Source organism: Mercenaria mercenaria, chromosome 18 (genome assembly GCF_021730395.1).
Source record: "Mercenaria mercenaria strain notata chromosome 18, MADL_Memer_1, whole genome shotgun sequence".
Taxonomy (NCBI): Eukaryota; Metazoa; Mollusca; class Bivalvia; order Venerida; family Veneridae; genus Mercenaria; species Mercenaria mercenaria.
Window position 1 is genome coordinate 56,916,895 of NC_069378.1, and position 72,089 is coordinate 56,988,983.

The following is a 72,089-nucleotide window of genomic DNA, read 5'->3' on the forward strand; positions in this document are numbered from 1 at the left end:
GTCTAGTTGCTCTCTGTGGCTTGATGAGTGGACCCAATCAGTAATTCAAGGGCCATAATTCACAAGTGCCTGGGAGGATTTGGCTAGTTATCGAACTTGGCCGAGGTCTTATGGTCAAACACATTTTGCTCAAGTTTGGTGAAGATCGGATGAGAAATGTTCGACTTAAAGAGTGCGGACAAGCTTTGTGACAGACTGACACACAGACTGGAGTAAATCAATATGTCTCCCACATCACTGTGTGGTGGGAGACATAATTACTTTGATAAAGAGAAAGTGCCAAGGTTCTGACGTGGAAGGACGCCTGGTCACGTCGAACAGCTCTCCATACTTCGTATAGTCAAGCTAAAATGGATTGTCTTCATATATATGACAAAGACTACATCTTTCATTAATTTTATTTTATATCAAGTTAATAAATTACAGGTAGCACTTTTAGATGATGACATTTAGAGTGACTAACCACTCACAGACTTTTCAGATTTTTTAAAATACATTCCAGCAAGATGATTCTTTCCAAATTCATTAAGGGTGGTGATTTCTCTACCATTCATTACAAAAGGCATAATCTTTCATATACCCAAAAATTAATTCATTGTAAAAACTGAAAATTAGTAGAATTGTCGATTATTAGTAATTCTAAATTTTTACAGGTGAAAATATATATAGAAAACGTTAAAAAAATACCTAACAATCTAACCTTGTAAGAAAACTCTAACCCTGTTACCATTAACACAAAACACTACATTAAGAAAGAAAACTACCATTTTCACTGCCATTTTATGGAAATGGTTGCAACAATTAATACATAAGGCCAATCTTAAAAAAAACAAAACATTTGTTGTGCCACACAGATATTTTGAGGATGGACGGTAGGAGGGTGATTTTGTTTCCAGACTCGAGTCAATACAGAAAATGACAGTACTTCCACAGTTAACTGAACTCATTTTCGGGCGCAATCATTTTTTCACAAAACTTACTTTACTAATCAAGCCTTAAATACAATTGACAGAGGGTATAACAACAAAAAGGAACTGAACAGAAAGCTAAATATCTATAGTAGAAAAAATAAAACCTGCACAAGTATATATACATTTGTGTAGTGCCATTTTGGTGGTTCAATTTGAGCACATTCAACAAATTTTCTTAAAGGTGGCCTAAGTGATAAATAGTAATAAAAAAGTGTTAATTTCTGAATAATGTAGAAAAATCAGAAAAATCAAAACGCTCTGAATATATGCAACACATAAAAGATTTTCATCAACTGAATATAGAACTGAGATGTGGAGTTTTAATATACACGTGTATTCAGGTAGTCTAAGAAAATGGTTTTTCTTTGTGTAAAGTGAAAATCCCCTAGACAATAATCCAGCAGTAAGTAGGAGAAACAGCATGCAGACAAATCTGCAGTTAGTCAAGCTCCAAAGTAAGACTTTTTCTTTCAACTTGTCTTAAACCGCCACCTGCCTTAAGCAGTCAGAATTGTTCACTTTCTTTGCCGGCTGTTTAACACAAGTGACTGCTCAAGACAAGATGAAATTAAAACAAATTCAATTTTGTTACTTAAGTGATAGACTGCTTAAACTAAGTGGCCTCTTGAGACAGGTGGCTACTAAGACAGGTTCAACTGTAAGTAATTGTAGATATATGTTATACAGTATAAAGTTTTTTGATTTTAATGCTAAGGTTCCTAAAAATAAATAATTCTATACCACAATGAATTGCACATAAAAATTTAAGGCAACTGAGTATTTTCTTTTTTGGATTAAGTTTATATATTGTATGTTCTACAAATGTAACTACGCAAAAGGAATTTATCAGTAAAGAAACAAGAAGTCATTTTATATCAACTTAAAAAATTGTTGTCAGTAACAATTGTATTGCCAGCTGATCACATACATATTTTTATGTATTAAGTCAGTTTTTTTGTAATTAAAGGTAATGGGTCCACTCTTTTCAAAAATCACAAGCAATTGGTCCTCTCTCATCGAAAACACACTCTTAGATGTGTAAATATCTATATATTAGTAAAATGGCAACGTTTTTACAGTTTAGAGCCAGACTGGTCACACTGCAGTCAGGCAGATGGACGCTCCTTTAAGAAGCTGGTCACTTTCTCGGACTGGTTCTTCATCCATTGAGCGTTCAATCGGACATTTTCAACAGCCTGTTGTATGCTCCTCTCTGCTGCTGGGGCTGGGTTGGCTTTGAAAAACTCCTGAAGATAACGTAACAGAGGATTCATTTTGAGATGTCAAAACGTCAACAAATTTTACTGCAACTTATTCACATATTTTCGGCAAAAAGTTGTTTTTCTCAATAATCCATTTAACATGTGAACAATGAAAATGATTAGTGCTGCAAAATTATTGACATATAAATTCTTCACTGTATCCTAATAAATAACCAAAAATATTGTGTAGAAATGTGTAAACCATTGCAAGGCATAAAAAAATCATAATGAAAATGAGCAACACCATGAGAAAACCAATATAGTGCATTAATTTTGCGACCAGCATGGATCCAGACCAGCCTGTGCATTCCTTTTCAAAGCCTTTTGCAATTAGAGAAACTGTTAGCAAACAGCATGGATCCTGACCAGACTGGTCGCAAATGCACAAAGTTGGTTTTCTCATGGCGTGGCTCAAATCAATAGTCTTCTTGTCTTTTTAACTACCTCTACCACTTCCATACCAAACTTGGTGGAAATAAACATGGTGAAATTCAAATATTTCTCCCCAACTGTTGCATGTAGTTTTAAGCACCATATATTAAGAAGAATTAGAGATTGACAAAAATTTCCATGCTTAAATACTGGTAACAGGGTTATAGCCTCTTGTATCATATGCTGCAGGTGGGGGTGCGAAACAGTTTTTTAAAGTTTTAAGCAAAGCTATAAAGTAATAAAAAGGATAACTTGAAAGTGCATTAAAACTTTAACAAAGGTGACGACATGGACACCAGGACAGTTAAGAGAGCTCTCCATTCACTTTGTATAATCTAAACAAAAGCTATTGAATCCTATTTCATTCATAAAAAAAAGATTTAATAGTTCCAAAAATATCTACAAATAACACAAAAAACCTGAAAAAAATGAGCTGCTCCATGACAAAACCAACATAGTGCGTTTGCGACCAGCATGGATCCTGACCAGACTGCGCGGATGTGCAGGCTGATCTAGTTCGCAAATGCACTATGTTGGTTTTCTTATGGCGCGGTTCAAATACTAACCTCAATTTCTTTTGCTTTATCTTCTGTGACGAAATGTTCTGTCATACACTGCAAGAAAACAAACAACTTGTGTAACAAATCTGATGTATAAGAGTAGAATCAAAAAAAGGTACTTTGTTTGAAACTGAAAGCCAGCTCTCTGTTTTTCTTATTACCACAAAATTTTTGTCGATGAAAACTATTGACCAGGGATTTAAGAGTCCTGTATAAAATTTCCTGTTACTGTAAGGTTACATGCTGTAGATATAGTCTTTTTACCTGTAATTTAAAACATTATAAACAATATAGTTAATGTTTTTTTCTACAAACAAAGGTCAAAACTGTGCTACTGTGCAACAAAATCACTTTGTACGCCACAGTTATTACATCATAGCATCTATTGTCATAGTGGTGTGCTGGTGAAGAAAACCACACAAAACAGACGAATGAGCCACACCATGAGAAAACCAATAATAGTGCATTTGCATTTGTGCAGTCTGGTCAGGATCCATGCTGTTCGCTTTCAAAGCCTACTGCAATCAGAGAAACTGTTAGCAAGCAGCATGGATCCTGACCAGACAGCACGGATGTGCAGGCTGGTCAGGATCCATGCTGGCTGTAAATGCCCTACACTGGTTTTCTCATGTCGCGGCTCATGTATTTGGAAGCATCTCAAAGATGTACATAATAATTCTTGGTAACATGTAAAAAAGCAAAATATTATTTCTCACACAGCCATTTCCTCCTTAATAAAACTAGTATCATTAAATGCACATTACTGCATCACTCTCACTTTCGAACAATGATTTTATTCAATAACAAATCACTGTTTGGGATAATTTACACCAGTTTCTCGTATTACCTTTGTAATCCTTGACAACAAGAACCCTCCCTGGTATCTTTTGTGTAAAGCGTCCCAGTTCTGTTTAACAAATGTCCAACCCATATCCCTTCCTAGTTTGGATCCCGTCACTCCAGCTATTACAAACACTGTGTCCTGGGACCTTACTTTGTCCTGTAAATAAACAGTTATTTTACTGTAATTGACATTTTCAAGCAATCGAGCTATATAACTTATTCAGGCATTTCCTGGGAACTAACAGTAAGTCTGGCTAAAGGAAGGTATTTGAATTATCCGAGTTTGAGCCATTGAAGTTTGACTTTAATTTGAGAAAATTTTCGAAGTGAGCTAATCATAGCTAAGAAATATTCTATACTGTGAAATCACTAATATTTGTGGGGTCTAACTTTCGTGGATTTCGTGGTTGAATCAATCCTCGAAATTTAATCCCAATGAACAAGTATATTCCCATTCATTTTATGTTCAAAAGTTGAAATCCACGAATTTATATCTTCACGAAATTGCAGTTTTGACAAAAACCACGAAATTAAATGGTTTTACAGTATTTTGATCTTTGATATCCTATGATTAATAGGGTTACACTTTAAACACTAATTTTAGGAATTTTTTTGGAATTATTTCACCTTTATTTCAATAAAGTTACCCACAGATTGCCAATTTTCATTTCTGTATATTGATTTTTATTTTTGTTTGATTTAACGTTGCACCGACACATGATAGGTCATATGGCGACTTTCCAGCTTTAATGGTGGAGGAAGACCCCAGGTGCCCCTCCGTGCATTATTTCATCACGAGCGGGCACCTGGGTAGAACCATCGACTTTCCGTAAGCCAGCTGGATGGCTTCCTCACATGAAGAATTCAACGCCCCGAGTGAGGCTCGAACCCACATTGATGAGGGGCAAGTGATTTGAAGTCAGCGACCTTAACCACTTGGCCAAGGAGGCCCCACTTCTGTTTCTGTTTATTGGGTCCAGGCTTTATTCTACGTTATTTGGATAGTGTCATTTATCCAGTTTGTATATATGTAAGTAGTGTATGTGTTGTGTTAAGCAATGCAGACAACCTCGAATGGCTTATTAAATGACTAGTCAACTCGACTATATACCACTGAAAATAGCATGAAAAATAATGGTGCAGCCAACACTTCAATAACTTTTCAATATAGTAAATTCTTGATTCTTTTAAACCTAGGATAAATACATTTATGCCACTGCTTCCTGTTTAATAGACATGCAGAACTACCTTAAGTATGTTAAGGTGAAATTCAACCCTACATGAAATTTTTGTCACTTACATGTCAAAGGTTTATACTTTTGTTGCTATAGGACAAATCTAATTAGTACTGAAAATAAGCAAGACAATTTATTTCTGATTTAGGTACATTATCTTCATGTATTGAATTAAAAAATTCTGTTAATACCTTCCAACAATGTAAAAAGGTTTATGGACTTTCTAAATATAACAAAAATATACAAACTAAAGTAAGAGGTTATTCTAGCTAAGATTAAGTAACAGTATAGTGGTTAAGGTGGCTGCCATTAAACACAGAGGTCATGGCTTCAAACCTCTCTTTGGCGATGACTTTAAACCTCATATCAGTTAAGTTTATTCCCAGAAGATGATTTAAGTGTGGTTCACTACTACCAACTTTAATTATTAATAAGTATAAATCAAACGGTGGGGAAAAATGTCCCAGCATAATTTTTGGTATAGGTAAACTTGATATAATTCCTTCATGAAAGAATTAACATGTTCTGAAGAGGTACCCGATTTTTTACAATACTCAGTCATTAGATTAATTCTTATTTTTAGACATGACATTGGAACAAATGTTAACTTACAAGGCATGAGAAAGAAACCATATGTCAGACTTACAGACATGGCAAACTCCAGTGTTCTTTTGATGAGGCTTTCAGTTTTCACCTTACCCAGCAGTCTACTGATCCTGACCTTCTCCTCCTGTAGGTCCGTACTGTCATACAGCTGTAAAAATATACAAGTTATTCAGAATGTATCAAACTAAATCACTGACTGCTTGAAGATAAAAGAGGATGAGATAAAACATTTGAGTAATCCAAGAATCTGAGCAATTCAAACACAGAAAATATAAAGGTAACAGTGAGGGACTACAGATATCAACTGCTCAAGCCAGACAAGGAGAAACCAATTTCCTATGTCCCTATGCATTCGTTTTATTCAAGTTTAAGATGGACAATCATAAACATTTTTTTTTCAGTAAATTTCTGATTCCAAGACCGAGTGCAAGACATGATCCCAAAATTCTGAATTACTTTTTCTCCTAGATTTCCATAAACAAGAGGGCCATGAAGGCCCTGTATCACTCACCTGACCTATTGACCTAAAGATCAAGAAGATAAACATTCTAACCAAGTTTCATTAAGATATGGTCATATATGTAGCCTCTAAAGTGTTAACTAGCTTTTCCTCTGATTTGACCCGGTGACCTAGTTTTTGCCCCCACATGACCCAGATTCAAACTTGACCTTAAGATCATCAAAATTAACATTCTGATTAAGTTTCATGAAGATACTGCCATAAATGTGGCCTCTAGAGTGTTAACAAGCTTACCTAAAGATCATCAAGATTAACATTCTGACCAAGTTTCATTAAGATATGGTCATAAATGTGGCCACTACAGTGTTAACAAGCTTTTCCTTTGATTTGACCTAGTGACCTAGTTTTTAACCCCAGATGACCCAATATCAATCTCGTCCAAGATTGAGGGTAACATTCTGACCAAGTTTCATTAAGACTGGACCAAAATTGTGACCTCTAGAGTGTTAACAAGCTTTTCCTTTGATTTAACCTGGTGACCTAGTTTTTGACCCCACCTGACCCAGATTCAAACTTGACCTATGGATCATCAAGATTAACATTCTGACCAAGTTTCATTAAGATATGGTCATAAATGTGGCCTCTAGAGTGTTAACTAGCTTTTCCTTTGATTTGACCTAGTGACCTAGTTTTTGACCCTACATGACCCAGAATCAAAACGGACCTTGAGATCACCAAGATTAACATTTTGACCAGGTTTCATGAAGATACAGTCATAAATGTGACCTCTACAATGTTAAAAAGCTTTTCCTTTGATTTGAACTGGTGACCTAGTTTCTGACCCCAGATGACCCAATATCGAACTCGTCCAAGATTTTATTGAGGGTAACATTCTGACCAAGTTTCAATAAGATTGGGCCAAAAGTGTGACCTCTAGTGCGTTAACAAGCATTTCCTTTGATTTGACCTGGTGACCTAGTTTTTGATCCCAGATGACCCAATATCGAACTCGTCCAAGATTTTATTGAGAATAACATTCTGACCAAGTTTCATTAAAATTGGGCCAAAATTGTGACCTCTAGAGTGTTAACAGTCAAATTGTTGACGACGGACAGATGACGACGGACACAGGGTGATCACAAAATGCATAAATAATTTGTTTTGTTGGATTTAACTTTAAGCCTGCTAGCGGCAAGTGATTCTGCCTGTACAACAAAACTTTGTGCAGACCAAGATCATGATATGCACTGGTCGCTATTTGGTCAGTAAATTTTCAGTGAACACCGTTACAAATAATAAGTGGTACTGCCCAAATTGAATGATGGTCCAGTCAATTTCAGGAATATAGCAGGGTTCCATCCTGGCACAATTTTTTAAGCACAGGCAAAAAGCTGAATACTGCAAATCATCTGGATCATCACCAGACTTTCGCAAATGAAAGAATTCTACATCTAACCTATGCAAGGTTTCTCACTCACATCTGTGAGGGGGGAGTGATTAGAAGCCAGTGACAACCTCTCCACTATTGAGACCCCTTATGTATCAAAAAACAGCTAGTGAAATAAGATTCATAAATCTACTTACCTTGAGCATTTTATTGTATGTTTCTTCATTTCCGTTTGTTAATACTGTTGCGTATACCTGAAAAAACAAGAAAACCCAAAAGTGCAAACTGAACATTTGAGTTCCAAATATATTGCTTTATAAACTTTCTGAGTACATTAACCTTTAGTCTGCTGTCAGCAACTGATTCTGTCTTTTCGACCAGTGCAGACAAAGATCAGCCTGAATATCCATGCAGGCTGATCATGGTCTGCATTGTTCCCTATTCAGTCAGTAAATTTTCAGTGAACACCCCTTCAAATAAATAAAATGGTACTGCCAAAACTGAAAGATGGAACTGTCCATTTTAGTAATTTAGCAGGGTAAAGGTTAAGTCTGGGGAATATGTGACAAATAATGCAATAAATAATTTGATCAAAGTCTCCTTATTCAATTAGTGAAAAAAAATATACAGAAGATTTCATTCTACTGCAAATTTCAGGTTGAATTCTGACCATGTGCAGATAAACATATATATCAAGCTTGCATCACTTTAAACCTTATTCATAGCACAGCTAACACAAACAAATACTTTAATTTTAAGTTAACTGTTACGTGGTATGCAGATATTTTTTATATTTTCCAATATGAAATTTGGGTCTTGTACACTGTGTATCATGAATAATCAGAAATGAATTATTTCATCCATTATTTTAACTGAATCCCTTTGTAACTTTCACATTCAACAAATCTAAATAAAGGTAAAGTTACTTACAGTTGCCCGGAGATCTGCTGGGATTGTACATTTTCCTTCACAGTGAGCTTCAAATCGTTTGGTAGCCTCGGCAATTGTGTCAGGGTCACCGCTTCGACCCATTACCAACAACACTAGGTCACGTAACATTGCTGTCAACACACCTGGATAATTTGCAAATACCAGTGAAATCACTGATTAATATACTTTCAAGTTTCTTGCATTTCATGGTAAAGGTAAAAGGTAAAGGTAAGCTTTATGTAGCGTCGCATATTATCAACAGACAATGCGTGTGTTTGGATTTAGTGTTTTTTTCTCAACAGTTTTTCAGTCATATAGACAACAGTGTCTACTTGTTGCAGTGAACACAATGTCCAACTTTATATTAATTCCTCACGGAAATATCATGCGGTAGACATGTGACATAATACCCCATCCAGTCACATTACACTGACACTGGGCTGTGTGTGTGTGTTTGGGTTTAACGTCTTTTTCAACAATTTTTCAGTCGTCTACTTGTAGCAGTCAGCATAATGCCCAACTTTATAGTGCTGCCTCACTGGAATATCTCACCCAGTCACATTATACTGACACCGGTCTGACCAGTCCTAGCACTATCCTTTTAATGCTGAGTGCCAAGCGAAGAAGCTACTAGTACCGTCTTTTACGTCTTTGGTATGACATGGCCAAGGATCGAACTTACGATCTCCCACACTAGAAGCAGGCGCTCTAACACCATGCAACCGAGGCAGTCACAGGCAGCATTGGCTACAAAGTTCTTGTGCAACAAACATGATATCCAGTTATAAATTGGCTTACTGTAATTTAATTTCTTGGGCATGAAATTTTGTGGATTTGGTCAAAACTGCAATTTCGTGGGGATATGAATTCATGGATTTCAACTTTTGAACATCAAATGAATGGGAATTTTACTTGTTTGTAGGGATTAAATTTTTGTGGACTGACTGAACCACGAAAATTAATCCCCAACAAATATGAATGATTTCACAGTAACCCATGAAATTCTTACCCAACAAAAGCCAAAGTCCATTTAATAATATTTTTAAATTTCAAATGGACTTACCAAATATGCAACTAAACAGACATTTTGGCTTAAACCATGAATATAAAGTATATCTACAAAGGAAAGTAAGAACTAAGTAATACTTGTTTTAGTTGGGATTTTTTTGTAATTCTTGAAAGTGACTTATTCACACATTTCAGGTGATTTCTTTTCCTTTAAAAATCCATTAAATGCATGTTTTGTAAAAAATTACCAATGGAATAAACTTACTGACAAATATGTATGAATTGATCTTTGTAAAACATTCAAATAAACCACCAAATATTGTGCAGAAGGGAGTAACCACTGAATTTAGGTTTTGAAATAATGAAAAAAAATCAACATTTTTTCCTGCTTTTATTACCAATAACAAACACTCACTTTCAGTCACTTTACCATTTTTCCACATCACATACACATTATGCCAAACTTGATGGAAACGAACATGTTGAAAAATTTCAAGCTAAATATGAAAGAAACAAGAGCTGTCTCCATAGGATGACACATGCCCCCGATGGCACTTTGAATGAATAGTTATGGCCGATGTTAGAGTTTAGGACCTTTGACCTACAGAGCTGGGTCTTGCGCGCGACACGTCGTCTTACTGTATCACACATTCATGCATAGTTATTTTAAAATTCATGCATGAATGAGAAAGATATGGACCGGACATGCCCATCAATGCATTATCATGAAAAATGACCTTTAACGTCTGTGACCTTGACCTTTGAGCTACGGACCTGGGTCTTACGTGTGACACGTCGTCTTACTGTGGTACACATTCATGCCAAGTTATTTGAAAATCCATCCATCGATGACAAAGATATGGACCGGACACGCCCATCAATGCACTATCCTTTAACGTCAAAGTGTGACCTTGACCTTTGAGCTACGAACCTGGGTCTTGCGCACGACATGTCGTCTTACTGTGGTACACATTCATGCCAAGTTATTTGAAAATCCATCCATCGATGACAAAAATATGGACCGGACACGCCCATCAATGCACTATCCTTAACGTCTAAGTGTGACCTTGACCTCTGAGCTACGGACCCGGGTCTTGCGCGCGAGACGTCTTCTTACTGTGGTACACATTCATGCCAAGTTATTTGAAAATCCATCCATCGATGACAAAGATATGGACAGGACACGCCCATCAATGCACTATCCTTTAATGTCTATGTGTGACCTTGACCATTGAGCTACGGACCTGGCTCTTGCGCGCCACACATCGTCTTTCTGTGGTACACATTCATGCCAAGTTATTTGAAAATCCATCCATTGATGACAAAGATATGGACCGGACACGCCCATCAATGCACTATCCTTTAATGTCTAAGTGTGACCTTGACCTTTGAGTTACGGACCCGGCTCTTGCGCGCGACACGTCGTCTTACTGTGGTACACATTCATGCCAAGTTATTTGAAAATCCATCCATCGATGACAAAGATATGGACCGGACACGAAAATTGCGGACAGACCGACAGACTGACAGACCGACAGACGGTTCAAAAACTATATGCCTCCCTTCGGGGGCATAAAAAACCCACAGTTTTGTTTCCTGAAGACCTTTTTCAATATTAATTAATCTACATTTTTACCTTCATCTGGCTTACTCTCCCAGCCCAGTTTTTTAGCCACTGGTCCATACAGAGATCTAGCAAACTGTTTATAGGCCTCCTCAGCATCTGTGTACTGTATCATGTTTGATATTGTGGACAAGTTCATCGTCAGGTCTGACCATACAGTGTAATTGTCCTCATTCACATAGCCCTCAGCAACTTTAAGCACATCCACAGATGATGCCAGTCCTGCTCTTGCCTGAAAAGTCGATCGATCGATCAATCAATAAATTAATCAATAAAACTGAATCAATCAAATAATTTTTCCACAGCATGAATATTATCTAATCTACAGAACTTAGCAAAATGTTATAATCACTGATGACCTGAAAAATACCACAGACAGTTCAAAAAAGCAAGTGATAAACTCTGGAATAGGGTTTAAAAACATATTATCATTTCACTGCATAAGTATCAGGGTTGGCGACTACCGCCCGGGAAAACCCGGGTTGGGCAATACTCCTAAAAATGAATGAAGTGGGCAATACTGGGCAATAAGAAGTTTTTCTATTTCTTTTTTAACAAAACAATTGAGTTTCTATGTTATAAAATTTAAGCTAATTCTTACATTAAGTTTTACTTACTTTGAAACCATTGGTGAAGTGATAGGTAGCTGACAGAACAGTTTCATAAACAAAATTATGGTTTTTTACACAACAAAATATTTTTTAAGTAAACACCTTTCAACATTTTTAGTCAGGTCTTGCTAGGTCATACCTAGATTTTGCTTAACATATATGATAGTCTACCAGTCTAGTTCTTTATCATGAAGCATTCTGTAACTCACTAACTGAATATAAGTTTTGCAGTTTTTTCAATCCCAAGTCTGTTTCTGAGTTTTGTCGGAATAATACCAAAATTTGAAAACACCCTTTCAATTGACTTAGTATAACCTTTCAGTCTATGACCTTTTTAGACTCTCAATTTTGGCACTAACCACAGTGCCACAGTCTTTACATTTTGCAATCTTTTTTTAATCATCTACAGTAACATTAGAACAATTCCACACAGCGTCTTTAGGTTTTATGGTTATATGATAGAAATGACAATGTGGTTTAAACTGATTTTCATGAGTAAAATGACTAGATTTAAGTTGTTCACACTTCTAACTTTAATCCCCTAATCTTGCTCAATAATTGTTCAATCATCATCATAATAATGACTATTCAATAGATTTTTACAGATATTCTAGGCATGCAGGTGTCACTGCTATCACTATATGGGCTGTTAGTCAACTAATGTTCAAATATATATTGAAGTTTGAACTTAAAATTATACTGCCCAGTATTGACCACTATTGCCCAGTAAAACCCGGGTTTTCCCAGTATTACCCACTGGGCTGGGCAATATGCTTAAAACCCGGATTTTTGTCAACCCTGATAAGTATAAAGGCAAAATACTTGAAATTCATTCGCACTTCCAATTACCTTACTGTTACTTTTGCAATACTTTAGTACCATTTTCAGGTTTTTATGACTTCAACATTTCTCATATTTCCAGCAAAAAATGGTTGTTTCAATCGGGAAAATCAATTTTAGATTACCTTTTTACCTGTGCATTTAATTTCTTGGATCAATGCAGCCACTACATGTATGAACAGTTTTTCCTAAAGAAAAGCAGCAATTTCACGAAAGATCCTACTTACCAGAGCAAACAGGTCATTTTGTAGACCAAGTCTATCCCTGGATGAGAGGGCTTTGTCCCTTACAGCCGGCACAAAACGATCCAACATCTCTGACGAATACTGTACTCGATATACTCCAACTGAACCTGCATTCAACTGTAAAAGAAAAACAGAAATTAGTCGGATAGTTTTAAATATTTCTTAACAAAACAGGCCAAAACAGATTCATGTAAAACAGGAGATTTCACCGAGTTTGCCTGTGCAAACATACCCATGCTTAATGTTGACAAGAGGGCCATAATGGCCCTATATCGCTCACCTGTTATCATTGCACTTGAGGACAAGAAGGTCCTCAGAAAAAATATCTAAGTCCAAAGAACAGGAACAACAAAGGGAAGAAATTTAACCAAAAAAAAAAAAAAAATTTTACAAGGTACAGATATGTCAAAATACACCTAAAAATTGGAGGTACCATCCATGTTGTACCACAGAAAAGTGGTCTCGGTTTTTCCCTATGGCCAATAATAAAAAAGTTACTAAAAATAAGCTATTTATAGTAATGTTAAAGGGAAGTAATTAAAAAAATTACTGTAAGTGAACAAAAGAAGGATCTGCCAAATAAATCTGTTGACAGAAATGAAATTTCAGATCAGTATCTTCATTAGTTACAGAGATATACCCATTTTAATTTGAAATAAAGGGAGGTAATTTGACATAAAATCAGTCCATAGTTATCTACCCTGATTGGCTCAGTCCAACTAATGACAATAATGAAATTTCAAATAAGTCCTATAAGTACTTACTGATATAAATCCATTTTGATTACAATCAGGGGAGATAATCAGATATAAAATAACTCTGGAACCTATGATTGGATCTGATTTGTCATGGAATCCAAGATTTATTGTTGTTGAAAATATTTTGGAAGTTTGTATCAAATAAAACCATAAATGAAGTCTCTATATGGCTGCAAAAGCCAAAATAGCCAATTTTGGACCTTTAAGGGGCCCTAACTCTGGAACCCATGAAGGAATCTGGCCAGTTCAAGAAAGGAACCAAGATCTTGTGGTGATACAAGTTGTGTGCACGTTTGGTTAAAATCAAATCATAAATGAAGCTGCTATTGTGCAAACAAGGTCAAAATAGCTAATTTTGGCCCTTTCAGGGGCCATAACTCTGGAACCCATTATAGGATCTGGCTGGTTCAAGAAAGGAACCGAGATCTTATGGTGACACAAGTTTTGTGCAAGTTTGATTAAATTCAAATCATAAATGAAGCTGCTATTGTGCAGACAAGGTCAAAATAGCTAATTTTGACCCTTTTAGGGGCCATAACTCTGGAACGCATAAAGGAATCTGGCCAGTTCAAAAAAGGAACCAAGATCTTACGGTGATACAAGTTGTTTGCCAGTTTGGTAAAAATCAAATCATAAATAAAGCTGCTATTGTGCAGACAAGGTCAAAATAGCTAATTTTGGCCCTTTCAGGGGCTATAACTCTGGAACCCATCATGGGATCTGGCCAGTTCAAGAAAGGAACCGAGATCTTATGGTGATACAAATTGTGTGCAAGTTTGGTTAAAATAAAATCATAAATGAAACCACTATCGTGCAGACAAGAAATTGTTGACGGACGCACGGCCTGACGACGGACGACGGACGAAGGGTGATCACAAAAGCTCACCTATGTGACAGGTGAGCTAAAAATACAATTGTACATGAAGGATATCTCAAATTGCATTAGTTAAAACTAATTTATTGAAGCAGACTAATTTGAACAACTTACTTTGACCCCTGTTTCTGGTTTATAATTTGCCGTGCTACATGTTTCATTTATAACAAACTATGACCCATACTTCTGGTTTCAAACTTACCTTGACTCATGTTTCTAGTAATAAATTTTGTTGACCCATGTTTCTGGTTTATAACTTACTTTGACCTATGTTTCTAGTAATAAATTTACCTTGACCAATGTTTCTATTAATATATTTACCTTGACCCATGTTTTTAGCTATAAACTTATTTTGACCCATGTTTCTGCATTATAACTTACACTGACACATGTTTCTAGTTTATACACTACCCTGGCCAATGTTTCTGGTTTAAAACTTACCTTAGACCAATGTTTCTGGTTTAAAACTGACCCTCACCCATGTTTCTGATTTAAAACTTACCTTGACCCATGTTTCTGGTTTAAAACTGACCTTGACCCATGTTTCTGGTTTAAAACTGACCCTGACCAATTTTTTTCTGATTTAAAACTGACCTTGACCCATGTTTCTGGCTTAAAACTGACCCTGACCAATGTTTGTGATTTAAAACTTATCCTGACCGATGTCTCTGGTTGAAAACTTAGCCTGACCCATGATTCTGATTTAAAACTTACTTTGACCCATGATTCTGATTTAAAACTTACTTTGACCCATGATTCTGATTTAAAACTTACTTTGACCCATGTTTCTGATTTAAAACTTACTTTGACCCATGATTCTGATTTAAAACTTAGCTTGACCCATGATTCGGATTTAAAACTTAGCTTGACCCATGATTCTGATTTAAAACTTAGCTTGACCCATGTTTCTGATTTAAAACTTACCTTGACCCATGTTTCTGGTTTAACATCATCTAGTTCAATAGTCATTTTGGCTTCCTCCAGTAATACTATCTTGACTGGTTTCTCTGGACTCTCTGATGTGCACACTGTGATGGGAACCAACCATTGAGTGCTCTCTCCTGTACAGAGAGAAAACTACTATTAAAGTTGGTAAACATTTTATATATAACTGGCAAATTAATTTTTATAAATTTATTGTTTCTTTTAGGAAAGATCAAAAAATGACTTTGTAAATTCACTGATGACTTTGAAAGAAATACTCTGCTGATGGTGCAATTATGATGGTTTATTTTGTATATCTGTTCGGTTAGCATTAAATCCTAATCAACACAGTTTAGGTCACATGACTTTCCAGATTTTAAAAAGTGCCCTCTTTTTTTAGGCTGTGATGGATACCTGGGTAGGAAAACCAACCCAAGTAAATGTGGCAACAAGTAATGTTGAAACATGATTTTATACAAATTCCCAGTGCATCTCTAATACTAAGCATATTACACAAACACTCAGAATACCTTCTTTAGTTTTCCCATCAGCATTAAACTTTTCCTGTGAAATCTCCAACACTCTCTTTGTTCCATCCTGTTTCTCTGATACCTGAAGTTTTCATATACCACAGATTTAATATACAATACCCTTTTCAAGGCAAACACATTCAATAGCCCTTTTCATGCAAAGTCAACCATGCACGGCTCTAACTTCATCCCTCGGCTAACTCCCTGCCCCATTTTAAGACTACCATAATGGTTTTTCAAGTGAGAAACAAAATTTATTCAACAAGTTTAATATCAGACTGTGTAGTTACTACTTACTTGTTTAACTGAAACAATCTTTACAGCATAGCCTAAGTTTTTACTTATCTAAACTAAAAAAATCCTTACCTTAATCACTGGGAATCCCATCTGCTTGGTCCATGTTGTCATTATCTTGCCGACAGGTTTACCGCTTGCTGTTCCTAGCGATGCCCACAGATCCTCAGTAAATGTGTTCTTGTAGGCAAACTCAGTCAAGTAACTATTCATTCCCTTTCTGAAATCCTGGAAAGTAAAAGCTTGCTGATAAGAGGAAAACCCTTACAACTGTTTTGTCCTGATGTTCCAGATGTTGTAGAGTACAGTTAAAACATTTATATAAAGACCATCCTTGTGGGAGGTGGTAAAATGTCACATGCTTGTGTAGGTTGCTAAAAGGTTGTCAAATGCTTATGGAAAAGTTTGTCATATCTTTGTGGAAGTTGCCGAAAGGTTGTCAAATGTTTGTGGGAGTTATCAAAAGGCTGTCACATGCTTGTGGGAGTTGCCAAAAGGTTGTCACATGCTTTTGGGAGTTGCCAAAAGGTTGTCACATGCTTGTGGGAGTTGCCAAAAGGTTGTCACATGCTTGTGGGAGTTGCCAAAAGGTTGTCACATGCTTGTTGAAGATGCCAAAAGGTTGTCACATGCTTGTTGAAGATGCCAAAAGGCTGTCACATACTTTTGGGAGTTGCCAAAAGGTTGTCAAATGTTTGTGGGAATTGCCAAAAAGGTTGTCACATGTTTGTGGGAATTGCCAAAAGGCTGTCACACACTTGGGGGAACTGCAAAAATGTTGTTCTAACTTGCTGATGATCTTTACTGACAGGTCCAAAACCTACAGCAAATGTTTAAATTGGTCTTCAGCACAGGCCTGACTGTAACAGTTTGTCACACCAACAAAATTATCGGTTATATAGCAACTTTTGAGCTTTTGATGGTGGAGGATTACCCTGGGTGTTCCTGCAGGAATTGTTTTATGCAATTGCCTCCACTTTGGTATAACCACCAACCTACGATAAGTCAGCTGGAATAATGGCTTCCTAACATGAAGAATTCTACATCTCAAGAGAAGTTTCAAACCCATATCAGTGAGGGGCAAGTGATTTGAAGTCAGCACCCTTCACATCTCTGCCATTAAGGTGCTACAATAGTTGGTATACAGGAAAACCCTTACAAATGTTTTGTCATAACGTGACAGGTGTTCGAGAGGAATGCTTAATCACTAATTCTTGCATGCATACAAAAGTGTAACTCTGTCACAATAATAAACAAACAGGACAGGCAGTACTCACTGCGTCTCCAATATAGTCATGTAACATTCTGATCACTGAGGCACCCTTGCTGTAAGATATGGCATCAAAAATTTCATCGACCTCATCTGGACTGCCTACGGGAACCTGTAGTATATACAAATACCATATTAAAGGGGCATAACTCCAAAATATACATTACAATATGCATATAGCAAAAATTATGATTTATATATCACAAATCTGTATCATTTAAGTTAATACCTTTCAGGTAAGCTGTAAAGCAGAATCAACTTCCTACAATTTTATGCCTCATTTTTACTGTGTGATTAACACAATACAGAGCTTTTCTACACATTTTGAAGACTAAAGTAATTTTTTAAACAAAGAAATAGATGTTACAGACTCCTTTTTCTTCTTCTTCACAATTACTTACAAATGAAACTATTTTTGAAATTAAAAGAAACAACAACAAAATCTGGAGAAATCTAACGTAAGTATTCCCTTAATGATAATCAGCATTTTCAAATCATTTCCATCATTATTCTTCACTACCTTAAAATGCAGAGGATGGTATTGTAATCCAAGTCTCGTGCTTAATAGCACGGCTCATTCACCTCTTTGAGAGGTAGCTCAATATAAAAACTTGCATGAAATAGTTACGCTATAAATTTATTACCATTTATTTTGCGTGTCATTTTTTTTTTTGCTTCTATTTAGTTTGCCTAACCCTTGAAGTAAGCAGTTCAAATTTTTTGTTTGGTTTAACACCATGACACAGTTATAGGTCAAATGGCAACAGGTGGACGGATAGCTCAGTGGTTTGCACACTGGCCTTCCAATCCTGAGGTCGGGGGTTCGATCCCCGGCAGCTACTCGGGAATTTTCAGAAACGCTTTTCAGTGTTTCCCACCTAACTAGAGGTGTACTGGTCAGGAACCCAGGCAATCCTTGCGTGTATCAGTGCTATACACTGGGCACGTTAAAGAACCAGGCTGTCTATTCGCAACGAGCTAGGCTAAGTTAGCCGGACAAGCCTGTATCTGATTTCTGATCTCTCTGTCGTGGGGGCTTTGTCTCACTCTGTCCCTCTGGTCAGATCGCTCTGTGTCTGTACTAGTAGAGGATGAATTATGCGCCCTGTGTGGCTGCATTTGAACTATGTAAAGCGCCTTTGAACGTGAAATTGATCATGAAAAGGGCGCTATATAAATCTGGTATAATAATAATAATAATAATATAACATTCAAGATTTTGATGATGGAAGAAGACCCCAGATGCCCCTATGTGCCTCATTGTTTAATCACAGATGGGCTTTGGATAGAACAATCCATTTTCCATAAGTCAGCTAGATGGCTTCCATAAAGAATTCAATGACCCAAGCAAGGCAAGAGGCAAGTGTTTCGAAGTCAGGGACCTTAACCACTCCGCCACTGAGGCCCAAGCAGTATGTTGCTTTTTCAAATTTCAGTAAAAAATCATAAATACCTCAATAGGATGGCTTGTGTGTAAGGCATCAAGTTCAAGTGCTCGACCAAGATCCTGGTTGACAAACTGTGTCCAGATATCAAACTCTGGGAAACAATGATCTACACACAGATATTCTATCCAAGACGCAAATCCCTCATTCAGCCACAGGTGAGTCCACCATTCCTGAAGGTTACAGAACAAGTTTCTGTAGCGAACTTAAAATTTTGATACACAGATGAAATGAACATCCATGAAATCCTGTTACTAAATAACGAGTCTGCTAAATATAGTCCAATAAATTGTGTTGATGCACATAAATGTACTATGGTTTTTACTACCAAAAAAGGTTTGTTTTGTGTTTTTTAGAAGTACCAATCAAAGGCTCTATGACAGTGGCCCAATATACGGTGTTATTGTAACTGTCACTAGGCACTACTTAATAAGAAATAATGTATCTCATCCAGTAATTTGGTGTTGAATAAAATCATTGTTTGGCTTTCAGGTGGGACGGATATATATTACAAGGGCGCAGCCTGAGTTATATAGTAATATGCATCTGAACTACAAACAATGACTTTATTCAAGAGCAAATCACTAAATGAGATATATGAGCCGTGCCATGAGAAAACCAACATAGTGGGTTTGCGACCAGCATGGATCCAGACCAGCCTGCGCATCCGCGCAGTCTGGTCAGGATCCATGCTGTTCGCTAACAGTTTCTCTAATTCCATTAGGCTTTGAAAGCGAACAGCATGGATCCTGACCAGACTGCGCGGATGCGCAGGCTGGTCTGGATCCATGCTGGTCGCAAACCCACTATGTTGGTTTTCCCATGGCGCGGCTCATATATTATTTCAATTCTAACATGCTACCAAGGAAGTATTATCCTTGACGATGTCCATCAAATATTTGCCAGTTTACAAGCAGGCCTTATTTTCATCAATTTGGGAATGCCACCGACACCGATGGAATTGGGGAAAATGCTCTCGGAAATTGTCTTAATTGGGATAATTTGCAAATTATCAAAATCTACATAAATGTGTTTTTGTGTGAAATATTAATGAATTGCATTTCAGTAATTGTTCAAAAGTATTATAATTTACCTAAATATACATACAAATTAGCAGCTTAAAACAGCAAAAACCCTAAAAGGTATAATCATTTGGGAATTTTAAATTCAACTTTGGGAAAAAAACATACTTTTTTGAACTGGGATTACCTCCTTTTACCGGAGGTAGACTTATAGGGAAAAAAAGCCCTGACATGTATGTTGGTTTCTTTTCCAACGCGCCTCTATACCATTTTACTCTATGAAGTAATAATTATGACATCAGAACAGTGAATTTTTTTTTGTAAAATAACACTGAACTTTCATTTTTTTTTGTTGAATAGGAAAATGCATCACGTCGTGTTAGAATAGTTCATAAACTTAAATATCATGAAGCCCAATTTTCTCAAAGTCTGTCATGACTATATAAGTTGTAATATACTTTCGAAGCCGATAAAAGAATATTCCCTTAGTTGGATATGGTTTAAACTGTGCAGTTCAGTTTATAGGCTGACTGTACCTTTTCTGGCAAACTATTAACAAGAGGGTCATGATGACCCTGAATCGCTCACCTGAGTAATATGAGCTACATGTTTCAAATGTCAAACTGATGATAAAATATTAAGAAAGTCAGTAGGTCACATTCATGGTCAATGAAATTCAGTTTTACGATTTGTGTGCAAAACTGTGTAAGTCATCAATATTTCAAGGCTGTATCTTAAAAAACAAGAAAGTAGGTCAGTAGGTCAAGGTCACAATTCAAGTGACACCATATTACTTGGGTCATCAGGTAATTATAATTAAATAGTCTTGGAAATAAAATCAGATGATTTTTTAAGTATTTTTCCTATATAACTCACATAATAACTAAGTGACCCCAGGGTGGGGCCTCTTTTAACCCCAGGGGCATAATTTGAACAATTCTGGTAGAGGACTACTAGACAATGCATCATACCAAATATCAAAAGCCTAGGTCGTATGGTTTCTGAAAAGAAGATTTTTAAAGCTTTTCCCTATATAAGTCTATATAAAACTTGGGACCACCAGGGCAGGGCCTCTTTTCACCCCAGGGGTACAATTTGAACAATTTTGGTTGAGGACCATAAGACAATGCTACAAACCAAATATCAAAGGTCTAAGAGTTGTGGTTTCAGAAAAGAAGATTTTTAAACTTTTTTTCCTATATAAGTCTATGTAAAACTTGCGACCCCCGGGGCGGGGCCATATTTGACCCTAGCGGGATAATTTGAACAATCTTGGTAGAGGAGCACTAGATGATGCTACATACCAAATATCAAAGCCCTAGGCCATGTGGTTTTGTACAAAAGGTTTTCAAAGTTTTCCCTATATAACACTATATAAACCGTGTGACCCCCGGGGCGGGGCCATTGACCCTAGGGGGAAAAATTGAACAATTTTTGTAGAGGATCACTAGATGATGCTACATACCAAATATCAAAACCCTATGCCATGTGGTTTTGTACAAGAAGATTTTTAAACTTTTCCCTATATAACTCTGTATAAACCATGTGACCCCCTGGGCGGGGCCATATTTGACCCTAGGGGAATAATTTGAAAAACCTTGGTTGAGGACCACTAGATGATGCTACATACCAAATATCAAAGCCCTAGGCCATGTGGTTTTGTACAAGAAGATTTTCAAAGTTTTCCCTATATAAGTCTATATAAACCAAGTGACCCCCGGGGCGGGGCCATATTTGACCCTAGGAGGAAAATTTGAACAATTTTGGTAGAGGACCACTAGACGATGCTACACACCAGATATCAAAGCCCTAGGCCCTGTGGTTTTGGACAAGAAGATTTTTAAAGTTTTTCCTTTCGGTTGCCATGGCAACCAGAGTTCTGCATGGAATTCAATTCTTTGAACAATTTTGAAAGGGGGCCATCCAAGGATCATTCCTGTGAAGTTTGGTGTAATTCTGCCCAGTGGTTTTCAAGAAGAAGATTTTTTTAGGAAATGTTGATGGACAGACGACGGACGACGCACGCCGGACATTGAGCGGTCACAATAGCTCACCATGAGCCTTTGGCTCAGGTGAGCTAAAAACTGACAGAACAAAATATTTAGTTACCATGGTGACTAGGTTACCAAACCATTGATGTGCCAGTTCATGCCCCACTACTAGAGCCACCCATTGTTTCGTTTTTGAAGAAGAGTTCTGTGGGTCGATCAACAGAGCTGTCTCTCTGTAAGTAACTAAACCCCAATTCTCCATCGCACCTAAAACAAGATAACACTTTAAATAACTTTTCACTTAAAAAAAAATTGAATAAATCAAAGATACTGCTTCCACCATGCCCATCTTGCGCATGTGTGAATATTATGTTGTTTTTTAGCTTTTAATATTGTGGAGTTATCCCCCTTTAGTAGAGTTATGCCCCTTTTGAAATTATACCTCTTTAGAGTTACTGAACTTTAAGTGTGGAGTCCATAAATCTGAAATTTTCACATTCTGTTTACTGTGAAACCATTATTATTCGTGGGGCATTAATTTTCATGGATTTCGTGGTTGAGCTCAACCACGAATTTAAGTCCCAACGAACAAATTGTGCCCACGATAATTTTAATTGAACGCAAAGTCGCCAAAATAGACAGCATAACCTTTCGATCTGATCCGTAGTTGTATGCATGCGGCAGTACTAACCTGCTTTCGTGTAGTTTATGGAGGCTCCATCAACGATAAACAAAGGTATGCGTGGAAACAAAACCGACCATTTCATTTAGAAGTGTACCCGTGGTTTGTTTATAACATGCTTGTCAAAGTAAAAGTAGATACTAAACATATAAGTTTGACGTAGCGTCACGTGCCAACCGCACTATAATACGGCTGTTATTTGATTTTTTCGGCCCCGCTATGCAATGTTTATACACTAGCCTTTAATTTTACTGACATGTAGTAAAATACTATGACTTTGGAACTATTAAATATTACAAGGGCACATCTATATAAATATAAAATGACCATCTTGTAAAATTTTGGTTGCAATGTCTGTTTTATACTGCCAAAAAATATCAGGTAAGTATTTACGCTAGTTATTTAACATAAATTGTTAAATCCAACAACAAATTAAATCTGTTACCTCTTTCAGTAGAGTAAATACAGCAGTAAGACATTGACCTGGTCGATCTATTATGATTCGATGTGTGAATTCCTTGCACATAATTAGAGGGTCACAATGGGGTTTGTTTTCACATATTAACCATGCATTTGAAAGTAACGATAATATTTGGTTGTTTACATTTAAATTTGCTGATATATGTCTATCTGGTGAATGTACACATGTTATGTTCAGGAGGAAATAAAAGAATCAATTAATCATCCTCGGGTTTAGTATTGTGTAATCCATGGAGTGGCCTCAATTGAGAAAGAATAGTTTAATGTCAGAGGTTATTTCTAAGGTCACGGAGTTTAATTGGCCAGCTTGTAATTACAACAGCTTTCGACATCAGTAGCTCAGTCAAGTGTGACTTATTGAATTAAGATATTCCTTAAATTAATTGCTAGATTTGCGACCGATGCATTAATATATAATTCATATTACACGTTTCTTGGCAGGAAATTACACATGCCAAGTTCAACAGCTTGTAATTTTAGATGCAGAAGCGCCGTTCATTTTGCCAAAAAACAAAAAATCAGACCAGTTTATAATAGTTTATGTATGGATTACTATGGTTATACTAGTACTACGGAATAAAAACAACATTATTTAAATCTATAATACATGTAGTTCGTTTTAATTTGCAGATCAATAAATAGTTCTTGTTTAAAACACGATCAAATGATCAATGTCAACTTTATATTTGTTTCATTTATGAATGCTACGGTTCTGACACTTTTTAATTGGCGCCGACTTTTCTTATTAAATATTTCACAGTTTTAAAAAGTTTTACAAATTAGGAGTCGTATAATTATAGATAACGCGGTCGTAAATTGGCACATGATCACTCGCTAATCTCCCGCGGCGTAGATTGCAAATTCAGTAAACATGGTAGCGCTGTTGGTTTTACATGTAAGGACAGAAGTACTACTAGCAGATCTATTCCTGTGGAAATTATTTTTTTTACAAAAATGGAAAATCCACGAATTTACGTCCCCACGAAACAGCCGTTCTGGCCAAAACCATGAAATTTCATCCCGACGAAATTAAATGATTTCACAGTATTTTACCTTTAACATGCTGGTGGCAAGTGATTCTGCCTTTGTGACCAGTGCAGACCAAGATCAGCCTGCACATCCGTCTGCACTGTTCACTCCTCAGTTAGTAAATTTTTAGTGAACACCCCTTCAAATAATAAATGGTACTACCCAAACTGAATGATAGACCAGCCCATTTTAGAAATTTAGCAGGCTCAAAGTTAATAGCATACCTGCAGAGAAATCAGCTATGGCTATCAGGTCTATTTTAGGCAATGGGTAAGCAATGTTAAAGTAGTTCTTGTAGAAAGGCAATGTCTTCACAGCTACCTGTAAGTATAAAAACATTTTTGGTTAATGATGTGCTATTTTTTATCCTGTCAAGTCTGCAAAAAAAGACTACTGCAGTTGACATAGCAACATTATTCTCACCTGAAAACATGTAAATTTCTAAAAATAGTATGTTTAGTGAAAAAGTTCTTTGTAAATATCTTAAGTAATTCTTTCTTGAGGAATGTAGTCCAAGAAATCCGTTCCTAAAAAGGGTCGAATTGTGCACTTTTTGTGAAAAGCATGAAACTTGGCATGGTAGTAGATAAATATATTACTCTTCATTTAAGAGTGGGAAGCAGCGTCTTAAATCCAAAATGGCCGCCAAAATCCAAGATGGCCACCATAATTCAAAATTTTATGAAAAAATTAAGGAAATCATTAAACAGCTATGTAAAACATGCTAAAAGCATGCACATGGGAATTAGTAAAATATCATAAATATTATACCTGGAATAAGTCTATCATTTGTATTGACAAATCCAAAATGGCTGCCAAAATAAAAGATGGCTGCCAAAAAATACAAAGCATTGTTTACTTTAGGTGGAAGTAATGCATTGTTAACAATAATACTTAATTGAAATGCTCTCTAGTACACAGACAAATAAACAAAACATGTTTTCTACCATATTTCAAGAACAAAGTAAATGAAAATGCAATTTTATTGAATAAATACTAATAGAACCTTTTATTGAAGTATACTACTAACAGAAATTTGTTACTGAAGTATACAAGAAATACTGTTTATGCTGTATGGATTCAAAATAAAAGTTAAATTGTTATATATCAACTATTTGATTTGATATTTAAAACAAATTTTTAAAAAGTTCCTTCCTTTTGTTTAAATGCATCAGTTATTAACAAAAGTTGCTCCCCTTTGTTTAAATTTAGCCATTTATAATATATGTCAACAACATTAATACTGACACATGTTCCCGCAATTCAAAATAACAAATATAATTTCTGTTTCAAGTAAATCTATCAAAGATATATCAACTGTTTATCTATACGTTTTAACACCCTGACTGTATAATTTTCACATCAGTCTAACATGCAGTGCACATAGTTCCATGCATTTCAGTATATGTTTACCTACTATAGCTCATGTATTTATCTGTATATATTCAATCCTTCATGTATGCTACTAACATATAGCACTCTACCCATTTGTTGTTTGGATAACTACAAACTGTAGCCTTAACTAGTGTTCATTTTTTACTTTCAGCATGAAACAATAGTAGTAGTAGTAGACCTAGTTTTTAGCTCGACTATTCATAGAATAGATGAGCTATTGGACTCGCCCATGCGTTGGTGTCCGCGTCGGCGTCTGCGTCGACGTCGACGTCCGCGTCCCGATTTGGTTAAGGTTTTGTACGTAAGCTGGTATCTCAGTAACCACTTGTGGGAATGGATTGAAACTTCACACACTTATTCACTGTGATAAACTGACTTGTACTGCACAGGTTCCATAACTCTATTTTGCTTTTTTACAAAATTATGCCCCTTTTTCGACTTAGAAATTTTTGGTTAAGGTTTTGTATGTAAGCTGGTAACTCAGTAACCACTTGTGGGAATGGATTGAAACTTCACACACTTATTCACTGTGATAAACTGACCTACATTGCACAGGTTGCATAACTCTATTTTGCTTTTTTACAAAATTATGCCCCTTTTTCAACTTAGAAATTTTTGGTTAAGGTTTTGTATGTAAGCTGGTATCTCAGTACTTACTAATGGGAATGGATTGAAACTTCACATACTTGTTCACTGTCATGATCTGACATGCACTAAGCAAGTCCCATAACTCTACTCTTTTTTTCAAAATTATGCCCCTTTTTCGACAGCAGTTTTTGGTAAAATTTTTGTATGTAATCTGATATCTCAGTATCCACAAATCGAATAGATTGAAACTTCGCACTCTTGTTCACTGTCATGATCTAACATGCACTGTGAAGGTCCCATAACTCTACTTTGCATTTTTACAAAATTATGCTCCTTTTTCGACTTAGCAGTTTTTGGTTAAGGTTTTGTATGTAAGCTGGTATCTCAGTATCTACAAATTGGAAAGGATTGAAACTTCACACACTTGTTCACTGTCGTGATATGACATGCAGTACAGAGGTTCAATACCTCTATTTTGCATTTTACAAAATTATGTCCCTTTTTCAACTTCTGCATTCATTCAATTGACAAGACTGTTGAATAGTCGAGCGTTGCTGTCCTCCGACAGCTCTTGTTGGTGGAGGTTATTACTGCATGTTCTTGCTATAGATTATTGCATTGTTGGACACATAACATACTTAATATGCTTATAAACTACTAACTTTTCAAATGATACCTCAAACACAGATAAGGAGGGTATTGAAATCAATTGGCATCTCTGTATCATATGCCAAGAAACTACAAGAGAACCCCTACAATGCCCTGCTAACCTTAACCCTACTCATCCAGGCTTTGGAAAGGAGTATACCTCATTTTGTGATAATATCTTCAAATTCATAGAACCAGGGGTTTGTCTTCCAGTACTTTTAAAACTGGAAAGTTTGAAAAGGGAAACATCCATAGCTGATACATTGACAAAGAACAAAGGTAAATGGCATGAGACATGCAGAGTAAAGTTCAGAGACCGAGAGCTTGATACGGCAACTAAGCGGCTGCATCAGTATACAGTGATGCAACACCTATGAAAGTTACACGGAAGAGCACTGCAAATGCAACTCTTCTTGATAATAACACATGTTTTATTTGAAATAAATGAAATGGGTCAACCTTGCATAAAGTATCTACATTTCGCAGTTCACTCAACAAGATTGAAAACTAGACTCATGGCACATTTGAAAGACATGCATGCATATAATGAAGGCCGAGAAGTTTTTTGGCATTTAATGATGATGTAGGATTTGCCTTGAAAGAAATCGAGGAATATATTGATTATGACAATGATGCATTGTTCAAAGAGTGTGTATAATTGCAATCAACGTGAATCACCGAGACTGACAGACCGAGATTATGAAGCTTATCCACAAAACCACGCTTTCTGGTCTCTGCATGTACAATGAGTCCTACATATATTGGTAGAGATGGTTCGCGTTGCTTGCAATTATACACACTCTTTGTTGTGTCTCTGCGACGAGTAGATGTGCTGTTAAATATCATAAGTTGTGCTCTGGACATGGCGGATTGAAACTCATCAACTTTCGATGTCCTAGTCTTAATATTTGAACTCCCTAAGATCATCTCTACAATAGTCTGTAGGAATTTTGGTATAGCCTTCTGTTAGCAAGTTTCTTGCAATGTTCCATTAAAAGCACAGTTTTTACTACTGAACATATCCCGGCGAACAATGTTTGCTGCTTTACATGATATGACTGCATCATTGTCATAATCAATATATTCCTCGATTTTCTGATATATCAATACTTAGTTGCTTGAAGGCAAACTTAAAGTGCACTGCGCTGTGTAAATTAAGTGGTGACTGCGAACAATAAATATCAAGGTCTGTTTGGTAGAATTGAAATGACACTTGAAATATGTAAAACATCAGTATGTATCCACTAAACGATGTTGTTTTGTAGTTTTGTTTTAACATACATACATATATATGAATGCATATAAAACATTCGATGGTCAGAACTGGTCCAGTGAACTTTGATATATGGCATTTTTTGGAAATGATAACTTTTCTGTAATATGTAAAACTACATCTATCTTTTAAGGTCGCCATTTTGGATTTTGTTTGCCATACTAATTGATTTTATTAACAAATGTTAATGTTATTTCAGGAGTGTACACTTATATGTTATTTCAGGAGTGAACACTTATGCATGAATTATGTACATTTCATAGATATTCACACAAAAAGTAAACCCCAATGGTTGCGTGATTCACTTATGAAAACATGATGGCAGCCATCTTGGATTTTGTCAGCCATATTGGACTTTTTTATTAATTTGTCATTCTTATTGGAAGCTGAGTATGATTGTATACAATTATTTGCCAAGTTTCAAGATAATTACAAATAATGCTCAATTGTAGTGCGTTTTTGTTTCGTAAACATAATATTTTGGCCGCCATTTTGGATTTTGGCAGCCATATTGGATTTTATTTTTGCTTTTACATCATGCTTATTTGATATTTGATATAATTATATAATAATATGCCAAAATATGTTATTTTAATGCTATCTTAACAGTCGTCTCAGTATTTTCCTATAGAACTGTAAGTTTTGGCGGCCATCTTGGATTTTTGCAGCCATTTTGATTTTCACAGCCCGCTTCCCACTCTTAAATAAAATGAAATATATTCATCAGCTAGCATGCCAAGTTTCATGCTTTTCACACGATGTGCACAATTATTTTACGAATTTCTCGGACTAATGGGACTTAAACATGTGACCCTTAGTTCTGTTACAACTCTACTTCAACTAGCTTTAACAATACCCCTTAAAGGCACTAACCCGCACACTTTAGGCGAAAAAATAATTTCTCTTAAAATTTCATGAAAAAACTTTGAAATTGCAAGATATTCTTACAAATAACCAAAAATATTGTACAGAAGATAGTAAACCGTTGCAATGCTTTTGAAACTAAGCAGAATTGTTTTTTTTACATTCTTCTGGCATTTTTGCCAATATCTAACTTTAATTTTCACCCAATTTATCAGTTTTCAGTGTTACACATATACATTCTGGTATGCTAAACTTGTGGACATGAACAAGATGAAAAATTTCACCCAAACGGTGAGGTAGTAGCTTTAAATAATGTAACTGTAGAAATGTATACATACATCAAGTGCAAACTGTCCTTGCTCTTTCTTCCCCACTGGTGTATAAACTCTGATCTTCACTCCATTTACATCCTGGCCTTCTACAAAATCATACTCGCCTACCACAAAAGCCAACAGGTATGTGGACATGATAGGAGATCTGTCGTACTTCACAACTTTATGATTACTGTGGGCGAGATCCTCGGTTTCTGATACTACAGGCTGTAATAAATTTACGACTTTTAAATTAACAAGTTAGAATGAAATTTTAAGACAAGCTGGAAGAAATTTACAATTATGAGAAGCTGGAATGAAGTTACTCTTAAGATGGGCACAGAGCTTTTTCATCAAGCAGTTGGGAAGAGGCCCTGGTCTTTTAAACTTGGAAACTTGTACATACATGTACATGTGTTTATTGCTCTTTTGGAAACGAGAATTTCATTGAAAAAGAGCCTTTCTTTCATTCTGCAAAGGAGTTCTGTAATGGCCAATGAAAGTTTGTGTTTTCCTAATCCTAAATATAAGCTAATTACTTATTTCTGAAATTCAAAAAAAAAAAAAAAAAAAAAAAATCTTTTTGGAAGTTTCTCTGCATCAAAGAGGAAAAATAACCTTTTATTTTCAACCAAAAAGTGGGCAAATACATGTATCACCCTCAGTTACATAAAGCTAAAAAGCCTTGGAGAAGGACTGGAGTTGTAACTGAGCAAGATGAATTTACAATACTGAGAGAAGTTGAACATAATAAAATACTAATAATTACAGACTGGAATGAAGTTTAGCTGTGACAGGTTGCAGCAGTGTTACCAAACAATGTTTGGTGCTTTGAAAATATATCTTTAAGGTTGATGCTTTGCAACTTACTGTGAAATCATTTAAATTTGTGGCTGTAAGATTTCAAGAGTAATTTTGCCCAAAACAGCTGTATTTCATTGTGATAGGATTTCATGGATTTCCAATTATCAAGATATCAAGATAAAAGGATAGGATAGCAGGGCTGGACAAATCCACTGGTCCGTTTGTAAATATGAGCAGATATTGGCTCAATGCGAGTGGAACTTGCTGTAGTACTTGTCCTGCAGCACGAGTGTGATTTTTGTCCACAAATATAATAAATCCAATCAAAATGGAGCCGTGAAGAAGCCGGATAGTTAAAAGATCTAAACAAAAGTTAATTTATTTCCAAACTCTAAAATCCACCTAATTGAATTATGATTGCATTAGCTAGACAGTCAAGAACAAGATTCCGGTACCGGTATGTACGATTTTTAACAGACTTTAAAATAGACGCTGTCTGTAAAATATCATTTTCTTAGTGAATTGAAGGACATGTACAAATTGTAGCAGGATGAATGACAATTCTTGGCAGCTGGTCCTGCAGGCTGAGGTACTTTCAAAGAATTTGTTGAGCCCCGGATTAACACAACCATAAAATCCATGAAAATTAGTCCCCAATGAATATTAAAGATTTTGCAGTAATCAACAGTTTAATATCCTTTCAACAGTCAATTTCATTCCCTAAATAGCCATTCATATCAGTCTTTGTCTATTTGAAATAAGACTATTGCTATTTAGCTAGAAAGCTTGTGCATGAATTAGGAGAAACTTAGTGTTTTTATTCCACAACAGGCGTCTACAATTCAATATGAAGACCCATAAATATCAATGCTCAATGGCACAGACTGTTTTTATTTAAAGCATCTTGGTGATCCAGATTAGTTTTCAATATTAAACCAGAAACGAAAATCTTTTGTCACTGTAACAAACCATAGGTTAACTGTTAACATTCCTGCTCAGTATATATTACAAACAGTCTGGAAAATACTCCAATCAGTGGCTTCAGTCTCCCACGCTTTTCCTCTCATATTAAATTTAATTTTTATTAGCTTCCTTGTTGGTTTGGATTTAACTCTGATTTTCAACAGTATTTCAGTTTTGGACCGGCAGCCAGTTAACCTAATCAGTGTTCCTGGGTACTATACCAGTACAAACCTGGGTGCTATAACAGTACTAACCTAATCAGTGTTCCTGGGTATTATACCAGTACTAACCTGGGAACTATAACAGTACTAACCTAATCAGTGTTCCTGGGTACTATACCAGTACTAACCATGGTACTATAACAGTACTAACCTAATCAGTGTTCCTGGGTACTATACCAGTACTAACCTGGGTACTATAACAGTACTAACCTAATCAGTGTTCCTGAGTACTATACCAGTACTAACCTGGGTACTATACCAGTACTAACCTGTTTTCTGCAAGTAACTCGCAACTTCTCTGCATGAATCAGCAGTAGGACAAATGACTTCAAACAAATTGTCTTCTGTCAAATCAGGAAGATCACTCATCTAGCCCGAGGTTCCAGCTCTCTTAATTCATAATGTTATACTCTACCCATTGAGCTAACCAGGCTTGCTATGTCATTTTTAGAGCACCTCAGTTAATCTCAATAGGGAGAGCGCAGATCTACGGAAGATGGGGTCGTGAGTTCATTCCCCATGTGAGGCTTCAGGGCCCTCGTTTGCCAATTTTTGGGGCCGAAATTTGCCCCGTTCCCCCCTCGAAATAGTATGTTTTTTCCCCCCCAAGTATAGAAAAATTCCCCCTTGAAAGAAAAAAATATTCAAGAAAAAAATCGATACCCGATAGTCTTAGGAGCGTCTCGTAACTTAATGGGCCTGATAAACTTTTACTGATCCGTATAATACGCACGTTTTTCAGTTCCCCGGATGCGTGTATGCAAAGTTACTTCCCTTTGAAAAAAAATATGTCGTATAATGCAAAATCATACCGTAAAAAGAGCACGGATGCAACAGGGGCAACATGCGCAAAGATAGATTTGCTTTTTAAGCAGCATGCCCTCAAAAAACAAACTACTGTCACGGACACCGCTGTTTCACCAGGGCCAGACATGCATGATCAGGTAGATACGATGAAGGGAAGCCCTGCTCCTGCTGCTGCTGAGACAATGTCCGTGGATACTGCTAGTGCTACCGATAATGACGTTGACGATAGTGTGAATAATTTTATATTAAACTCTGAATAATTTTTGCTAAGAAATATTTGACCTCAATTTAAATTTTTTTTGTGTTGTGCATAAAGTAAACCTCAGAGAAAATATCAACTTCAAGGGCAAAACCAAGCCAAGGATCGAACCAGTCAGTGTCGGTGACATTCCATGGTACACATGATCATCTTGAACTCTGCTATCATGTCTGTAGCAACGATAATGGCAAATTGGTTACATTGCCTCGTCTACCACAGGTGTGTATCATGATGTAGCAAGCTGCATTCAGAAGTTCCATCCTCGAAAAGTGTACTGGATGACTTCCATATATCCAGAATCAATTCCCCCCTCCCTTGAAAACGACGCGAAATTCCCCCCTCCAAGGGCCCCGGCCCCAATCCCCCAAAATGTAGAGAGGGCCCTGGGCTTAATATGTTCTCCATGAGATATAATAATATAAGACATTGTGACTGAAGTCATTCATCCTCCACCGCTGATTCTTGTGGAGAAGTTAACAGTTACTTGTGGAGAAGTTAGCAATTACTTGTGGAGAAGTTGGCAGTTACTTGCATAAAGCAGGTTTATACTCGTACAGAATCCAGGAACACTGGTAAGGCTAACTGCCTACTGTTACATAGCTGAGAAATTGTTGAATAATGGCACTAAACCCATAATAAACTGGAGTTGTCACAGGAGAGGCAAATTATACCCCCACAATATGGCCTTGTCACAGAAGTAACTTACTAAGCCAATATCAAAGCCAAACTTGCTTGACCTTTGACCTACTGACCACAAAATCAATAGAGGTCATCTGCTAGTCATGATTAACATCCCTATGAAGTTTCATGATCTTCCGCCCAAGCATTCTCAAGTTATTGTCCGTGAAAGGTTTAAATGACCTTTGGAACTCAAAATCAATATGGGTCATCTGCTTGATATGACCAACCTCCAGATTAAGTTTCCTGATCCTAGTCCCAAGCATTCTCAAGTTACTGTCTGAAAACTGTTTCAACGTTCCAGGTCACTGTGACCTTGACCTGTGACCTACTGACCTCAAAATCATTAGGGGTCATCTGCTAGTCATAACCAACCTCCCTATCAATTTTTATGATTCTAGGCCCAAGCATTCTCAAGTTATCATCCAGAAACTGTTTAACTGTTCCAAGTCACTGTGACCTTGACCTACTGACCTCAAAGTAGAACTTGACCAGTATTTCATGATGTTACACCTGTGTACCAAAATTTATGATCCTAGGCCAAAGCGTTCTCAAGTTATCATCCGGAAACCATTTAACTGTTCCAAGTCACTGTGACCTTGACCTTTGACCTACTGACCTCAAAGTCGAACTTGACCTGCATTTCATTATGTTATACCTGTGTACCAAAATTTATGATTCTAGGCCCAAGCATTCTCAAGTTATCATCCAGAAACCGTTTAACTGTTCCAAGTCACTGTGACCTTGACCTTTGACCTACTGACCTCAAAGTAGAACTTGACCAGTATTTCATGATGTTACACCTGTGTACCAAAATTTATGATCCTAGGCCAAAGCGTTCTCAAGTTATCATTAGGAAACCATTTAACTGTTCTGAGTCACTGTGACCTTGACCACTGACCTACAGACCTCAAAGTCGAACTTGACCTGCATTTCATGATGTTACATCTGTGTACCAAAATTTATGATCCTAGGCCCAAGCATTCTCAAGTTATCATCCGGAAACCGTTTAACTGTTCAGGGTCACCATGACCTTGACCTTTGACCTACTGACCCCAAATTCGAACCTGGCCTGTATTTTCTGATGTTACACCTGTGTACCAAATATTATTTAAATCGGTCAAGCCTTTCATGAGTCATCATCCGGAAACCATGCAAAACCAATGGACCGACTGACGGACGCCAAGCTCACTCCTATATACACACCACTCAAACTTCATTTTGTGGGGGTATAATAAACAAATGAAGTAACTTTTATCTGTGTAAAATACAGGCCCATGAAATTAAAAAAAAAATTGTTTTAGAAATTTTAAAAACTTCAACAGAAATATGCCTAGTTACCATGTTTGAATGTAGTGAGTGTGTTTGCAGGTTGTCTTTTTCAATATTTTTTCAGTCAATATACATGGGTGTCTACTTGAAGCAGTGAGATACATGTAAATGCCCAACTTTATAGTGCTACCACACTGGATTACCACATCAATGACATGTGACATGACACCCAACCTAGTGTCACAATATACAAACACCTGGCTGTCCAGTCTTAGAACCACCTTCATAATGCTACGCGCTAAGTGACGAAGTTACTTGGACCATTTTTCATGTTTTTGGTATGATGTTGCCAGAGCCTTTGGTATGATGTTGCCAGAGAATAAATCCACCAGCTCCCCCGCTTGAACGGGCACTCTATCATTTACATTATGCTACCAAGGCAGTTTGTTAAAAGGTAAATTTAAAGTACCAACATACATACCATATTAGACAGTGCAACTCTATTCTTTGGCACAATCAATGTAATGTCGAATGTTGCCTTCAGAGCTGGCTCATCCCAACAAGGGAAAGATCTGCGTGCATCTGATGCCTGAAATCACGTAACACAGAGTTAGGTAATTACATTTAGTAGCTGAACAGTAGACAGTTTTTCTGACAATCGTTTGAAAGCAGAATGTCAATTTTCTCTCAATCAAAAAAGGGAAAGACCTGAATACATTAGAATTCTAGAATAATGATATGTAGAATTCAGAAGACAGATTTGAATTTTTATCTTTCCTAGCATTTCATAGTGCTGTTAAATCATACATTAACCTTTAGCCTGCTGCCGGCATATGATTCTGCCTTTGCGACCAGTGCAGACCCAGATCAGTCTACACATCTGTGCAGTCTTCGAATAACAAATGGTATTGCCCAAACTGAATGATGGACCAGTCCATTTTAGAAATTTAGCAGGCTAAAGCTTAATTATTTTCATGCGCTGATGAAAAATATTCTAGAAAGCACTAGACCTATAGATTCTTATACCCAACGAGCCCAACAATGTGTACTTATATCTGAAATTCTAAGACAGAAAACTATTCAGAAGAGCCGAGCGTAAAAAATTAGACAGATTCTACCTCAAACTGTGTTACAGCAGCATATCTATCCTCCCCATCCGGTCCAGTGTATTTGCTTCTGTAGAATCCTTTCATACGATCATTTAACTCTCCAGTGAACTGTATCTTCAACAATCCTTTTCCAACCTGTAAAAATACAAAAATTGCATATTTTCTGATATGAATGCAGTCAGTATGTTTATCATATACCTAATATAAATCCTGTAAAAAATCAGCTTGTATTTCACAAGTAAATTATCAACAAGCAGAAAGAGTTCTGCATGTTGTATTGTTTGTGGCCGGACTACTTTTATTTATATGCTTGACCTGACAAAGTTCTATAAATAGTGCACATAAAATCTTTAGTTTATCTAAAGTTCCATTTTAACATTGGTATGTTCAATAACAAAACAACAAACAAAAAGGCGGAGGTATATCATAAAAGGTCATCATAACAGTAGCTAAATCTGGGATTCTGTATTTGGCTCTCTTGGATTTTGCAAGGTCGGATCACACTTGGTGCTTGCACTTCTCGTGAGATCTGATCTGGCAAAAATCCACTTGAGCCGAATACAGCATCCCAGATCGAGCTACTTTTATAATAACCCTATTCTATTTTGCATTTCTTCAGGGAGGCATCCAGGTTTGTGTAATTGAGAAAATACATGTACATAAATGCTCAAAATTTAGTGAAACAGTAACCTAAATCCTGTACTTTTTACTGTTTAATCTATACTAATTTATTTTAGGTCTGTCGAGAGGCAAGTTCTGCAAGTTATATTAATCACTCTCGACACCTCATTCCTGATGGAATCCATTGCCACGACGGTATGAGAGAAGAGAAGCCAGTTCTCCTTTTAATGAGTGTCAAGCAAAACAACAAATTCGTAGGGTAATATGAACGCCTCAGGCCGTATTTAAAGATTGTGGTAATGCGACCCAAAGTTTTTTGTGTGGGTAGGGAGGTAGGGAATTTTTTTTGCATCACAGTGTAGTCATATAGGGAAAACAATTTTCATTTGACTGGCCTGCAGAAAAAAGGCTGGGTTGCAGCAATTTTTATTGGTAGGTCGTGTTACCGCAAACAGATTTTTTTAAAGATAGCCCTATGGTTACATAAATGGAAATATTTCTTTGTTAGGATCAAATTTCATGAAATGACACAACCAAAAAATTCATGCAGATTAGTTTGCCCATGAATATTAATGATACTGTGAAATCATTAATATTCGTGGGGGTCTAATTTTCGTGGATTTTGTGGTTGAGTCAATCCAATAAATTTAATCCCAATGAACAAGTAAAATTTCCATTCAATTTATGTTTGAAAATTGAAATCCACGAATTCATATCCCCACGAAATTGCCGTTTTGACCAAAACCATGAAATTTCATGCCCATGAAATTTTACAGTACATGTTATATTTCTAATAGATCAATAATGATTTTGCTACATATAAAATGCAGAAGCTAAACAATAAATAATTCACTTCAGAACAGAGAATTTTTGGTGCTAAATTGGATAAACAATGGTTTGCCACTGGGACTGAATCCTTTCAGTACTATTTTACGAACAAAAGAAAAAACCATCGTAATGGAGACAGATAACATTTGACCTTTACTTTTTACAAATAGCTTTCTAAACCTGCATCACATTTTCATGTACCCAACCAGAGGCAGCCTGTCATAAGGATTTCATATAAATCGGAAATATATCTGATTACATTTAATACTTGAACAAACGTAACTGATTACACAAGATTACACCAGGTGTGACAAGAAGAACACTGCAAAATTGTCAGAAACACATACAAATATGGTAAACAAAAGCACCACAATGCGCAGCAAAATATGCCCGAAGGTATGACATTTGACCCCTAAGTGTGACCTTGACCTTGTAGCTAATCATCCAGAACATGTGCTCTGCACATTGTCTTGATGTGGTGAACATTTGTCACAATTTGTGTCAAGATTCTTTGAAATCATTCAAAGGGTTCAAGAGTTACAGAGCGAGGACCTTTGACCCTAAGTGTGACCTTGACCTTGAAGGCAGACATCCAGAACATGGCCCTCTGCAGGTCATCTCGATGTGGTCAACATTTGTGCCAAGTTGCTTTACAATCCTTCAAGCAGTTCAACGAGTTACAGAGAGGACACGAAACATACTCATATGACAATTGACCACTATGTGTGACATTGACCTTGAAGCAAGCTATCCAGAACATGCGCTCTGCACCTTGTACTGATGTGGTGAACATTTGTGTCAAGTTTCTTTGAAATCCTTCACAGGGTTCAAGTCTTAGAGTTAAAGAACTTTGCCATAATGAGACTGGAGTTTTTGGTTTGGCTGACGAACTCTACCCATTTACATCATACTTTGCAATTTACCTACCTTCAGCTCACTTGGGAAAGTGAAACTTGCAGTCTCATTTTCTTTCTTGTATTCGACAGCTCCGGTAACTTCACTGGTTTCTCCTTCTGCCAAGTACGAGACAGAACTGATCTCAATTTCAATAGAGTTCAAGGTCACCGTTTTAGTTGGTGATGACACCTGAAAAAAACAAAACAAGAATGATGTCAACAATTTTGAAAATATGTTGATCAGAAAAATAAAGGTAGAATAATGTAATGGTTGTAGGTAGGCTGTTAGGTTAACCCTTTAGCGACATGGTTAAGAGTGTCTGCCAATCAAAAGGCCCGGTTTTCAATTTACTACAATGGCGATGAGGATGTTTGATGAACACAAGTATTTGGATGAGGCTAGAAACTGAAAGGATGTGCACCATATTCAATGTTATAGAGGAAAGTACAGACCACCAGGTCCAGGGTCCGATCCTCGGTAGAGACTGAGGTATGTTACTACATATATCTGACAAGCGTGTAAATATCAAAATGTATATCAGTGGAAATCATACTTTGCATCATAACAGGCCATAATGTATAACAAGAGCACCGCCTTGCGGGTGCTGATGCTCATCTGATTTTTTTGTATAAAAGAAATATTGTCCTACCCATGATTTTCTAAGTCTAAAAAGGGCCATCATTCTTGCAAAAAGCAGGATAGAGTTATGTTTCTTGAACAGCGTCCGCTTATGATGGTGAAAACAAGTTTTAAAGCAATAGCTTTGATAGTTTATGAGAAAAGCTGACAAGTTTAAACATAATACTCAACCAAGAAAACTGATTTTCTAAGTCCATAAAGGGCAATAATTATTGCAAAAAGCAGGATGGAGTTACGTTTCTTGATGTACAGGGTCAACTTATGATGGTGAACAAGTGTTGCAAGTTTTAAAGCAATAGCTTTGATAGTTTAAGAGAAAAAGTTGACCTAAACATAAAACTTAACCAAAAAATCTGATATTTTCTAAGTCCAAAAGGGGCCATAAATCTTGCAAAAAGCAGGATGGAGTTATGTTTCTTGACGTACTGGGTCAGCTTATGATGGTAAGCAAGTGTTGCAAGTTTTAATGCAATAGCTTTGATAGTTAAGGAGTAAATCTGACCTAAACATAAAACTTAACCAAGAAAACTGATTTTCTAAGTCCAAAAGGGGCAATCATTCTTGCAAAAAGCAGGATGGAGTTATGTTTCTTGATATACAGGGTCAACTTATGATGGTGAACAAGTGTTGCAAGGTTCAAAGCAATAGCTTTGTTAGTTTAGGAGAAAAGTTGACCTAAACATAAAACTTAAGTTAACCAAGAAATCTGATATTTTCTATGTACAAAAGGGGCCATAAATCTTGCAAAAAAGCAGGATGGAGTTATGTTTTTTGCTGAACAGGGTCAGCTTATGATGGTAAACAAGTGTTGCAAGTTTCAAAGAAATAGCTTTGACAGTTTAGGAGAAAAGCTGACCTAAACATAAAACTTAACCAAGAAATCTGATTTTCTAAGACCAAAAGGGGCAATAATTCTTGAAAAAAGCAGGATGGAGTTATGTTTCTTGATGTACAGGGTCAGCTATTGATGGTGAACAAGTGTTCCAAGTTTCAAAGCAATACATTTGATAGTTTAGGAGAAAAGCTGACCTAAACATAAAACTTAACCAGGCAACGCCGACGCCGACACCGATCAAGTGATGACAATAACTCACCATTTTTTCCCAAAAAATCAGACGAGCTAAAAACAAGAGCTGTCACAGGAGACAGCATGTTCAACTATTTTGATGCTGGATAGTGAAATTAGGCACATCTCAGGAAGATGTAGCTGAGCTATCACTGTTTGATGGATATATTATTAATAAGGAGAGAAGTTGTAATGACAAAGTAGCAAAAACGTATTGGCGATGTGTCATACAAGAATGTTCAGGTCGAGCTGTAACATCAGGGAACCACCGAATACCGAAGATGCCCCAGGAAGAAAACTCCACAACCATGCTCCAGATCAGGCATTCATTGAGGTAAGAGACTAATACTCCAGAGCTTTGAATTTTAATTTCACAATATCGTCTCTGTACGTTGCACTTAACAATCGATGTTATATTTCAGACTTAAAAAAGCTAGGAGAGACTTAAGTAGGCGACGATGGGTCATGGGATGACATCAGTGATCATTAACTAAGAAATCACAACCAAGATAGTCCCCTCTACCCAGGGTGACTTGCCTAAAGAGCGTCCATACGCAGACGTGTTCAGCGGGAATGTCGGCGGAACTTCCTGAACAAAACATTAAAAAATGCAATTTACAAAAAGAGGATGTTATTAAATAAATATAACAAACACAAAACATCGAAAAACTGGGAAAACTTTAGAAAACAGAGAAACCTGGTAACTAGCATCAGGAGAAAATCCATGAATAAATATTTCATTGATCGTTGTGTGGGGGGCTGTAAATCTTCTAACTTTTGGTCCACTGTAAAACCTTTCTTAACAAATAAGGGAAATGCAACTCAAAAAGATACTATTTTAAGTGAGGGAGGTAATATAATTACAGACCAACAAGAAGTATGTAATATTTTTAATCAGTTCTTTGTAAATGTTGCCCAAAATATTGGAAATGATACAATAACAGTAGATGAAAAACACTCTAGTATAACAGCAATAAAATCAAATAATAATGTTCAGTCAGAACTTTGCTTCCATTCAGTTGAACCTTCTTTTGTAGATAAACAAACAGATAAACTAAGTATAAAAAAAGCCACTGGCATTGATGGTATCTCCACAAAGTTGCTTAAGTTATCAAAGCAAACTGTCTCAAGCCATATTACCTCTATATGGTAAATAAGTCCTTTGAAACATCAACATTCCCAGACAATTTAAAAATAGCACAAGTGACACCTTTTCATAAGAAAAAGAGTACTTTAGACAAAGGAAATTATCGTCCAGTCAGTATACTACCTGCTATATCAGAAATCTTGATTGTTAGCTATCTAAGTGAACGTAAACAGTGTATCAAATTAGGTCAGGTCAAAAGTGATTTTCAAGAAATATATAAAGGGGTTCCTCAAGGCTCAATATTAGGTCCTGTGCTTTTAAATATCTTCCTTAATGACATATTACATTTTGTTCAAGATAGTCAGCTTTATAATTATGCTGATGATAATACGTTATCCTTTGCAAATCATGACCTAGACACAGTTAAATCCACCTTAGAGCGTGACAGCACATCTTTGATAAAATGGTTTTCAAATAATAAAATGCAAGCCAATCCAGACAAATTTCAGGCAGTAGCTATAGGACCTAAAACTAAGAAATGTAATATTACTTTTGATTTGGCTGGAAATAAAATAAACTGTGATGATGAAGTAAATCTGTTAGGTGTTACTATTGATTTTAGGTTAAACTTTGAAACTCATATTTCAAATATTTGTAAGAAAGCTTCCAGACAATTAAATGTTTTAAAACGTATTAGTAGGCATCTATGCAAATTAGGGAAACTAAATATATATTATTCCTTCATTCTATCAAATTTCAACTTTTGTCCTTAAACATGGCATTTCTGTGGGGAAGTAAATACCAAAAAGATAGAAAGCATTCAGAAAAGGGCCTTAAGATTCATCTACAACGACTATCATTCAGATTACGAAGAGCTATTAAGTAAATCCCAACTCCCAACTTTAAAAATTAGACGTCTAAGATATATGGCTATAGAAACTTTCAAGATTATTAACAAGCAGTCACCATCTTATCTTCATGATTTAGTTAAAATAAAAAGTAATTCTTATTCTTTTAGATATACCAACACTGCTGAAATTCCACAGGTAAGAAGCACAAGATATGGTCTCAAATCTTTCCATTCCGCGGCACCCAGACTCTGGAACTCATTACCGCAACATTTCAGAGATGTTACGGGGGTAAATCAGTTCCGGAGTCTGATTAGCTCGTGGGACGGGCAGAATTGTAGATGCTCTTGTTGCTCTAATTAAATTATATTTGTTATTTTTCAGTTCTTGCTTTTTCCGCCCTCTGCAAACCAATATGGTTTGGTTCTTGTTTTTCCTAGTGTGCTTAGTATTATGCATGTGCTGTTTGCTTTGTTCTTGTTGCTCTCATATAGTTTCTATTATGTTCACTATTGCTTTTTACGCCCTCTGTCAAACATGTTGTGTTTAGTTTATTCTATAATTCAGTATTATTAATGTGCTGATTGCTTGTATTTAATTATGTATGTTTTAGTAAGTTGCTCAGTGTTTTGTTTTATTTTTGGTCTGTAGCATGTTTGTCTGCTCTTAAGTAGTCCTTAAGTTTCTTTTATTGACTTCTGAAATACAGCTGTTAATCAGTCCATAACAAATCTGATTTGATGTGGTAGATGTCTTAAACCATTTTCTAAAAATGCATTAGTGTTCTTTTTCAGTTCAGTGTTTTACCATCTTTTGCTTTTAACTAGTTCTTAGGCCTAGGCCAAGATTAACAAATGTATTTCAGGTTTAACCAATTTGTATGTATAACTCATGTACTATTTATAAACTTGATTTGCTAATTGTTGTAACTCTTTTAATAGGTACATTTTTATTATGTTATTAAATATACTATGTGTTATTTATGTCGGTCAATAGCTATACTTAGCTAATGTTGTCTGTATATTAACACCGACTTTAAATAAATAAAATTTGTATCTTGTATGCACACCCAAGCCAAACTGCTCCGCCCTGCATGAGCTCCAAGGGTGAGCATCCCGGACGAGCCCCCAAATGTAAGTCTCAGGAAAAATGTGCAGCCCTGAGCGGGATTTGAACCTCGGACCTTCAGCTTACCGTGCCAATGCTCTACCAATTGAGCTACCGAGGCCACCCGATACGAGAACCGCTACAACCATATCTTACCTCGATATTGATGGATTCAATCCCCTCAAAGACGAAGGTCTTCAAGTTTGGTTTAAGCTGAATATCATAGTTCACTGGCTTCACAGTTGTTGGAAGACGCTGAAATGGTTCTTTTGAAGGCATGGTTGAGTTAACTCTTCTGCTGATAATTTGATAATATAGAAAAGACTTTGTGCGTGATTGTACTGTGACAAGTTTCGGCCGGGTGGAAATGTACTTGCACACCGCTCTACACAAATGCGTACTGACCGGGTATAACAAGCGAGATTTCGAATAAAGTTTACAGGTTCTAAAGGTGTGTTTAGTTGTCTTCGATAAATTACAAAACAATGAATTCATCAAATTCAAATTATTGAATTCAGAGAAGTTCTAAAAGAGGTTTTCCGTGCCGTTTCGGTTTCGAGTAGGAAATGCCGACGGTGTTGCACAAAGACTAATGACTGTTACAAATACACCGATTAAGGTATAAACACACTAAATAATTCGGTGTGCCTTAACACAGTAATGTATATTTATGGAAGGAATGATGCAAAATAGTTATATATCAGAGTTTATCTGAACAAATGCTACCTTTACTTGTATAGTGAAAACTGTATTACAGATAATGTACTGTTTAACAATTATTGTTACTGTCTTCGTATTTCATATTGATGTTTTGCAAATTGTTAACTGTGTTTATAGAACATATACATATTTCACATTTCATTATGAAGAATATTGTACCGACATTTCTTATTCATATTTCAAGAAAATAACGTATCTGAACAATTGCTATCTTTACACGTTAAGTGCGTATTTGTATAGTGTAAACTGTATAACAGACAGACAAATGTATTGTTTAACTATCCTTTGTACTGTGCTTATATTTCATATTGATATTTTGAAAATTGTTAACTGTGTTTATGTAGCATATACATATTTCATCATAAAGAATATTGCACTTATATATACGATTTGTCAAAAATAAACTTGAAACTACTATATAATTATTAGTTTTGTTTATTGCTTAAAGAAAATTTCTTTGATAAAATGGTTGAACAAACATTACATTGACTATTCTATGGAATGCATTAATAAAATAAGTCAATGTTTAAGGATTTATCATTGGTATTCAATTTATATATATACATTACGCCTCTACCAGTCTTACGGCCCATCATTACGTAGATATGAGGTTATTAATAAAACCCGGCCCAGCCCGGCCCGGCCCAAACCACGGAAATAGCCGATTCCGATTGTACGGAAACCACCGGAAACTTACGGACGGAAGGCTAATATAATTACGAATGGTGATACCGTCATCTTTATCAAGGCAATTATGTGTATTTTATTTCATTATTACAAAAGTAGAAGCAAAGTATTTAATATTGATGATACGTATGTTTGATGAAGTATTGCACTTGACATAAGCAAAGACCTAAAATAACAAGATATTTGAATCACACTCAATCAAAGAAGTAATACGTTCGACAGTCGATGTGTCATTTTGTGTACCTGACAGACACGAGATAGCAGTTTGCAGGATACTTTCAACAGAACTGGACAGGCTAGTTAAATGTACGTCGTTATTTCACACCTAACGATGTGACACTAGGTTGTGTAGTAAGGCGAAGGGGTCTATACCGTGCACTGGAAGTATTTATAAAATTTGTTTGCCCGACCAAGATAGCGTTTTAGCATATTAAGTATTAATTTAATAGAAATATCTTGCCTTAGGGAACATATAAATATAAACACTCTTATAATAAGTTTGTCAAAGATTTGCATTGATAAGTACACATTTTGCGAAAATTAACTAGAAATGTAAGTTTATGAAATTATTATTAGATCTATACTCCTCTTGCCTATCTCGGTTGCGCAACCAAGACAGATCGAAAATAGATGAACATCGAAGCTATGCGCTGATTTCATACTTGCCATTTGTTTCAGGTTGTTGAGGTATCAAATTTGAATATAAAACTATAAATTATATCTAAAGCTAAAAAATAGTCCACTTTTTACATTTTTTCATATTAAGGGAGGCAATTACAAAAATTTCATAAAAGTGTCAAAGTAAACATTTCCAAAGAGGTATAACTCTGTGTAATAGGTCTTTGTTCCTGAAATACAAGAAAACTGAAAAAAATATCATAAAATGTTGCTCAAATGATAATCATATGATTTAGCTTTAAACAAAAACGGGTGATATGTATCATGATACCTGGAGTTACAGTAAGTTGTAGAAATGAATAAACTGGAGTATAAAATATGAAAGAGCGGTTGCAAAGTTTCGACCCGGACCCCGCACCCCCTCCCTCCTCCCCCCACCCCTCGAAACATGCCCGCTCAGCGCTCAGTCTGTTTAAAACAAACAATAAAAAAACCGGTAAATATCTAATATTGATAAATGGGAGGGTAGTGATAGCAATGAACTTTCGTGTTTTAACAATTTACTGCTAACGTTATTTTTGTTTTTAGATTATTTAATTTTGATTTCTCTTTCTTTTATATTTGAAATAATATAGCATATCTTTTTAAACACAGAATTAAAAAGAAAACCCGGTCCGGTCGGACTACGAACTATGCTTTTGCTATATGCTTATACAACTATTCACACAATGTTAACTTTTTTGTTTTTAAAATGAACATTTTAAAGCATGGATTACAAATGTGTGCAATTCAGATATTAAATTATTATACCCCACACAATGTCAAATGTACTTTCCCATTAGTTTAACTTGAATAATATTCATATAGCGTTTTAATATCTCGTGCGCAAAATCGTTATTTTCAATTTCTGCGCATGTGATATTATACAATAATTGCCTTTTGGTGAGGTCGATATGAGCCACGCCATGAGAAAACCAACATCCGCCCAGTCTGGTCAGGATCCATGCTGTGCTAACGGTTTCTCTAATCGCAATAGGGAGCGGTGGTTTATGGATAAGGTGTTGGCCGCTCAATCCAGAGGTCGTGGGTTCGAGCCCCACTGGGGTCACGACCATGACTTTCATATGACACCAGTACTCGTTTTTTCCAGGAAGCGGACTCGAGAGTGGTTACAATAAGCTTGAAGCTTTCATCACAATCGAGCTAAAACAAATTTGTATAAACTAAAAACTAATCGCAATAGACAATGTTGGTTTTCTCATGGCTTGGCTCATATGTGGATTTATCGGCCTGATAAAAGCAATATCAACCTCGAGCGAATTTATGGACTTGATATCGCTTTAACAGGTCAATAAATGCACATATAGACCACACATAAAAACGACAATTGTTTTATTATCAAATCCCGCCTACTCATAAGTATAAACATTAGATACAAATGTCTGCAGCCTTAGGTCATCTTTCGTGGTTAATTGTATACGGCGTCGCATTGTTTTAACGTAATAACGCGTGGACGTCACAGCTGGAGATCAATATGTGTGTTTGGCTCCGCCTTCGAGAAAATACGATTTTTTATCGTTGAACATGTGACTACATCTAGAACAATGGAAAGGACTATAAATATAGATTTAATGATAAAAACAATAATTTCATATCACATGCGCAACAACGCTATTTTGTTTTTCTGCGCATGTGATATTACATTTTCATGTCTCCCTATGAGAGATCGATACTTTCGTACTGATTAAAAGACGATGCGCTTATTTATACATCGGATTAAATTACTTTATCTTGTGTGTTCATACATGTGTGAACCCGGCCTATTTTTCTTTTCTGCTTTTGAATGATTTGTTCTACATGCAACATTTTGAAAACAATTTTTCATCAAATATCAAACTGAAACAATCACCATCAGATTGGAAATTAACTAACTACTAACTACTAAGAAATGAGTGCTTCATTATATGTTCCTCTGTCTTCATTATTTGGTACGTAATAACTTTTTTAATGTTAAATAAATCATTTCATTATTTTTCGGTATATAAAATAATAATGTATTCCTGAGAGAGTGATCCCTCGAAATAACTCTATCCGTGACTAATATTTTTCAATGCGACAATTGTAATGTTACTTGAAGAAGAATTTAGTATTTAAAATGTAAATGTATAATAAATGTTGACGAAAATGGGCTTAAAATCCTAAAGGCCACAACAGGAAATAATTCTTCCGGCTAATTCTGACTTTTAAGTTAGTCGGGACTTTGATATGCACAATCAAAATTTTCCTAGCACCACAGCATAAAAATGAACCTGATAGTCATTTTATAATTTTATTTCATTCAAAAACATTCAGGAACTTTTCAGAAAATAAAGATACATACTAAGTGGCGAACGATCAGTAAAATGTTTAATAAGAACATGGAGGTAATATAGAAATGAATGAACTGGAGTATAAATATGAAGATCGGTCGCAAATTTCGAACCCGGACCCCCCCCCCCCCCCGCTCAGTCTGTTTAAAACAAACAATAAAAAACGGTAAATATTACCTCCATGATAAGAAGTACTATATTATGTTTTTCATTACGCCGCTTTTGTGTGTAACATGTATTCAGGATACACGCGTAAATAAAGATCGGAAAGAAATCGAAAATGGCTAAGAAAATAAGAATATAATTAAATGAAATTTATGCTGTTGTAAACTTTTTTGTGGTGATTAACTTATTTTTCCCTTAGATACAAGCATTGTATGTAAATATGAGTGTGCAATAGCTGCGGCGTGAAAATAGGGTAGGAGAAAATTAAGACAATACCGCGAAAACGAAGGAGATCCCTGTTTATTTTTCGTCATATTACAATTCAAATTTTTTTTTATCATAATTGTATTTGTGAAAAAAGAACACGCTACTTAGTCATTCCATTTGAAAACATATAGTTTAATGGGCCTGTTATACCAAATGAAACATAATTACTTTTTGGATATAATGGAAACCCAAAAAATAAATTAATCTCCGTAAACAGAAACGTCACAACTATATATATTTAGGGTTGAGCTAAAATGTGATTTCTCGACGCGATTTGCGTAAGGAGTACGAATTTTTCCTTTTCAATACAATGTAATATCGGGTGAAGATCAACTTTTACTATTATTTAAACAAGTTATGAAGGATGCAAACTTGTATTTGGATAATCCCGCTCATTACACTTTCTTTACCGTATACGTAAAGTTGAGAAAAAAAAAATTGTAAGGTTAAAACTTTTCTGAGATGCTTTATGGATTTGGCCACACATGGGCAGTTTAACAAACCAATTATAACTGAAGAATTACACTCAGATCTTTCGTAAAAAACTGCAAACTATCGTACTCGGTATATACAAAAGAAGAGCAACAGTTTTATTTGCATAATTACAATAGGTTTGCTTCTACCAATGAAAAACTCGCAAAACGTAAGGTCTCAGAATGCGATCCATGTACAGTTCACTTCCGGTGTGGTCACGTAACCATAGTAAAGTAAGCAGTGTTAGAGTAAATCGTCTGCAGTAAATTGTGATATTGATAAATTTACAAAAAAAAAAATCTTAATGAAGAAATTTGTGAGATTTGAAGAAACAACATCCGATTCAAAGTTTATTTCGCTTTTCCCGAGACTGTATTGTAAATTATGATTGCGCGGCTCAAACGATTCTTCAGTTGTTCTGTATCAAAAATGCCGAGCACTAGCAAACTGACTGAAAAGGCATTCTGTATACAATAATATATCAAATCAACCTAAATAAATTGCAAAGTTTTGCAAGATATGTCTAACCATTGAAGTTTAATTTTGAAGTATCTAAATGCATAATCTGAAAGTGTAGAGCATTGGTAAATATCCAAACGAACCTTAACAAGTTTTTATCTGGTCTTTTTTCACGAAACAGTGTGAATCGTTCTGTATATTGAGTGCAGTTAAAATGGTAATTTTGTTCCCATTTAAAAGATTCTTTTTCGCGTCGAGTTTTGGTTCACCAACTAATGTGAAATACACTCGATGACTGCTTCCTGGAAAGTAACCAGTACTCGCACCGAAAGAATGGACTGTTGGAGTCACGGTCAATCCCTGACAGGATTCGACCCGCGACCTCCGGTTTACGAGACATCTGTACAAAAATGAAAAAAGGTAAAATTTGTATCTCGATTCTACTCTATATAGTTTTGAACTTATTTGAATATAACTTAAGTAAGTCAGTTTATTCAGAGATCACTTGCAAACTTAAAAAAAAAATATGTTAAAACATTATAGCAACCTGCCGAATATGAAATCGATTATCGAAAGAGCAAAGGCTATGCCACAAACTGCAATGTACCACAATATATTCAATTTGTGACTTTCATCGTACGTCAATTCAGTCGACTAAGTTCAAGAGATACTCAGAATACTGCGTGAACAAACCTCTCAGTATTTGTTTCTATATATTTATACAGTAATATTTTAAAAATATGGGGTACCGTGTGTAAAACTTTTCAGTATTCAACGCTGCATTCTTTGAGCGTAATCGGTATCCCGACCTATCCTATTTTTTTTTACATGACCCTAAATGTTTTATGGTCTTTGAGATTTTTTAAAAACTGTTTAATAAAAAGTTTTAAAAAAACTGCTCATTCTATTCTTTAAAAATTGTCAGTGATATTAGAAATTATTCGTATTCATTTTTTTGACATAAAAATAATTTCCGTAAAGTCTCATTGAACAAAAAGTATAAAAAAAAATCCTGCCTTTTTACTACCTATTTTTTTTAGGCATGTTACCGGACACAAAGAATTATTTAGGATTTGGGAATGCACAGGTGAAACAAAAACTCTTTGAGGCCCGAGAGGAATTATAACAACTTTTTGGACAAAACGTGATTATAAAATAGTATATAATGATAACGATACAAAATATCGGGAACTAATTAGAAGGCTCGTCAAAACAACGCTATGTATAACGACTTCCTGTGTACAAGTTTACAAATTATATGAAGACGTTTTTGCAACCAGAAAGAACACGCAGTTTTAACCCATTCATCAAAGAAGTTCCTCGCGGGCATCATAAAGTTCAGTGGTTTTTTTTTTTTACTAAATTCTAAATATGTAAGTTGATATCGACACGATATCATTCGTAATTATATTAGCCTTCCGTCCGTAAGTTTCCGGTGGTTTCCGTACAATCAGAATCGGCTATTTCCGTGGTTTTGGCCGGGCCGGGCCGGGCCGGGTTTTATTAATAACCTAGATATGAGCTTTAACTGCTAACTAGGTAATGTGTTTTTACCATTTATTAAATAATATTTCTCCACCATCTTACTAGAAATATATAATCTTTATTCCATAAAGATGTTCATTGTGAAAGTATTTTATCACTAGTATTTAATTTATACATACATTACTCTTCTACCAGTCTTACGGACCATCGATTACGCCGCTATATCTTTGAAGGCTACATTGATAATGTGTTTTACCATTTAAAAAACTGATATTACTGATTCATTAATGAAAGATAATTATTTATATTCCATAAAAGATGTCATTTTGCAAGTATTTGATCACTGGTATAAACGTTATACTTGCATTACGCTTCTAGCAGTCTTACGGGCTATCATTACGTCGGTCTGAGCTTTGAAGGCTACATATATATTTTGTTTTGCCGTTCATAAAACAATATTTCTGATCCATTATTGAGAGATAAGGATTTATCTTCTACAGAAGATGTCATTTTGTATGTTTAATATCACATGTATTTAATTCATACATACATTACGCTTCTATCAGTATTACGGGCCACCATTACGCCGACTGGAGCTTTGAATGCTATCTAGATAATGTGTTTTACCATATATAAAAAATAAAATCTTTTCAAAATATGATAGAAAATGTTTTATATGCAATAAACTATGCCACTCTTCAAGTATTTTTGCCATAATATTAAATTTATATATACATTACGCCCCATTTTGCACTATTACGCATCATTTTGCTACATTACTGTACATTACTGTATTAAGGCAGACCCTAAATAATTGACATAGGTTGAACACCACTAAAATATGCTACACTATATGTAATTGTATTCGGATGCTTATAGATTGATAACCTCCTATTGTAATATGAACTTAGGTGCTACCTAGAAGGCAGAGCTCCCTTGAAAAATCACCAGTGCCCCTTGAAAATTAAAGGAGTGCTGCTGGAACTATCTGGAATTATGGATCCGTTTTAAGAAGTTTATGTTCTTTAAGATCTATTAAAATTTTAAGAATTGATGAAAATTCATGATTTCTGAATGAATGACTTAGAATGCATTAAGATTAAATCTTGACATGCGAAAACTCTACAAATATGCTATATACGAACTAAAGAAAGTTACGGTTCTTTTTAGAAGGAAGAATGTGTCCAACTTTAAGGCAAAAATACTGCTATGATAGACGTCTGGTATGGGGGAATGAAAATCATTTACATGTTCAAAGCTTGTTTAAAACCCAAACGACTAGACATCTTTAAAAGTTAGTGATGAGAATTTTACCCAGAGAAAATCACTGTTTGCCGAAATTCTCGAAAACTCCTGTTTTATTTACTGAACTGCTAAGTTAACAGTCTATGACAATTTTATGGTTAATCTTTTAGCTCTACTGGTATAGAATAGGAATGGTAGTAGGAGCCTTTTAGATGTTTATTGATAATTCATAGCAAATAGTTTTTCCTAGTAATAAGTCAGTGATTGTTAAGCTTGTGGATGAAATATATGTGAACGGAGAGAAGAGCATTATGTGCTTTTCACAGTTCAATGTCTGTATATTTTGTTCCCAAAACCTTTTTAAAAAATAAGTTTTATCTACAGACAGTACATTGGAACCTGACATCACTAGCAAAACACTTGTTAAATTTCACATGAATGACTTTATTTTTTACAATGCTTTCAAAACTCATAAAAAGACAACAACAAAAAACACTGAAATAAAAAAGAAATTAAAAAAAAAAATGACTACCGATGAGAATCCAACTCCCGACCTTTGGTTTTCAATGCGAACTCGGTAACCACTGCACCAATCTGAAAGTATGACGTCATCTTCACAAATATAAGTATACAAAATAAATTTCAGTTATGGCAGCGTGACGAAAATCGTTTCCCATTGAAAATATTGTATTTTATCTTTTTTTTCTTCGTAGAAAATGTATTTAGCACTAAATTCTTATTATCAGACGCTCATTTACATTTTTATTCAACGTTCAAAGCAGTAAGCGAAACGCTTTTGTCAACCGTAAACAGCAAGCGTCTACTGACGTCTTACTGATTAATTACTATGAGCATTGTGTACTGGAAGAAACCCGAACAACACCAGTTCCAAAAAAGTACCACGAATTTTCAACTCGATAGTAATTCTATACACAGTTTTATTCATTTTCTTTTTCACACGTTTAATCGTAATGCGACGCTTTCGCGGCGCCGGTAGCTCTGCTATGAATAAATTATGGGCCAACAAAGCTACAGGCCTTGATTGAATTTCTGCACGTTATATTAAAGATAGTGAGCATATCATATAGAGCTAAAATTATATATATATTTTATTTTGCAATTACATAAATCACAAGCATTAGCACAAGTATAACAAAATAAAATACTTTTAACAAATAAAATAGATTAGATAGACATTTAAATAAGATAACAGCATTTCTATAGCACGGATTAAATGTGATAAATTGCAAATTCAGCATTCTTAAAAACAAGAGTAATAAATAAGAGAATAACTACTTAAGAGCAATAAATAGGTTAAGAGCATATTTTCGTATTGTGCTTGAAAAACTTAGGTAATATAAATATGATCTATGGTTGCATGGATAACCCTTTAAGCCCGAAAGCTTATTTCCAGTGGAGTCCAGTTTATCAAAAAAAGAATAAGATTGAATCAGAGAAGTAACGAAATCTAATTTAGTAATTCATAAATCATATACCTATGACAATAAAAGTCATATGAAACTAAAATTTTAATATATATATAAAAAAAAAAAAAACATACGCTCTAGGTATGAGATGTTAACTACAGACTAGTAACACTATCACAAAATGTTTATATTATATCACAATTAAGTTAAGAAGCTAGTGTCAAACAGCCATAAAATTAGAAATATAAAAAGCAATCTTCAGTTTGTGCTTTCCATTTGGTTGCAAGGTGGCTTTTGACATAGGATTTAAACAAGAACGGATTTCTAATACACTTCGCACTATCTGGCAAATTATTCCAGTCTTTTGCTTCATCTGATAACGTATTCTCAAAATTCAAACCTAGATATTTGACTTGCTTTGTAGTTTCTAAGGTATGACCGTTACAAACAATGTTAAAATGTTTATTTTTTCTTAGTTTTTTCTTGGGTCCAAAAAGCATACATTCTGTTTTTCCAAGATAAGTCGATAACTTATTATTAACAAGCCAGTCTGAACAGGATTCTAGAACTTTGCCTAACCTATTAGAAATAATATCTGGATCTTGATGAGAGAATAGTATAGTGCTGTCATTAGCACAGAAAATAAGCTTACACTCTGGATAGATACTAAATAGTGATCAAATCATTCACAAGAAGAGTAAAGGGCCTAAGATACTGCCCTGAGGAACTCCACAGGTGACTGTTGCTGGAGATGAAAATTTGTTGTCAATATTTACAACTTGTTTTCTGTTTGTAAGGTATGATTTAAACAAGTCTGTGTTAGTAATTCCCATTAGATTTAATTTTCCACATAATATAGTATGATCAACAGTATCGAAAGCTTTCTGTAAATCAATCATTACCATCCCAGTAAATAAACCTCTGGAATTGTTCATTCTATTATAGTCTAAAAGATGAATAAGACAGGTGTCGGTAGAGTGTAAACCCCTAAAACCCGACTGATGTTAGTACAATAAATTATTTCTAACTTAATACATTTTCTAACTGCGTGTATACAGCTCTTTCTAAAATCTTAGAAGTAATACTTAAAATGCTAACAGGTCTGTAGTTACTTACATCAAAAGTACTATTCTTTTTGTACAAAGGGTTGACCCTGGCAAATTTCATTTCACCAGGAACAGAATTTGCAACAATTGACATATTGATAATAAAAGTAACTGGTAATTTTAAAAAAATCAGCACCATCTTTCAAAAATCTAGCAGGTATTCCGTCAAGACCTGTACTTTTACATACATTTAAATTCAAAAGTTCTTTATATATAAAATTCTCAGACACAGTTTCCAAGTAAAAAGTTTCCCTATTCGTGCAAGAATTAGAATAAATTTCTTTCACAATACTAGAATCCAGAGTATATTTGTTTTTTCCAAGTGGAAGCTTAGCTACTAATTTCGAAGCTACCGCTGTGAAAAATTCATTGAAATGGTTAGCAACAGATGTTGAGTAATGACAATGTTCACCATTAATACTAAGTACAATGCTTGGACAATGAATTCTGCTTGTTTTTATAACCAAGAAATTTTAAATTTTGCCATAACTTTTTGGGACAAAATTTATTCTCTTCAACTTTATTAGAGAAATAGTCAGACTTTACTTTTCTGATTTCCCTTTGTAAATTGTTTCTTAGTTCACAAAACATTTTATAAACCTCTTTACGGCCATTCTTTTTAAATTTGTATAAGTAGAGGTCTCTTTGCTTAATGTGTTCAATAATATCTGAGGTCGTCCATGGTTCAGTAGATTGCTTAAGTTTAATTTCTTTAATGGGAGTAACAAAATTTAATACTTTCAAGAAAATGTCTTTAAAAGACAGCCAGGCCGAGTTTACATCTTTTGCTAAAAACAAGCATCCCAATTTTCACTGGTCAATTTATAGACAAAATCTTCTTAATTATAAATTTTTAGCGATCTCAGTTTAACAATATTTTTTAGGTATCTTAACCGACTTTCGAGTACAAAAAGTGAGGAAGTGATCACTAATTCCAACAGGGATAGTTCCTGACTGGGAAAATTTCTCAGAAGTATTACAGATAACATGATCTAACAGACTACTAGTAGTATCTGTAATTCTTGTTAGTTCAGAAATAATCTGCTTAAGATCAAACATTCTTAAAACATGAGAATACAATTTAAAAATATTGCTTGATTTCTTTTTAAAACAAATGTTTAAATCACCTTGAATTATGATTTAACAATATGACCTTAACTTAGACAAAGTACTTTCAAAATGATACAGAAAGTCTGTTTGTTTGTGTGTGTGTGTGGGGGGGGGGGGGGGGGGGGGGGGGGGGGGGGGGGGGAGGGGGTCTGTAAATTGTACCAACAATGATAGGTTTTGTTCTTGGAAGTAAAAGTTCGAAAAACAAAAATTCATTAGATGTATCATTTAAATGATGTCTTGTAGAGAAAGCAAGATTATTACGTACGGATGTATGTACAGACTCCTCCACCATTTCTATTTCTGTCTTTGAGTAAAACAACATAACTATCTATGTGTATTTCCCCATCAGTTACTGTACTATCTAACCACATTTCGGTTATAGAAAGAACAGCGGCATTAGTTTTTTTGAACGATATATTTGACTTCAGACATTTTTGATACCAGAGATCTACAATTCATATGTAAAAAATGCAACCCCTTACGAGAAAAACATTGAAAATGGACAGTATTTGCCTTTGAAGGTAAAGTGTTGGTAAAAGTAGTTGAGCTTTAAATTCATACTCAAAATTATAAACATATATATCTGGAAGTTCAGAAAAGGTACACTTTCTACAAGTAAAATCAAAGTCTGTATTGTTTTGTACAATACATAGCTAAATCCGTCACCCATATAATTAACTTGTCCATTATTACGGGTTCTGTTCCCGATGACCTTAAATCTGCCCGTGTTGAGATTAGACGGAAACAGGCAATTACCGTCCAGTGTCAATTTCAAGTGTTGTGTCAAAGGTTCTTGAAAGAATAATATATGCTCAGGTTGAGAGCTGTATTTAACTGAAAATAAGTCACTCTATACTCATCAGTCTGGTTCTAGACAGAAATATTCCACTGTTACCTTTCACATCTTAATGATTTTATTAAATTTGAACTGGATAAAGACAATTTTGTAAGGATGGTCATTTTAGACTTACAAAAGGCGTTCGGCACTGTCGAACGTACAAGATATTTTTCTAATAACACTTGGTGAAATGGGCTTTTCAAATGATGTTATTCACTGGTTGAGATCTTACATATCAAGCCGCAAACAAATGGTCAATGTTTCTGGTGTATTTTCATCTTGTGTCAAGGTCACATGCGGAGTCCCCCATGGTTTAATCCTTGGTCCTCTCCTATTTTTGATTTATGTGAATGATATGGAGGCCGCGATGCATAATGAATTACACCTGTTTGCCGATGACTCGGGTATCTTAGCAGCAGGTAAAAACATTGAGTACATTAAGTCTCAGCTTACTAAGTCTTACAAGTGTAAGTAATTGGCTTACTGATAATAAACTTTCATTCCATCTCTGTATGACCGAGTCCATTTTGTTTAGTTCCAAGCCCAAATTGAGGTTATGTGAGATTAAAATAGAAACTGTATACAAATAAACTTCATTTATTACCACCAAACCTGTCAAATACCTAGGTGCGGATCTTGACCAAATCTTTTCTGGCGAGTCCATAGCCAATGATCAGGTTATTAAAAAGGCCAATGTGAAGCTAAAGTTCTTATCAGAAAAAGTAAGTTTTAAATAGGTATACTAAACAACTCCTGGTTTCTTCATTAATTCTGTGCCAATTCGACTATGCTTGTGCCTCCTGGTATTTGGTGTTGAGTAAAAACCTGAAAAATAGACTTCAGGCAACCCAGAATAAGATGGTAAGATTCATATTTAATCTTAGTCCTCGAGGCCATTTCGAGGAAGTTGGCTGGTTACCTGTTCGTTTGAGGGTTGATCTTTTTATACTTAGTCACGTTCATAAGATACACTATATAATAGTGCACCCAGCTATTTACATGAGCACTTTAATTTAGCAAGCAATGTTCACAATTATTCAACTCGTTTTAAGGATAGTAACAGTTACTTCTTTCCTAAGGTTAATGGTGTTGAGAAGAAATCTTTCGCTTATAATGGCTGTCAGGTGTGGAACAGATTACTGTCAAGTTTTAGATCTATACATAATCTTAATATTTTAAAAAAGTTGTGAAAAGTTGTGAAGAAAAATATTATGCAAACTGTGTCAGTCTAATCTTTTTATCTGGTCAATATTTTTACTTATTTCTTAAGTCTAATGTATGAGTCTTAATATTACCTGTTCAATGTCTGTGATTTTATAATTTACTATGCTCTTCAGCTAAATACTGAAAGTATCAGTGAAATAAAATTGATAATTTCACTGTTTCAAGTAGTCAAAATATCATTCTTTATTTTTCACTTTTACGGAACTAGATTACAATTGAATGCGAAAGAATATGAATTATAAATAATAGAAAATTCCTTGCAAAATATACTTCAGTAAAGATACAGATGTATCGAAATACTAACACAATAATAAATATATACATTCAAATGTAAAAGAAATCAGGAAACGTAATAGAACTATTCACAGTTTTTTCTGCAAAGATATCATGACATTACGACATTATGACGTCATGATGCGATGCACGTGACGTTGTGCTGACAAAGTTGATACAAATTGGTTAAAATCATTAAAAATACTTATCACATGTTTGACGTCGCGGGAGTGTAATAATGTCATTAAATAAAAACGATTATTACATACCTAAACTTATTTTCCATTGAGTTTCAATGGACCGCGATCGTGTAATATTTTTCCATACTGACGTGGAACGCTTTCATGTCGGACGTGGAATGTTTTCTTAACGTTGTAATGGAAAGAATCGCGTGACGTCCATTGCGACAACAAGTTGACGTCATTTTCACAAGGAAAGTTTGGTGATGGTGTTATAGAGAGACTTTCGCTTGAGAGAGGACCGCTCTGGAGAGGTTGTACTGTATAAACAAGTCAATTTGACCAACGTTTTCTATACTATAAACTATGTCGACGTCAAAGCTTTATTACAGTAGCGTATTATTATAGGTTAATAACTTTGTATGTGGATATATGCACGAGTTCTGCAGCGGTAATATTGCGCGACATTAGGAGCACAATATTATCCGCGAATGAACGAGTATTACATACCCACTATCAAATAATCAATTTATGTCTAGAATATCGTTCTGTAACGAAAGACATAGAAATACGAAAGGAATTTCTCCGAAAATGTAATAATCAAATGAAACTGATGCGCATTAACGACTGTCTAGATTTTCATTATTGAGGAAGTCTTCAAGTGGAAGTGGCACTTTGATTATTACTTCAGATATGGACCGTTACTTTGGTAGAAGATAAAATCGGTAAAAAAAGATCCTTTGGAAGCAAAGAATGCAACCACGAATGATAATAGCAGACTCTGTTTGACTGAGTCTGTTCATGAGAGGTAATGAAATGTGCAACACCTCTCACGCTCCCCCCACCCCACCTCTCCCCCCAGCCCCTAGCACCGGCTTTAGCTGAACTCTATTAAACAATTAAACATATGTTGAATGGACTCCATGATCCCTATAGGACCAGAAAATATAAAAGCAAAGCACACCGATTCGCAATTTTACTGGGAAAGATTTTGAAATCTTAAAACCAAATCATCTATAAAATCCGCGAGACAAAAAAACAGCACATTGACAACCAAGACGCAAAGTCAAAACAAGAAAATCGGAACGCCATGAGTCCGTGGACCTATCTTGAATCCAATGATAAATTCATGACAGAGGCTGGCTTAGAATCCTTCGAGAAAAGGCGATACAAACACAAACTCTTTTTCTTCTTTAGTTAGCAATGGGCATCGATATCCACTTAGGAATGCAAACGACACGCGAAATATTCAGCGAATGCTAAATAATGCCTTACTATTTATCCTAGGGAGCTTCAGTTAATTAAAACTAACAATTCGGATACTGATGCCTCATTTTTAGATTTACATCTCTCTATTTATGACAATATTATACAAACCAAAATTTATGACAAGAGGGATGATTTTAATTTTAGTATTGTAAATTTTCCCCATCCCATTTGGATGGGGATGTACCTCAGGCTACATCTTATGGGGTATATATTTCTCAATTAATTCGGTTTACCAGAGCGTGTAGTCATGTCAAGCATTTCAATGAACGTAATCAATATATTACAAGTAAACTTCTTCAGCAAGGCTCCCGTTATTACAAATGGCGTAAATATTTTGCTAAATTTTACTATCGTAATTCTGATTTAGTTTTAAAATTCAATAGTAATTCAAAGACACTTCTGCGAGAAGGTATTTCTAAACCCGTTTTTATGGGGATGTGGTTTACAAACTTCGTAAGATCTTGGATCATGGTAATTTTCCAAATGTATTTGGTAAAATTATAAAACGTTTTGTTAAAAGAGGTTACGACCCAACTGTTTTGAGACATACCGCATGTTTAGTGTTAAACCCGTTTACAGTTGGACACTACGCTTCCCTTTTTGACTGTATCTGACGGAAGAGGGGGAGGACTCTATGATAAGCAGGTTTTAAATCCTACCAGGACTGAACTGTTTTGATATCTGTCTTCTGGCCTGTTTCGTCGGGCCCTTAAGGGTGTTTCTCTTGTTGCTCTGTCTTCTGAAAAGTCATTGAGTACATACGTTTTTGGTTCTAAAGGTTTGCTTTTTATATATTTATTCACGAGCATTTTTGTGATTTACATGCCATGCCTTTTTGTTTCCATTACGTGTGTTAGAGATTCACCTGGAGGGGATTACTTTTATTTACACTGTCCCGTGTCTTTTGAACATGGTGGGGGTAAGAGTGAGGTTTGGTGCGCACCATAAACCGGATTAAGCTCCCCAGTGGTGTTTTTACCACAGACCGTTCCAAGGCGGTGCCCCACTGTGTTCCTTTGTTTGTTCGTTTTGTCCTAATGTGTTGGCTTTTGTGTGTGTGCGCGTGTATGTGTGTGTGTGTGTGTGTGTGTGTGTGTGTGTTTGTGGTGTGCGCGTCTGCGTGCTGTGGGGTTCGTGTTAGGGAGGCTGCGTTTTTTGGTACGTGGCATTCCCTGTTTGATATTTGTCTTTGTTTTTTTTTTCCAAATGTTCTGAGCTTCTTCTTTTCTGGTGACTGCAAACTGAAGATCCTTCACTCACTGCAGCTCTCTTTCCTCGGACTTATTTAAGAAAAATATTATTGACTCTACGACCAAATCTACGACCTGAACTAATTACGACTATTTCCCAGTATTGTAACCCTTCTATCAATGTTATCTTAAACGGTAAATGTTTCATTATCTTTCGATATTCGAATATAACAATCTTTAATGGCTTTAAAAATACATTATAAATAAGATATAATGTTACATAGATTGTAAAACTATATACATGTCATATTGCATAAGACCTTACCTAGACATGTTGATTATTTAATTGATTCAGCTATTTTTTACATTATACCATTGTCGTTCATCCCTTTGTCTTTTCTTCTTACGTGTTTAAGTTTGTACTATTCTTTATTAATTTGGTGTTTAATTATTACATTTTATTATTGAAAGATGCCAATCCTTCTACGTTTTTCATAGAATACTGCCTTAACTGGTAAATAATTATGCCATAAAAACATGTAATTCCATGCAATAAGAAAAGAACAGCTGTGATCTAATACGGCTTTCTGCCCATTTCCTGAAATGTTATATTGTAAATATTTCATGATTTTCTGAAAAAAATATGTTTAAACTAAACTAAATGCGTGCGGACATGCAATAATCTGTTTGTTTATTTTGCTGTGCGCTTCGACTATAATCACATCTGAGCATGCACAGTAGACCGCCCGAGGTCTTTAATGAGATACATCGAAAAACAACAACAACAACAACAACAACACCTCCGTATTTGAGGTTTTGTATCACTACAGAGAATAATGGGTGTAATCACAATATTCACATTTTACGCAGGTTAATAATTTTCTCTACATTCTACTATGATGCCAACTTTCATTAAAATGAAATTTATTAGAAGCAAGGAACACAATCCGAACCGCATGTCCGAACGAATCGCTTTATTTAATTCACTTATCAAAATCCCAGCATTGATTAAAACAGTAATGAATACAAATGTGTCTCATTTCTTTTAAATCTGAGTTTACGGGAAAGAGTTACTTACTATAGCTATATGTCATCGCCATGCAGTTAAACCTAGAACGCTTTTGGTGATTTCGGGTAAGAAAATTGTCTGTTTGATTTATTTAGAAATTATTATCAAAGACAACATACAGAGCAAAATGTGCTCCAAAGACAACATACATCGCAAGATATGTTCCAAACATTGCGGAATACTCGTTACTATTCGTTTTTCAGCAAATCTAAGCATTTTTCTCAATTAATTCGGTAAATTCTCATTATACGGAAACTTTCATTGAACAGGGAACCCAGCTGTATGGCCACAGTGTTTTGATCACCAACCAACATAATGTACACATTAAAAATCAGCACTGATTTAAAGTTCATAGATAAATTGAAGCCATCCTGTTTGTTCCTCTATTCAATTTTCATACACTTCAGTTTAGTAGCAACATATAATGACGTTACTCTTACCAGAGTGGGGCGTCAAACATCTTTTTTTTTGGTTATATTGTTCTTTGGCTTGCCACTACTAATCACTGTTTTGATAGATAAAAAGATAGATAGATTAAAAATTCTGGCGAAATCCTGGATAAATTTAAAATTAATAATTACAAAGTATCTACAGTCAGTACATACGATTTCTCTACTTTGTATACAACTTTACCACATAATTTGATATATGACTAACTTACTGTCGTTATTCAAAATACCTTTCCCAGGGAGAATGCTACATTTCTCGCATGAAATTTTGATAAAGCATTTTTTACTAGCAGTATTATTAAACATCAAACAATGTGGACCTGTGACGAAGTTTGTAAAGCCCTTTCCTTTTTATTGAACAACATTTACATCAGGTTTGGAAATGCAGTTTTCAGATAAGACATAGTAATTGATATTCCCATGGGACCAAATTGTGCATCCCTTGTCGCAGATTTGTTTTTATATTGTCATGAAAGAGATTTTATGTTGAGCCTTTCTCCAGATACGCAGGCAGACATTATAACTGCATTTAATAATACCTCACGCTATCTCGATGATATTCTTAATGTGGATAATCCGTTTTTTGGTCAATTGGTGGATACTATTTATCCTAGTGAGCTTCAGTTAAATAAAACTAACAGTTCGGATACTGATGCTTCAGTTTTAGATTTACATCTCTCTATTTATGACAATAATATACATACCAAACTTTATTACAAGATGGATTATTTTAATTTTAGTATTGTAAATTTCCCCCATTTGGATAGGGATGTACCTCAGGCAAGATAATTTGGTTTGCCAGAGCATGTAGTTATGTCGAGTATCAGTGTTGTTATATTTTGTTTTCCTTTGGGATCATGGAGTCCATTCAACATATGTGTAAGCCGGTGCTAGGGGGCGTGAGAGGTGTTTAACATTTCATTACCTCTCATGAACAGACTCAATCAAACTGAGTCTACTATTATTTTTCTTGGCTGCATTCTTTGCTCCTAAAGGATCTTCTTACAGGTTTTATTTTCAATGAGCGTAATCAATATATTACAAGTAAACTTCTTCATCAAGGCTACCGTTATTACAAATTGAGTAAATATTTTGCTAAATTTTACTATCGTAATTCTGAATTGGTTTTAAATTTTAGTAGTAATTTAAAGACACTTTTGCGAGAAGGTATTTCAAAACCCGCTTTTTATGGGGATGTTGTTTACAAACTTTATAAGTTCTTTGGTCATGGTAATTTTCCAATTGTATTTGGTAAAATTATAAACCGTTTTATTAAAAGGGGTTACGACCCAACTGTTTTGAGACATACCGCATGTTATGTGTTCAACCTGTTTACAGCTGGACACTAGGCTTCCCTCTTGGATTATATCTGACGGAAGAGGAGGAGGCCTCTGTAATGAGCAGTTTTCAAATCCAACCAGGACTGAAATGTTTTGATTTCTGTCTTCTGGCATATTTCGTCGGGCCATTAAGGGTGTTTTTTTTCTTGATGCTCTGTCTTCTGCAAAGGCAGTGTTCAAGGTTTTGGTGCCGCACTGTGTTCCTTTATTTGTTTGTTTTGTCCTCGTGTGTTTGCTTTGTATGCGCGCGCGCGTGCTTGCGTGCGTGTATGTGTGCCTGCGTGCGTATATGCGCGCGCGCGTGTGTGTGTGTGTGTTTTGGTAGCCTGCGTGCTGTGAGTTTCGATTCGGGGAGGCTGCGTGTTTGGTACAGGTTGTCTCTGTTTGACATTTTGCCTTTGTTTAGAAAAAAAAATTCTACAACCTTTTGAAAATGTAGCAAGGTGTTTCACCCTTTAAAAGCAGGGCTATTTGGAGGGCAGCACTCAAGACCACATTTTTCCTTCTTCTCGCTGAAGTACTCATAAAACACTCGTAACTGATCCGGTTTTTCAAAGTAGCGGTTGGACACGAAGAAACCTAGCAACATAATAGCAGGCTATGTTTGAAATAGTTTGTTAATGAGTGAAAACAGGTAGAAAACGCAGACTCAGTTTATGGCCACAACCGAGAATGCAAGAGACTTATGCCAATTTGACTAAAGAGGTTTGTTTTATTTCAATTCGTATTTATATATTTTTTAAAAAGCTATGCTGCATGTGTTGATTAATGTATGTACAAGATGATGGCACAATACTTAGAATGAAAGCATATTGCACTTTTGCTCACGGAAAGAAAAAGAAACAGGTTGAAACTAGTTTTAAGAACGGATGAACAATAGCTGGTATGGACCTTCCACTGATTTGTGTTCTCACCTCTGATCATGTCGCTGCTGTGTCCCAGTATTTCCCCTAAATTGTTGGTTTATTCCTGGTTGTAAAATAAATATTTGTTTCACATTGTTTAGATGTCAGCCATCCTAACAATGTATTTACACTATTCACTATCAGTCTGTAAAGATAATATGTATTAAATTCACAACTTAAAAAACATTTTTAGTGCAAAGATAGCAGTCATGTAGGACACTAAATTCCATTAACAGGGCGATTTTTGTAATCCAGGGAGTCAGGGTCCTGGTTGTAATAAAGGACAGAAGGAAAAGAAGAAATATCACAGTTAGAATCCATTTATTGTTTAAACTATTCATTTTATTTGGTTTTGACTGGGTTTTGTTTGACGTACTTTCCCATAGACACCTTTAAATAGCATTAGCATTCTTCTTCAAATTGTAAGAAGAAAACGAACAATAAGAAAAAACTGCCGTATTCCAATATGTTTCAGACTTCACATATTGCTATACATACTTGTAATAAGAGACTGCGTCTGAAGAAACATGATGATGGTAATACAGAATTATGTTTAATTTAAATATGTTATTGATTCAGGAGCAAAGTGTAATAGATACCTAGACGACGACAACTATTTTAACGAAGATATATTTACAGTCTAAGAATATACGGTCGTATACAAATATTGTACTCAGCTGAGACAATATGACATTTCTAGACACTATGGTATTTTTTAAAGAAACAGACTTTTCGTTCTTGCGCGCCAATTCAATGACCGAGGAATCCAATTAGAACATTCACAAATCTCTTCAAACAAAAGGTTATAATGGTATTTGGAATTAATCACGAATGTTCATGTCCACCAGTATATGAAACACGCTATAGTTTATTAAAGTGTTAAAGACTGCTGTATCATAACAGTTTGTTAGATTTAGATCTAGTTTATAGCCGTCTTTTTATCCCTTCTAAACTAAAGTTGTATAGAACTAACAGACTAATCTTCAGCCGTCACAAAGTACAAAACAAAGACATTAACAACATCAAATCGGTAATTTACTTTGAATCCAACTATGCATCGTGTCGGCATACATGTAGGTCATGTGACTATGCTATGAGTAGTCGCAACTTGACCGCGATGGTTGACCTTAGGCTGATTCTTCATATCGATTATTTCATTGTATTCTTGCATAAAAACTACTTTTTTTCACTGGATCTGCCCATGTATTAACGGGAGAAAAATCGTGTGCAAACTAGGCAATTCACGTGCTGTTAATACCCGATTTTTATTTTTGAAATGCTTTGCCAGGGACATATGTATGTATTTTTGCGCACACTGATATTTGGCATCTGCGTCTTGGTTCTTCCATAACAACCTCTTCTTGTAGCATTATAGATACAATGTAATCCATAGTATGTTTAGCTGTATCAGTTTCCAACCCCAAACGTACTGCCCCCATCAATGTACGCACTAGCTTCTCTTAGAGCTCACTCCCTTTATAAAGCGTCTGTTCAGTTATTGTAAATAACTGTGAATAAATAAGTATCGCGTGTACCTTGTGCTATTGCTCGTTTTTAGGTATTATATTTATGATTTTTGTTAGTATCAGTCGGTATGTTTTTACCTGATTTTTCGCAGAATTCATATAACAAAACTTGAAAGCTAGTCACTACCTTCGTACTCGTCCGTACTCTAAATGCGTTCGTACTCAAAATAATTCGAATGTAAATTTATTATTCTTAAAATTGTGTTCCTGTTAATCAAATTTTTAAGTTATATGCAAAATTATGGGTAATATAACGTTTGTAATAACTAGAAATAAAAATAAGATGCTGAAAAACCTTCAAATCACGCTTTGGTAGTGCTGTTGATCTGTGTGCCCTGGTTATGGATATTTAAAACATGTTTACCGTTTCCAAGAGCAACCGAATGGTAACTAAAATGTACCGGAATCGTAAAGTCACCACATATGAAAACAATGCATTAAGTCGTCGTGTAATGTTTTTCAATGCAAGAATAGCGACAATACACGTTTGTTTTATGTATTAACGTCTGCAGAAACCCTTGGGATATGTTTATGACCTCGACCTTCGGTCCCGGTCACAAACAATCCCGCGGGCTTCTGCAGACGTTAATACACAAAAAAACCGTGTACTATCCCTACAGAAATATGGTGTGCATAGGGTAACCGTGTATTTAAATTTATGATTGCAATGAGATGAAGCGTTTTACGTACACTCCTTTTAAATAATAGGTTGTGCCTCATTACGTATTATAATACAAAGGTCAACCATCGGGGCCAAGTTGCGTCCACTATACATTGTAAATAGTATACATCTTATGGTATTAGCTGCCTAATAGTAATGTTTACAAAATGGCATTTGCTTGGTTTATTCTTAAAGGTGACCGTGTTTTGCACTGTTTTGCAATTTTTAAACAACTTTTACCATGCTTTTACTTATAAATTTTGTATAACTTATGGTATCTCCTCAAGCTCAAGTAGAGATAAATTTCAAAGTGATGGCCACTATCCAAAACGTTGCAGAGAACTCATTTTACCATTAATTTTAATGAAGGAAACATCAAACTATTGGTAAAAATTATAAAACACAAAATAAAAATGTCAATGTCATTTTTTTAGGGTATCTCAAGTAAACGGATTTAATCAGACAGAATTTCAATATTGGAAAAATAAGGTAAAATCATGTGTTTCTGTTTTGAATTTTTGCTTACTTCATTCAAAAAGAACCTTTGGGTAGATGTAAAACCTACCTAAATTTCTTCCACAATATGTAATTTAAAGAGTGAAAGCAAAATAGAGAACTTTTACCACATGTAACTCAATATTTTTAAAGACGTGTAACTCTACCTCTTCTGTTTAAGTAGTAAATTCACTTTGAACAGCAAGAAATCGCTTATCAAATTATTTTTTTTCATTTTTTGTACAATAAATCAATTTTATCACATGTTTGACGTCGCGGGAGTGTAATAAAGCCATTAAATAAAAATGATAATACATTAGTGTAATAAAGCTTTGACGTCGACGTCATTTATTGTATAAGCGACGTCGGTCAAATAGTAAAGGAAAGTCGAATCTTTGATGTTTCGACAAGAAAGGTAACATGTGATAAAAAGAATATGACATTTGTGACTTTCCACATTGAATTTATTAAACTCGTTGAATAAAATTGATAAAATGCTCGGCAGAGCCTCGCATTTTATTATTTTATTCAAATCGTTTAATAAATTCAATATGAAAAGACACTCATGTAATATCCTCTATATAAATCTTGAAAGGCAAGAAGTAAAAACTTACTAGAAAAAAAGGAAAATATGGGGAAAAAAGATTTGGTCCCAGTAGGGCTTGAACCTATGCACCCCCCCCCCCCCCTCGAGAATTGCAGTAAAAGTAGGTTTATGGTAGGAATTGAATACTCGTCAAAAGCTTCTAATACCTTAAAAATACCCGGGATTAAAAACGGTATCTCAGTTGTCAAAAAATCAATTAACTTATTTTCAGCGTAGTTCTCCAAACGTCATTTGATCATTTAGATATTTTCTTTCCCACAGTTCGACTGAATAAGCTTATCTGATGAACTGTGAAAAAGGCTGATAATCAGTAATGATTCGAGTTATAAATTGCATATTCAATGTTGCTCTTCTACTGACTTTGCGAGTTGAAACAACACTAGTTTACATACACCAGAACAGAAAAATGGTAAAATCCCCGTAAGAAAAAATGCAAGATTTACTGTATACCTCACATGTACACGGACCGACTGCTGATTGTACTAAGATAATGTTAACATATATAGAATCGGTATTGGTGCCTGGTAATAGTAAAGTTGTATTTTGTTTTGTTAGTCTCTGCTGACTGTGATCAGTTGTAATGAATCTGATGCACTGAACAAAATCGTGGTCCGAAAACTATGCATGATGTGAAACATAAATTTTCATTTCTTTAATAACCTGTTCCATTCTTCCTTGAATAATGTGCCGCTTACCAAATACAAGAGAAAGTTAAAAACATAGTTACACAGGCCACAGTTATAACCTATCCCGTAATGGAAAATGTAAAAAATTCCCACAAATAGAGATTACATAGAGGATAATTGTTGGTTTCGGTGTAATATCACGTTATAATTTCACCGAGTGGGCATCAAAAGTGATATTTTCACGAGTGGCGCAGCCACGAGTGAAAATAACAACTTTTGGTGTTCACGAGTGAAATTACCGTGATATTACATCGATACCAACAATTTTTCTGTTTATTTTATGTCTAAAACTCTACTTTTGTTGTGTTTATTTCAATAAAATGTCGAAATTTGCGGGAAATTTTATCGGGAAGCATCGCAAAGATGACGTCATTTTAACGACGTCATCGTCATATTGTTTCCGGCTTTCAGTACGCTCGGTAAACTTTTTGACGTTAATCCGGGTATCAGATTTGATAATTTTCACTGAGTGGCCAGTGAGTTTATCAGGATATAATTCACCGTTATATTTCGATAAACCACCGAAAAACATAAAATAATTGTATGTTTATTGTTATTAAGGAGGGTTTCGTGGCCGAGTGAATGACTTTGAATGACGTGTCCCTCACTTTGCCTATAGAATCCGTTTACGCCAGGAAGTCTCCTGGCTAGTTTGCGAAAAGTCAGTAACTCTACCCAGATGACCGCCGATGTAGGAAATAATACTCGGAGGGGTACCTGAGGTCTTACCCACGAAAAGCTAGAAAGTCGCTAAATGACTATTTATTTAAATATTGTTTCAAATCTAAAGCATCTCTAACAGGACGTACATTCTTGAGATAAACAATTGTTAACATTTATAGATAGAAAAAATGAAAACAATATGTTATTATGAAATAAAGTAAACATAGCTATGTCTAGTTCTTGTTCACATTACCTTCGAAATTGAATATTTTGTTCGGTGTACTAATTGCAACAATTTCGAGGCACAACCAAATTATTATAGAATATATACTACGCAGCGAAATCTTAGTCAACCAAACATACTGTGAAATTTAGATTCTACTTCCCGCAATAACTTTTTCCATTCTTGCTTGAATAAAGTTCCGCTAATGAAATACAAGAAAAAGTTGAAAGTGTAATTACACCATCCACATATAAGTGCAACCACTGTTATAAGCTGTCATCTAGCAACTTCTCTTTCGTTAAGCTCACCAAGTCCCGCTTTTAGCACAAGCATATAGTGTACGGAAATGTTGTAACTATGAAGAAGATAGTTAGAGTAAACAACATACGAGCTGGAGAATGTGACTTTTTCACTTTCATCGTTGTTGCAATGGGTCTCGTACTTTCTAGTCTTGTAGAAGTAGCTGGCTGGGCAATTTCTCGTGGAAAACATTGGTTGTCCTAGCCAGCACTTGTATGCTTTGCTGGCTCAGCCACTGCGGTTTCTTGCCGAATGATTGACACATTACTGTGGTAAGAGGACAACGTCTGAGCAGGACCTTCATTACTGGCATTAGTCTTTGATAATTCAAATGTTGCTGTCTGCTATTGCGTTTCCGATGATTGTTGATTTGTAGGATTTACCCTGTTAAGTCGTTTCTTTCGCATCACGATATCAACCGCTATAATTACATTTCCTTTCACAATGATGGTGACCGGTAAAATGTTGAACACTATAAGAATTATAAGTCCCCAGGTACCTGTGAAAAATATCATATACTCTCTTGTTGCATAAGTGCACGGAAAATGCAAATCTTGGGAAAGCTTCTCCCCGAACTCAGTTTGGATTTCTTCTTTCGACAAATAGGGTTTAAATCCAGTAATGCAATGAATGTTTGCAAGAACCAGTAATAAGAAAATTGTCATGGAAACAACAAAGGACGTCTTCGGAGTTAATTTTGTTCTTGCAACAAAAGGTGCCTTTGTAAACAAAACACGTTCTATAGTTAACATAACTAAAAGACAAACTGAAAATGGTCCAGATATGTACAATATCCACAATCTTATTCTACAAAAACCTTTGGAATAATCGGCAAATTTAATATCTGTGATAGCATAAACTGTGTCCGGCAACAGACCGAATAACAAAAATACAATGTCAGTCCCAGCCAAAAAGAGAAGATACACAGCTGTAGAATGTTTGCGCATGCGTTTTCTTGATAGCTCTAAGAAATTTAAAATATTTCCAAATAAACCGATCGCGAGAAGAGTAAACGGTATCGTCCTCCATAACCAATAAGCAATCTTACATTCAATGTATACGGTACCTGTGCAGTTAAAATAGTATTCATCTAAAACAGCAACATCTGCCATCTAAAGAATTGAAATAGTGCAACACTGATACTGAAAAATAAACTTGAAAACCAAACATTTACCGAGTTAAAGAGTTTGATATTCAAACACGAGAACTAAATTCACTTTTGTCTGAAATATTCCAGCCTAATTTTTATGCTTTCCCTTTCCACGTCCTGTTGGTAACTTGTGCATATCTATATACGTTTATGCATTGATTGATATTTAAAGAAATATTTGTTCGAACTTCACATTTTGTTGCACTATTGCTTATTTTCTCTTCAGTTCCAGTATTACTGAAATGTATATGAATTATTTCTTCCACTTTCTGTTACACAACATTCTGAAAGCATTATTCCACGGAGGTATTAGTTGCCAATGCATTGTCGATATCAAACGATGAGATGTGTGAAAGGCGATACAGGATTCTTTTTGTTGAATACTAATTATGATTTTCATATGCTTTGCATGTTTAAGAAACGCACATCTTCTTCTTGGATGCATAACGTAAATGCGTTATTTTCTTGCGTTTTCTAAATTCTGCCTACACTGGCAAAGTTAAAATATTACATAACATTGCTGAATATTTGTTTTCTTTTATCGTTTCATTCAAATGATATAATTCCAAAGATTTGTTAGAACAATTCTCTAAATCTTTTGGCAAGTTCTTTCCGGCTTTAAGTCACGTTTCAATGAATCCTGCAACAGTTGAATCATTGTTATTGCTCTCGAAACATTCGTTTCATTTACAAATAAAGTTCTATGAGTAACAGATATGTTATCATGTTTAATTATCAATAAGGTTTTTCAGGATCGACTAAAAAGCGGCACAATAGTATATATATATATAGTTGTGTTAAAACATATTTACAGTTTATAATATCTGTTTCACGATATAAAGAAACAAATTGTCTGAGTAGGAAGAGCTTTTGTATGCGTTTTTTTATTATCCGATCCATCGGGATCCATTCAATCAACACCTGTCTTCACTGTGGTTACTTAACGTTGTCTAAATTGCATATGCAATCAGAAACTTTTATCATACTGTCAATGGAAGTCATCATGTATAGAAAATGTCAAAGAAACAGATTCAGAAATCTCATCCGTGTTGAGGCATCCATTAACAGGACCACTATACATTTTCTTGTCCCTAAGCAGATTTTCAACTTTTAGAACAAAAGTTACCATATGCAAGATCTCGTTTAAATACCACAGCAATAATTAGTTTATTTTATAATTTTTACCATATTTTTTCATCCAAAAGAAAATATCTAGGGAAATATCCAACAACAGTTCAAAAGGTAAACTTACATTCATTACGCCGTAATCGGAAGCGTTTACTGTTTTTCTTGTATTTTGTTTTCTCGGAACTGATAAATTCATGATGAATTAAAATAATAAACTTATTTTTCACTTAAGTATTTAAGACATGTCATGGATTTTGCACATAAATTGTTGAAATTGTTTTACTGCTTGAGTAAATAGATAAAGGTAAGCCCAGGTGTCTAGAGATCCTGCAGTTAATATATATGTAATATTATGAACTGTTATATAATACCAGTTTATAAGGTAACTGCCGGTAAGGTAAATGCTGGTAAAAGTTATGATTGGTTGTTAAAAGTTGCCTTTATTACATTTATTTTTGTAAATTTTTTATGTATAATTAGCTTTTACTCGGGTTCAATGCATACTGAATATGAAATTTTAACAGCGATTTCCGGTAGTCACCGCTATTGATCACGAAAACGGGAAAATGTCTTTATGGCCTCGGCGGTTCGGGGTTCGATTCCCGACGCGGTCATCTTTTTTTTCTTGATTCGGAACTTTTGAAATATTTTAGAAACAAAAGTTCATATTCTAATGATATGACTTCAATCTGAAAGAAAGATTATTTTTACCCAAATCTGGAGGGATGCTGCTTTAAACTCATATGATAAATTCAAATACATGATTGTTTTAAGTAAACTATTGTACATTTTCTTTCTGCAGCTTTATTTGAAGTATCAGAAATGATTTCTAATTCACCAGCTACAAAAAGATTGAGCTCTAAATTTTGAAAAAGAAATGTGTTAAAATTGATTTACAAATTCATATCTTTATTGAGTGTAAGGGTACATTTATCTATTTCTTACTTTGTCTGAAAATTTCATGGTTATGCCAGATTTTTGCTTGCCTGCTTGTGCATTTTACTTTTTTTGTATATAGATTTTGAACTGTCTTTCTGGGTCGTTTTGGTATTGTCAATTTTATCACTTAAAGCAGCATGCCTCCAAATCGTTCGACAACAAACAAAAAAATAAATATTTTGCTTAGATATCTTGAAATAAATGCTATACTTCTTAAGAAGGCTTTAAAAAACAAAGACAAA

At 35.3% G+C, this 72,089-nt stretch overlaps 1 protein-coding gene across 1 annotated transcript; it reads right to left on the reverse strand.

Annotated features, from left to right (window-relative positions):
• Nucleotides 1–384: 384 nt before the first annotated feature.
• LOC123539487 (puromycin-sensitive aminopeptidase-like) lies at nt 385–43,183 on the reverse strand. The gene is made up of 20 exons (XM_045324130.2): nt 42,755–43,183; nt 37,882–38,040; nt 35,515–35,640; nt 34,878–34,985; nt 29,420–29,620; nt 24,538–24,634; nt 22,241–22,389; nt 19,118–19,282; nt 17,672–17,776; nt 16,467–16,622; nt 16,101–16,182; nt 15,571–15,707; nt 12,997–13,131; nt 11,331–11,550; nt 8,687–8,829; nt 7,954–8,010; nt 5,950–6,057; nt 4,073–4,225; nt 3,232–3,279; nt 385–2,218 (listed from the first exon to the last, which is right to left on the reverse strand). Exons 1-20 carry the CDS (start codon nt 43,091–43,093, stop codon nt 2,078–2,080), a joined length of 2,829 nt encoding a protein of 942 aa, XP_045180065.2. The 5' UTR covers nt 43,094–43,183; the 3' UTR covers nt 385–2,077.
• Nucleotides 43,184–72,089: the final 28,906 nt, after the last annotated feature.

Bases quoted from the DNA above. Each gene is read 5' to 3' on its own strand.
- LOC123539487 (XM_045324130.2), bottom strand. From the start codon at position 43,093: ATGAATTCATTGTTTTGTAATTTATCGAAGACAACTAAACACACCTTT. The intron at 19,283-22,240 runs GTAACTAAATAT...TGTAACCTTCAG, and splicing joins TTGGTAACCTAGTCACCATG to GAATGGTGGACTCACCTGTG. The intron at 13,132-15,570 runs GTAAGTTTTAAA...TTTCTTTTACAG, and splicing joins AACCAGAAACATGGGTCAAG to TTGAATGCAGGTTCAGTTGG.